The sequence below is a fragment of the Loxodonta africana genome, chromosome 16 (genome assembly GCF_030014295.1).
Source record: "Loxodonta africana isolate mLoxAfr1 chromosome 16, mLoxAfr1.hap2, whole genome shotgun sequence".
NCBI classification, from domain to species: Eukaryota; Metazoa; Chordata; class Mammalia; order Proboscidea; family Elephantidae; genus Loxodonta; species Loxodonta africana.
This window is the reverse complement of record NC_087357.1, coordinates 16,046,399-16,118,487: the sequence shown is the minus strand read 5'-3', so window position 1 is coordinate 16,118,487 and position 72,089 is coordinate 16,046,399. Positions and strand designations below refer to the sequence as shown.

Genomic DNA, 72,089 nt, shown 5'->3' with positions numbered 1-72,089 from the left:
ACCTCACCTGCTCCCAGCCTCCAACGGGCTCTTTGGGAGCATCATTCCATTGCCACATGGCACTCCTGCACCTCCTCTACCCAGAGGCACAGGGCCCAGACCCCATCAGCCAGTTCTGCTCCAACCACCGCAGAGTCCCACCACTTTTCCTGAGCAGGCCTGAGGCTCCAGGGCTCTCTGAGGATAAGGGTGGCCTACCCAAAGAATTTTTTTACCCAAAGAGGCATCTGAGTGATGCTGCCACGTGCACTCAGGTGCAACAGGTGGTGGACGAGAGGCTCCCATGTGGCGGAGACGGGCTGCACCATCGGCTTCTCCCATCACCATGTGCAGCCCAACTGTCCAGTAGGGCTGTCCTGCTCAGCACACGGATCCTGTGGGACGATCTCCCCAGACACCTTCACCTCTCCCGCCACGGTGCTAAGCTGCCTCCAGAAGCTCTGCATGACGGCTCCCCTCTGGCATGTGCCCTCTGCTCTTCACAGATACTTGGAGTTGCTTCCCTCCACTGCCTCTTGGGCTCTGCAGGTGGACACTTCCCATGCTAAATGGACACCAACAATGTCGCTGTCCTTTCTTCTGATTCCTTCCCTGGCTGAGTCCAGGCTTCTGAAACGGCACAGTTACCCGGACCAGCCCAGCTGCTGGTGGTGTAGACCTCAGCCTCATTTGTCCTTAATGACCATGGTACCAGTTACGGTAATAGAGTGCCCCAGCAGGCCAGCAGCTCCACACTCATGATCTCACTGAATTCTGCATCTGCCCTATAGGCAGGAAGCCGTGACCCCTTTGACAGACGATGAAACGGCCCCTCCAAAGGTCCACGGCTGCACAGTTAGTCGTCAGAGGCAGGACACAGAGCCAGGCCCGGCTGATTACAATGACATTTTGCTCCTTGGTGGACTTGAAGGATCTGTGCCATTTCTGAAGCCCATAGCCTGGGTGTAAGTGCCAGATCTTCCCTCTAAGTGACTTCTCTGTGCCTCAGTTTCCTCCGTGATAAAGTAGGCATAATAATAATCCCTACTCAATGAGACCATTATGAGAATTAAATGCAATTGATGTTCGTAAAGCACTTAGCATAATTCCTGGCACATCAAAAATCTCAGCAGCTATCGTTACTGTTGTTTTGACGCCAGGCTGCCCGCCTTGCCCTCCCAGGTTCACCCTGCAGTGAGGTAGACCTATCACTGAATCCAACCCTTTGGAGTCATCTTCCTTACATGTATTTGAAATATCATTAAAAAAGAAGACCAAAGACACACAACTACCCCAACTTCACTACTGCACTACTGCACCCCATTAAATCACAGACACCCTGAAGCATAGAAGAAGCCAAACAGGACTGACGTAACAACTGACTTAATGAAATTCATTTGAACTGAAATTTGTGTTTTGCCTCATTCTTCTTGGGGAGTATTATCATCTCACACACCAAAAGGGCATGTCTTTTCTCCTGCCCAAGGTGGCAGTGCCCTGCTCCCCAGGACTGGCAGGGGGCCTTTAAGATGGCCAAGGCTTTATTCTGGCCCAAGAGGTCAGCTAGCCGAAACTTCCAGCTGATGAATTGTTTCCAGCTCCTCCCCGCCGCCTTGGGAACAGAGCTTCCTGATATCCTGGGAGTTCATCTAAGCCACCAAAAAAACCCAAACCCACTGCTGTCAAGTCTATTCCGACTCATAGCGATGATCTGAGCCACAGGGAAGACAAAAGACAATGAACCTCAACATGCATCCTCCAGTCAAGCCACAAACCACCACTGCCATCATCTCCACAAACATCCCCCTCCTGCCACCCCACTAGATGGATTTTCAGTCATAACGACCCCTGGTATTCAATTTCCCCAGATGGTACCTGAGTTGAAATGGGGGAGGGGAGTGGAGTACGGATCTTTACCAAGCCCCTGCCCTGCGGGAAGATCCTGGGACCCACATCTCCCAGAGAGGGTCTCGCAGAGCCACTTCCTGTCCTCCTGCTCTCTGCAGGCCCAAACGGGCCGCTCTCAAGCGAATTCATTCAGCAAATATGTACTGCATGTTCACACTGTCCTGGGCAAGGGCCTGCAGCAGAAACAAGCCCCATCTCCCAGCCCACTCAGTATGAAGCCATTTTCCAATCATGCCAGCAGGCCACAGTGTCCTCTGCCCTTCAAAATCAAAAGGAAGGTTTTCCCATCTTAAGGGACAAACTTGGATAAGCACAGAGGGCAGCTACTAGCCATCTTTCTCGATCCTTCCTCAGTGCAATGTCAGACTCCCCCGAGTACATCCTTGTCCTTCTCTGTCTTTCCCCGGCACAGTGTCAGGCTGAGTATATCCTGACCAAGAATCTATGAGTTATAGGTGTGTAGGCACCCCACATTACTAGCCTGTCCAGGGCAGTCACAGACCCATCCCTGGTCTTCATTCAGTCATAAGAGGAAACGAGGGCCTTCTTACACCTCTAACTCCTGGTAGGGCCATTTCACCTCATCTCATTCTTGCACCAACCTGTGAGGTAACTTGCAGCTGCATCTGCCTCCACCATCACATGGCCGTTCTTCTATAGTTCTCTGTGTCTGTTCTCCTCTTTTATAAGACACCACATGGACAGGGTTAGGACCCACTCTACTCCATCTTAAAAGACTATTTCCAAACAAGGTCAAGTTCACAGGTACCAGACGTTGGGACTTCAAAACAAATTTTTGATGACACAATCCAATCCGTAACAGACTCCATTTTTTTCCACCACCAAAATAGGCCTCAGTTTGCATCTCTCAGTATATTTTGTGGTCACAGACCCCTCAGTGAATCTGGTAAGTGAATGAACTCTCTCCCTAGGACACACACAGAGGCACAATTTTACCTACAATTTAGGAGCCTTCACAGACCCCATGTGAAGAAACCATAAACCAAATCACCTCTAAGCCCTTCACACTCTCACCTTCTATGAGTCTATCAACAACCCAACCAGGTGACAAAACTTGTTCTGTCACCTCAGATCTCCGAGCTCATGAACCAGTATTTCTTACACCAGTCTCCTCATGTCTATAAAACTGCAAACGCCAAGACTAATTTTCTCTCTGGAGTGGTACAGAGATAGAGGGTTCTATCAAGTGTGGTTATTAAATTTCCATATTCAGGTGTGCAAAGCCAGGCTCCTCAAGAGTCCTTAGAAGCCAGTCTGTTCCCAATAATCAGATCTGAGCTGCTGCGGCCAAGGCTCCCCATTCTCCCTCAGGTAGAGCAGGGGCTCAAGTCCTGCTCCCTGGCCAGCCCTTGGTCACTTACAGGCCTCAGTGGCCCATGAGTGCTCTTGGCCAGCAGAGAGAGGTGCAGACCAGGTCAGATATCCCTGGCACAGTGAATTACTGCCTCCTCTGGGCTCTGACAGAGCTTTGTATGGGCTGCTGTGATGGCCTTTAAAATAGTCCAGTTGGTATTATAGTTGGTTGTGTATTCATCTGCCTCCCCCAGAGCGTGACCAGCTTAAGATTCAAAGTCATCTCTGCATTCCACACCAGATGGCTGTTAACAGTGGTGTGGACGGGAGGGGAGTCTCAGCAACCACCTCGGGGCTGCCTGCTGCTTCCTGGTGGCCTGCAAGTCTCAGGAAATTGCTCCCCTTCAGCTTCAGGTCAATTGGTGCCTTCCAAGCCTCTGGCCACAATGATTGGTTCAGGAATGGGCACATGACCTAAGTCAGACCAATGGGGTTCAATCTTGGGATCTGTGCTGAAACTGGCAGAGAAAGATGCATTATCTTTCCACTGAGGCTCAGGAGATGATTGCGTGGAAGCCGAAGTCTGCAGGTGGCCATCTCTGCCACTGGTGAGCATATGCCTGAGAATGAAGCCAACTCAGAAGATGGCTACACTAAGAGATGGAGAAAGATGCAAAATCCTAATGACCTTGTTTGAAGCTCTGGGTCCAACCACATGTGTAGCCACTGTCACTGAGTTTCCCAGTTGCACCAATCAATTAATCCACTTTTGTTTGAACCAGTCTGAGATGGGTTTCTGTCACTTGCAATCAGGAATCCTGGATAACACTTCCAGATTCCTAACTTCCTCTGACTTACTGAATACCTTAATTAAGGATACATCCTGGGACGTGGGGACAGTGGTGACTTGCTTAAGGTCATGGAGTTGCTCAGTGAAAGGGTTAACAAAACTCAGGATGACTATTAAACGGTTCTCCATATAGCACATAGTCTTTTCTTCCCCTCTGGCTGGGAGTCCATCATTGCCAAGGCCACCATTAGGCTCCTCCAAGGCCGCTGCTGCCTCAAAACCAAACCCAAAGCAAGAGATGCTCATTTGGTAACACCCTACCACACCCTCCAGGCCACAGACAAGTAAAGGTGAAAACAGCCATCCACGCAGGATAGCTGTTGCTTCCAGCACTTTCCACCCTCACAATGGCCCAGGCAGGGATGGTTTGCAGGGTATCTGCCCACAGTGGTAACTATCAGCCCAGGTCCCCTGCCCTATGTTCATGATATGATGAATCTGGTTAAGAAATTGTGGGAATAACTTTTATCCTTTCTTGGCTAACTTTTTGCTATTGATTTGTAATTTTATTGAATTGTGGTTTAAGAATGTAGTGTGATCACAGTTCTTTGGTATTTAAGGATTGCTTTGGGCTAGTAAGTGATCACATTTCATAAATGTTGCACAAATGTGTGAAAAAAAATTTAAATTCTAAATACAAATACATTTAATTTTTTAGAAAACTTTAATGCTAAATACAGGGTTCTTCTCTATATATTCCTCCAATCGAGATTGATATATTATTCAAAACTTCTATATCCTTACTAATTTTTTTATTAGATCTCTCATTTTCCAGAAGACTGTTAAAATCTCCCACTTAAGACGATAAATGTTTCCATTTCTTTTTTTTTTTAACGTGCTTTAGGTGAAAGTTTACAGCTCAAGTTAATTTCTCATACAAAAATTTATACACATATTGTCACGTGACACTAGTTGCAAATCCCCACAATGTGACAGCACACTCCCCTTTCCACCTCAAGTTTCCCGTGTCCATCCAACCAGCTCCTGTCCCTTCCTGCCTTCTCATTCTGCCTCCAGACAGGAGCCACCCATTTGGTCTCATGTATCTGCTTTTCATTCCTTCTTATAATTCTATTTTTCTGTATATATTTGAAGTAATGTTGGTAGGGAATCCTAGTCCAGTTGTATCTTCCTGGAGAGCTGTTCCTTTTTCATGATGTACAGGCCCTCTTTATGATTAATTTTGTCTAGTAACAGCATTACTACACTGGGTTTTTGGTTAGTAGTTGTTGAATGTGTCTTTTTCCATCTCTTTCAACCTTTCAGTGCCCTTATGTTTTAGGTGTTCTAATGTTAAAAGCACAAAGCTGTTTTTTGATTCTTTTTTTCTACTGATTTCAAAGTTATACATTCTATTATTTTAGCTGTTTCTATCATATTTTTTAATATTTTATTGTGTTTTCAGTGAAAGCTCACATAGCAAACTAAGTCCTCATTTGACAATTTCTACACAAATTGTTCAGTGACATTAGCTGCATTTTTTAAAATGTGTCAACATTCTCTTTAATTGTGTTCTGGTTGTTCCATTTCTATCATATTTTAATATGAATACTTACTGAGGCTCCAAGTTAATCTGTGTCACTATCTCCCACCTCAACAACACAAGGACCATCAAACTCTTTGCCTCCAATCCCACCATAATTTTCCAAGTTGTTCTTGTCTAGTGCTTTATTTAGTTCCACCTTGTTTTCTGAACCCCAAATCTGGTTGTTATTTAACTGCTGTTTTTTATACAAAAAAAAAAACCAAACCCATTGCCGTTGAGTTGATTCTGACTCATAGCAGCTCTATAGGACAGAGTAGAACTGCCCCATAGAGTTGCCAAAGAGTGGCTGCTTTTCGAACGGCAGACCTTTTTGTTAGCAGCCAAGCTCTTAGCCACTACACCACCAGGGCTCCCTGTTTTTTATACAGTCAATGCTTATTTAGATCTATTTACATAATTACCAAATTATTGTCTCATAATTACTTCTTACATTCTACTTCTTCCTTCTCGGTTTAAGTTCCATCTTAATGAAATGTGTCCTTTAGTAGTCCTTTCAGAAATGGTCTGTGAGTAACAGTCTCTTAGTCTTTGTCTGAATGTGTCTGTCATGGATTGAATAGTGACCCCCAAAAAAATGTGTCAACTTGGCTAGGCCATGATTCCCAGTATTATGTGATTATCCTCCATTTTGTGATCTGAGACAATTTTCCCACATGTTGTAAATCCTAATCTCTGCCTGTGGTTAATGAGGCAAGATTAGATTATGTTAAAGAGGATTAAGGTGGAATGTAACACCCTTACTGAGATTACAGCCCTGATCCCATGGAAGGGGAGTTTCTCTGTGACGCGGTCTGCATCCTTTCATCTTACAAGAGATAAAAGGAGAAAGAAACAAGCAGAGAGACAGAGGACCTCATACCACCAAGAATGAAGAGCCAGAAACAGAGTGTCTTTTGGACCTGGGGTCCCTGTACTGAGAAACTCCTAGACCCAGTGGAAAATTGATGATAGGGACTTTCCTCCAGAGCCAACAAAGAGAGAAAGCCTTCCCCTGGAGCTGGCGCCTTGAATTCAGATTTCTAGCCTCCTAGGCTGCAAGAAAATAAATTGCCGTTTGTTAAAGCCATCCACTTGTGGTATTTTCTGTTATAGCAGCACTAGATAACTAAGACAATGTCTTTTTTTTTTCCCCCCATACCCTCACTCTTAGCTACCTATAGAATTCTTGACTGACAATTATTTAGAGTGGCACTTTTACACAGGAAAACCTGGGAAAGCCAGAACCTATGTAAGGCAGAAACCTCTCAGGGAAGGAAATCTCAAACTTTTTCTATTAAAAGCTGTATCCTGTCAAAGGTGGAAAACTTGTAAGAACCAGAAAAACAAGGCAGTCGTCAAGTTCTGGCTCTTGTAGGAGTCCCTGTATGTAGTCCCATTGTCTTTTGGCCTCTATGGTCACTAAATCTGTTGTCAGCCTGATCATTGTTCTTTTGTAGGTAATGTTTACGTCTGGTTGCTTTTAAGATTGCTTTTTGTTTTTGGCTTTCTGCAGTTTTACGCGTTATATATAAATGTAGATTTGCTGGCTTTTATCATTCAGAGGACTCCTTGTCCATTTGCAATCTGAAGATCTGTCTTTTGTCAATTCTAGAATTATTTCTTTGAATATTACCTCTCCTTTTTTTTTTTTATTCTCCCTATACTATGCTTTCTGGAATGGCTATTACAGGTATGTTGGACTTTCTCATTCTGTCTTTCATACCTATTAACCTCTCCATATTTTCCACGTCTTTATCATTATGTATTACATTTAAAATTTCATCACTTTTCCCTTTGCCTGTGTCTAACCTGCTGTATAACTTACCCATTGAGTATCTTTATTTCAATGGCTATCCTTTTTTTACTTCTGTAAGTTCTTTCCAAATCTTCTTCTTTATTGTTTCCTTTACTTCAAATTTTCTTAGATTCTTGGAATATTAATCCTGTGATCGTTAAAGTTATGTGTCAACTTGGCTGGGGCATGATTCTGAGCAGTTTGGCAGTTATGATGTAGTTTAGCAGTCGCATAATGATGTAATCACCTCCATGATGAAATCTGATATAATGTGATCACCTCCATGATGGGATCTGTTGTGAGTAGCTAGCCAGCTGAAAGGGAGTTTCCTTGGGTGTGTGGTCTTTATCCAATGTAAGTGGACTTTCTGACAAGGCTTGTGGACTTTTGCTTGCTGTGAATCCTGCAGCTGGTTCCTGTTCATCTAACCTCTGGTTCTTGGTACTTGAGCTAGCAGCTTACCTGCCATCTTGGGATTCATCAGTTGTAGCCTGTGAACCAGAGCCCTGATGTATGACCTACCAATCTTGGGTTCGCCAGCCCCTGCAGCATTGGCTCTGAACCAAACAAACTGACCATGGTTGTAAGGGAGAGAGAGAAAGCTTGCACTCGGGAGGAAGAAGAGACGGGGTGGTGACATTCCTCAGTAAGATAGTCCCTAATTTGATAAGGTCCCTGTCTTGGCTGTTAAACGTTAACAGGGAGAGAGAAGAGAAAAGGGGTATAAAACCCTAAGAAAACAACTATCGGGGCTCTCAGGCTGTCTCTATATCTGAGTAGCCTGCTTGATGCTCCCTAGTCAAGTGTACTTTTGCTACTAACCCTCTGTTAACTAATAAACCTCTGCTCACTTGGCACTATTTGTCTCAGTGTTTGAATTCTTTCCTACACTGAAGACAAGAACCAAGGCTATTCTCCAGTAACATATTCTGGTGCCGTGACTCGGATATGAAAACTTCCTCCTCCTTCTTCCGGAAAGTGGTGAGTCCACTTCAGAGCGCAAGCTTTCTTTTTTTCTCCTTTCCAGCCCTGCGCCATGGTAACCTACCTCTCTCTCTCTCTGTGTTTTATTTCTTCTAGAAGGGAGGTCTGAGAGGTGCTAGAAAGATTTGTCTATACTTGGTCTATTAACAAGAATACAGTAATAATGAGTGACTCTTTCAGACTCCAAAGGAAAGAGGCACTTCCTCCCTCCGCTTTGCAGAGGTGTCTGGGTCAAACCCGAGATGTGCAGGGGCCTCACGGGGACTTCCAACTTCACTTAATTAACAAACAGGCTCGTCTGGGTACGCACATGTAAGGGTTGGTCGCCCAGCTCTCTGACCCTTCTTGTCTTAGACAACAGGAAGAGAAACCAAGACACATAAGAGAAGTGCCGGCCAACTAGAGGGGTCATACCCTCTAGGACTCCCACTCACAAAGCAGCACATTTTCAGCCCAGAACACCTGACCCCTGCTAACCTCAGCAATAGTCATGCCAAGTCAGCGAGCCTCTTTAAGAGACCAGTCACCCATCTACCTTTTGCACCTCTCAGCCCCATCTAACTTCTAGCTAACATACTTACATCTCTATCCTCCGTGTGTGGTTTGCAAAAGGGATCAGTGCTCTATTTGTGATAGGCTAAGGGATAATTGTTCCGGCGAAGGACCTCTCTCCCTTTCCTGTTTACACACCATTATGAAGCTAAACACAGGCAGCCTTTCCTTGATCAGCTCCTCCTGCTTTTATGTTATAAAAGAATGAATAGGGACACACTGGTCTGCCTCACTGAATCAAGAATCTTAAGGTTATTCGTTGGACTAACTAAAGTTATATCTGTTACCCCCCTTACAAAGAATCTGAATGTCTGAGAGTATACAAAGAAGTGGGCTACAAGAGTCTACTTTATGACAGCCCTCTGCACCCTGATTCCCTCTTTCAGTGTACAGAAACAACTCATAAAGTATACAGAGAGGGACAGGCATGAGAAACGGGTTTGTTAGTTCTGCAGAGAAAAGGAAAGGAGGGGCCCAGAAAATAATAAGATTACCCCCGCCTTGGGTATGGACAGAAGAGGGGCTCCCACAAATGCTAAATAATCTCCTATGCCCAATTCCAAGGGATCCCCAAGATTATGCAGTGTGTCAGGGGATGAGACGAAGTGTCAGCTTCAACAGAGAGTAAAGTTTGCCAATGAAATAAAGACTTCCCAGACAGAGGCACAAAGGACCCCCACCCTAAAATGGCTGGCAGGGTATATGATAATCAGTTTCTAGGCAAGAAACTTCAGGATGGGCTACTCAATAAGACTAGTTAATTCTGGAAGCTCACTGTAAACAAGGACCCTTAGGATAGAGGCAGTAGGAAGTTTCTAGGCAAGAAACTTCAAGTGCAGGCTACACAGCAAGACTAGTTAATTCTGGAAGCCCAGGCCTGAGAAGGGACGCCTTCTCCAGACAGTGATTTAACATAGGGGACACAAGAGACGTCCTCCTCCCTATGACTCACTCTGTTCCTTTCCAGATGGGAAACCAAAACTCAGTACCATCAGCCTTGCCTCTGAGATGTATTCTCAAAAACTGAGACAGATTTGACCCTCAAACCCTGAAGAAAAAGAGATTAGTCTTCTTTTATAACACCACGTGGCCTCAATATAAATTGAGAGATAGAGAAATCTGGCCAGAACCAAACAACTGGCACCTTAAACTCAAACCCTACTAACCCACAAAACAACACTAAACCTACAACCACAACCTTAAATACCAAAGAAATGTTTGGTCCTCCTGCTCCTCCCTACTTCCAACTCCTTGCCCACAACACCTTCACCACCTTACCTGCACCCCCTTCAAGAAGTGACTGGGCCTAATGGACCAGTTAGGGTACAGTTTCCCTTTTCAATACAGGACTTAGGAAAGTTAAAAACAGAACTAAGAAGTTTCTCTGACAACCCTAACAATTACATAGAAAAGTTTAGGAATTTAACACTCACCTTTGATTTGGGATGGAAAGATATAATGGTAATCTGTAACTAAACACTCACCCAGGGGGAAAGATTAAATCTCTCCGAGACAGCTAGATTTACAGATGGACTATTTTATACATACAAAACCAACAGGCCTACCCCCTGGGCACCGCCACAGTCCCAGACACAGACCCAAGATGAGATTATAATACCCAAAAGGACAGGTGGACACAAGACCGCATGTTAGTGTGCCTGGTTGAGAGAATGGATGCCTACAGAATAAAACCTACCAATTTCAATAAACTAGCCACTATTGGCTAAGGGCCCCAAGAAAACACCATTCCTTAGCCCTTTAATGTCTTTGATTCTTCTTTTACTATTTGGGCCCTGCCTCTTTAAAATACTAATGCGTTTTATATCCTCCAGGTTACAAAAGTTTCAATTGCAAATAGCTGTTAGTTCCGACATCATCAAATAATACAAGTCCTGAAAGCCCTTTGGATCAAGCTGCCCCAACGCTTCCATCCTCGGCTCCTGGCTCCTGAAGTCAAGTTAACCTCCCCCCGTTAGAAAACAAGTGCCACTCCTAGGGCCAGCTCTACACCCCATTAACAGCAAGAAGCAGCTACAGGTGACAGACCACCCCCTTCAACAACCCCAAAGATTTGGGAGAATGGGACTTGAGGGGGGAAAGACGTAAGGGGGAGAGAAAGAGCTCACACTCGAGAGGGAGAAGAGACAGGGTGGTGACATTCCTCAATAAGATAGTCCCTACAGAGGAAGAGACAGGGGATGATGACATTCCTCAATAAGATAGTCCCTAACTTGATAAGGTCCCTGACTTGGCTGTTAAACGTTACCAGAGAGAAATAAGAGAAAAAGGGTATAAGACCCTAAGAAAACAACTATCGGGGCTCTCAGACTCTCCCTGTATCTGAGTAGCCCGCTCGAGGCTCCCTAGTCAAGTGTACTTTTGCTATTAACCCTCTGCTAGAATAAACCTCTGCTCACTTGGCACTATTTGTCTCAGTGTTTGAATTCTTTCCCACACCAAAGACAAGAACTGAGGCCATTCTCTGGTACATGGTGGCATGGATGAAGGCTATGCTTGGGCTCAGCAACACGGATGGACTTCTCCTCAAGACTCATTCAGCTACAGATATGTCGCCATTCCCCAGGGGGACCAGCCAGTGATTTGATGGCAAATCGCTTCCATTGTGGGAGGAGCATGACTTTTTTTTCTCATTGAAATAGAATCTCTAGATATGGATTTGCCTTCCCTGCTGGCCATGCTTCTGCTAAAACCACCATACGTGGGCTTTAAAAAAAAAAAAGTAGCCTTTGAGTCAACTCTGACTCATGGTGACCCCATGTATTTCACAGTAGAACTGTCAGTGCTCCACAGGGTTTTCAATGGTTGTGACCTTTCAGATTGCAAGCCCTTTCTTCCAAGGCACCTCTGGATGGATTCAAATTGCCAACCGTTCACTTAGTAGCTGAGCGCTCAACCATCTGCACCACCCAGGGACTCCATTACCTGGACTTACTACCTTGTTCAAAATCACAGTATTCGCTTCAAGGCAAGTGTAAGGAGGAGAGGGTGATTTCCACAAACCAAAACAAAACATAGGGAAATTACAGAATTCATATTTTATTTTCATTAATTTCTGATTTAGCAAGAATTCTTTCTGGCAATTTGAGACTAGCAGATGTTATGTTTCGGAGAAGAGTTATTTACAAAGATTCTATCCTACCATAATTGAATTTATTACAAAAGATTAGCTAGGAAGGAACGCTTTCTAATTTATCATAGGAAAACATTTCTTCAACTGTCTGCCAAGCTTTTTACAAGTTGCAAACCTGGAAACATGCTGATTTCATTCCATTTTTTAAAAAAATCCATCATAACTTTTATTCTTGCGATCGCACTGAAAAAGTGCCTATGTCCCAGAATTGCACCACACTAAATAAATATGAACTTTTCCCCAGGGGGCCAAAGTTGTGTATCATCAAAATTCCTGGCAGGAAGTCAGCTTTCCATCCATTCCAAATGGCCTCATCCGGGCTGGTGCCCCACGACCCCATGGGGACTGCACCTCCGATCTCCCGGCTGGCTCCTGGCTGCTCTCCCAGCGGCCAAGACATGCTCAGAATGCCAGCTCTGTGCCTGACAGGTGCCAGTGCTGTGGCTTTGGGCTCTCTTTTTCCTCTGGAAACAATTCTGTCTGTTCCATTAGCCTGTGGCAGCTCAGAAGTGGATCATCAAGGCACTGCCCAAGCCCTACCTCATTCCTGAAGTAGGAATGTTGGCCAGTGGGGCAAGATCTGCATGTTTTCTTTAAAAGCCTCTTTGTGACCCAGTTGTCCTTGAGTAAAAGTAGCCTTAGCAGCTGCAGAAAGGGTCTCAAACTGGTCACAGTCAGTCATCCTTCCCTTGGCTAGCTCAGTCCCCCTTCACTAAGCACTGCCCACAGTTTCAGAGGAGGGAGGTCCTGCTGAGGAGGAGGGCAGTAGCAAGTGGCAACAACGTAGCATGGATGTATAAATAAGAGTAACTCCAAGGAGCTGAGGGTAGTGGACACTAGCAGGCAGTCAGGGAAGGTGTACTGGTCAGGTCCCCTTCAGATGTAACAGAATCCTACAACAAACAAGCTCAAACAAAAGGGGATGTCTTGGCTCCCTAACTGGGGAGTACAGAAGTGTTCTGTTTCAGGCACAGCTGGACTCAGGGGCTCAGTAATGCTGTCATTAAGGTTCTGACTATATATGGTTTTCTTCTGCAGGAAGGTGGTCTTCCTGTAGCAGGCAAGGTGGCCACCAGCAGCCCCGGACTCACAATCTCCCAAGTTAGCAGTGACAATGAAAGAGTGTGCTTCTCTTCCAACATTTCACATTAATCTCAGGAAAGACTCTGATCCTGTTCAGGTCACATGCCCATCCCTGAACCAATCTCTGTGACCAGGGGAACACGATCCTCTGATTGGTCAGCCTGTGTCATATGCCCACCCCCATGGCAGGGCAGAGCCCATGATTAACAGCCATAGAAGGACCATAGGGAGTGAGGGAGGAGTTCTTCAGATGAACCAAAAGAAGGAGAGCAGGAAAGCGTGCTGCGGAGATAAAACTCATTTCTGGCATTACCCAAGGCCTTTCACTCACTTCCCACTTCTCAGCTGTATCCAGTATGGCTCAGGTTTGGGGGGCCAGAACCCTAGAAGTGACCGTGACTGTGCTTATGTAAAGTGACTTCTAACATAGAGAGTGTTTCAAGATGCTTTGTTTTTGAGATGCATGTCTAATCTTGGATTATCACAGAAAGGACTACCATTGTATTTTTCTAGAATTTGGAGAGAGGCTTCAACTGGGTTGAATTAGAATCTCTAAGGCTGTGGATTTCTTGCTCCAGCCTGTAAGGACCATTCCGCAGACGATGAGGGAGTCATCCTGAGGAGGGCCAACTATAGTGGCCTCTTTAAAACACCCCATGTTCCAAACCACATGATTTCCCAGCACCTTCTCCTCCATGAGGCACCTCTTCAGTTCCTCTCTTTGTTCCTAAATTCCTTTGTTCTGGAGTCTCTGCTCTGTCCTCACCCAATTTGTGTCTGCAAAGTCCCACAGCGGGTCAAGCCCCAGGGAGGACACCCAGTGAGGACAGCAGATGGGGAACCGTGGTCAGTCCTACCATGGCCAGAACATGCAGGTACAAAGTCCCTGGGGACACAGAGAAGTAAGTGATCAGCTTGGCCTCAGTGGGAAAGAGGAGAGCATCAGTGAAGAGGGACACTTGAGCTGAGCCTTGAAGGCCAAAAGGAAGGAAAGGGAGGGAGAGGAAGCAGCTAGCGCAAAGGCACAGCCTTGTGAACACTCATAGCTTGTGAACTGTGGAGCTAAGGAAGGGCTCAGGAAAAGGCTGAGGCCAGAGTGTAAAGGCCCATCGGTGTAAAACAGCCACCACAGAGATGGGTCAGAGTCGACCCAGGAAGCCCCCCTCCCGGGTGCCCTACCTGTTGGCTGGAGCTGACCCCTGGAGATCCTGTCCCGTTTTAAGATTCAAGACTTCAAGGTTTTGTATCAACTTTCAACCCAGGTTCACCCAGGCCTGGTATATTCTAAGAGCTTGCTGGTGAGCTGATTGGAGGCCCACAAGCACCGGGCCCAGAGTCCACAATGTCTCCATAGAATGGCTGATCCCCTGGCCAAACAGGCTAAAAATAGTCTCAGGGGAGATTTACAGACAAGGCTCCGACACAGTCAAACCAAAAAGACAACAATTCGCACGTGGAGGAAAACTAAACTATCGATAGGCTGAGAACCCTGTGCTACCAGCCACTGACTCAGTGAGAGAGGTTTGTTCACTGGCCCTGCTGGACCCCAGGAAGGGAGGCCAGGGAGCTTGACACCAACTATTCGATAAACCATGGTGCACGCTGACAGCAGCTAAAAAGAATGAGGGAGGGGTGGGTGGTTGGCCGAGTGAAGGGTGGCGTAGGTGGGTAGGTAGGTAGGTAGGTAGATTTTTTTTTTATTTCACTTTTTGTTGTTGTTGTTGAGAACATACATAGAACAATTCAAGAGTTTCTACATGTACAACTCAGTGACATCGATGACATTCTTCAAGTTGTGCAACCATTCTCACCCTCCTTTTCCGAATTGTTCCTCCCCTGTTAACAGAAACTCACTTGCCCTCTATGGCTCTACATATATTGACTGAAGAGATTCTAAGACATTAACTGAAAAAGTAAAGTGCAAATCCTGATGGAGGCCATGACAGGGATGAATCTAGAAAATATTATGCCGAGCGAAATAAGTCAGTCATAAAAGGACAACTACTGTGTGATCTCAATTATATGAAATAAGCAAAAACACAGAAACCAAATATTATTGGTGGTTAACAGGGGTCAGAAGGAAGAGGAAAAAGGGAGTTTTTGCTTAGGGTACGCTGAATATACATTAATGGTGGTGGAATAATTTAGAAAAGTATAGTGTCTGTCAGTTTGTCGTACTGTTGGGGTTTGCGTGTTGCTGTGATGCTGGAAGCTATGCCACCTGTATTCAGATATCAGCAGGGTCACCCATGGAGGACAGGTTTCAGCTGTGCTTCCAGACTAAGACAGACTAGAAAGAAAATTTTGCTGAAGATCATTCAAAAACGGCTGCAGCAGTGTATCAACAGGGAACTACCAGAAATTCAGGCCAGTTTCAGAAAAGGACGTAAAGCCAGGGATATCATTGCTGATGTCAGATGGATCCTGGCTGAAAGCAGAGAACACCAGAAGGATGTTTACCTGTGTTTTAGTCACTATGCAAAGGCATTCAACTGTGTGGATCATAACAAACTATGGATAATACTGAGAAGAATGGGAATTCCAGAACACTTAATTATGCTCACGAGGAACCTTTACATAGATCAAGAGGCAGTTGTTCGAACAGAACAAGGGGATACCGAGTGGTTTAAAGTCAGGAAAGGCGTGCGTCAGGGTTGTATCCTTTCACCAGACTTATTCAATCTGTATGCTGAGCAAATAATCCAAGAAGCTGGACTATATGAAGAACACAGCATCAGGATTGGTGCAAGACTCATTAACAACCTGTGTTATGCAGATGACACAACCTCGCTTGCTGAAAGTGAAGAGGACTTGAAGCACTTACTTCATTGAAGATCAAAGACCACAGCCTTCAGTATGGATTACACCTCAACATAAATTGTTATGATCCACACAGTTGAATGCCTTTGCATAGTGACTAAAACACAGGTAAACATCCTTCTGTTGATACACTGCTGCAGCCATTTTTGGAAAACTAGAAAAGGAAGGGAATTTCCTTAACAGATAAAACCTGTTGCAGTCAAGTCAATTCCGACTCATAGGGACCCTACGGGACGGTAGAACTGCCCCGCTGTTTACAAGGAGCGAGCACCTGGTGGATTTAAACTGCTGACCTTTTGGTTAGTAGCTGTAGCACTTACCCACTGCACCACCAGGGTTTCCTAACAGATAAAGCATGTCCATCTAATCATTTGTTGTTGTTAGCTGCCGTCAAGTCAGCCCCGTGCACAACAGAATTGGACTCTTGCAAGCCATAGAGTTTTTATTGGTTGGTTTTTTGAAGTAGATTGCCAGGCCTTTTCCTACTCCATCTGAGTCTGGAAGTTTCGCTGAAACTGTTGAGCATCATAGCAATACACAAGTTTCCAGTGACAGATGGGAAGCGGCTGTGCTTAAGATGTCCTGGCTGGGAGTTGAACCTGGATCTTCCACATGGAAGGCAAGAATTCTGCCGCTGAACCACCACTGCCTCACCAAAACCCTATAGCAAATACTGTATTTAACACTTTTATTCAGTATTTTTCTGTTGGTCTTGGAGGTCCTAGCCAATGCAGTACAGCAACAAAAATAGAATTAACGTTATAAGATTCGGGAAGGAAGAAGCAAAGCTGCTGTTATTTATAGATCACATGATTTTTCTGTGTGGAAGATATCATAAAGAAACTATAATAAATTGTTACAATGAATGAGTTCAGCACAAGTGCAGGATACAAAATCAACATGCAAAAAATAATTGCATTTCAGTGCACCGACAACTAACAGAAAATGTAGTTAAAATATCATTTATAACAGCATTAAGAAACACAAAGTTTGTAGTTACCAAAAGATACATAAGACCTTAACGGAGATAATTATCAATCTTCATTGAAAGATGTTAAACGAAACCTTAATAGGAGAGATACACCATGTTTGTGATTAAAAGCCTTACTATTATAAATTGTCACATCTTCCAAATTGATTTATAGATTCAATGCAATTCCAGTCAAAATCCTAACTTTTTGTGTGTGCATCAAACTTGACGGGCTGTGCTAAAATTTATATGGAGAAACAAGGGCTAAGAAAGCCAGCACACTTCTGAAGGAAAAAAACTAGATGCCAAAGATAAAAATTATTATAAAGCTTTAGTAATTCAGATGATATACTGTGGGCACAGCAATAGATTGACTGACCATGGAACAGAATTGAAAGCCCAGAACCTGATCCTCACATGTTAAAAAAAAAAAAAAAAATCTATGGTAGACTTTATAATAACCAGTGTTTGGAAAGTTGAGAATCATGACAGAAAAAAAAAAATTGGATGGTTTGTGCTCAACTGGTAACCTAAAATTTGGCGTGTTCAAACCCACCCAGCAATAGTGCGGAAGAAAAGTCCTGGCGATCTGCTCCCATTAAGATTACAGCCAAGAGAATGCTGTGGAGCAGTTCTATTCTGTAACACATGGTGTCACCATGAGTTGGAATTGACTCAGTGGTAACTAACAACAAAGACTTAAATATGAAAGGCAAAACTAACTTTTAGAAGATAACATAGGAAAATATCTTTATGATCTCAGAGCCAGAAAGAATTTCTTAAACAAGACATATGCATACACATACACACAAATACTAATAATAAAAGAATAAATTTTACTCAATTGAAATTAAGAACTTCTGTTCCTTAAAAGTCACCATACAGTGAGTAAAAGACAAGTCACAAACTAGGAGGAGCTATTTGGAACATGGGTGACTGACAAAGGGCGTAGCACCCACAGTATGTGAAAGAACTCCTAAAAATTGAGGCATTGTCGTGGATTGAATTAGTTCCCCCCAAGTATGTGTGTATCAGCTGGGCTGGGCCATGATTCCTGGTTTATGTGATTTTTCCTATATGTTGTAAATCCTGCCTCTATGATGTTAATGAGGGAGGATGGGTGGCAGTTGTGTTAACGAGGCAAGACTCAATCTACAAGATTGGATCGTGTCTTGAGGCGATCTCTTGAGATATAAAAGTGAGCAGAGAAACAAAGGGACCTCATACCATCAAGAAAGCAGTGTTGACAGCAGAGCACGTCTTTTGAACCTGGGGTCCCTGCATCAAAAAGCTCCTAGTTTGGGGGAAGGCTGATGAGAAGACTGACAGAGAAAAGCCATCCCCTGGAGCCGATGCCCTGAATTTGGACTTTGGCCTACTTTACTGTGAAGAAATAAATTTCTTTGTTAAAGCCATCCACTTGCGGTATTTCTGTTACAGCAGCACTAGATGACTAAGACAGGCATACATCCCAATAGAAAAACTGGTGAAAGACGTGAATAGGTCTTTTTACATATCCAAAGAGATTGATTTAAGACACCCTTTGCACTAATACTGCGTGATTAACATAACAATTAGAAAAATCCATTCCCACATGGGATTATAAACAAAGGTATTGAAAAAAAAAAAAAAAAAAAAAAACCTAGCTGCTGTTGAGTTAATTCGGACTCATAGTGACCCTACAGGACAGAATAGAAATGCCCCATAGAGTTTCCAAGGAGCAGCTGGTGGATTTGAACCGCCAACCTTTTGGTTAGCAGCCAAGCTCTTTACAGCAGAGGAAATGTGAATGGCTAATAAACAAGAGAAGATGTGTTCTATCTCATTATAACCAGAGAAATACAAAATTAAAGCCAGATGAGATACCACTTTATACCACCAGATTGGCAAAATCAAATTTTCTGTCACTATCAAAAAAGAATGAATTACTAATGCACGCAACAAGATGGACGAGCCTCAAAAGCATTATGCTAAGTGAAATAAGCCAGACACAAAAGGCTGCATATTGTATGATTCCATTGCTATGAAATTTCTAGAAAAGATAACCTTATAGTTTTTTTATAGAGAGAGAAAGCAGATCAGTGACTGCCTGGGACTATGGGGGAGGGGCACTGGCTGCAAACAGTCGTAAGAGAACTTTCTGGTATGATGGAAATGTTATAAAACTGGATTGTGGTGGTGGTTATGCTACAATGCTATCTTAGTTATCCAGTGCTGCTATGACAGAAACACCACGAGCAGTTGGCTTTAACAAACAGAACTGTATTTTTCTCGTGGTTTAGGAGGCTAGAAGACTTCATTCAGGGTGCCAGCTGTAGGGGAAGGCTTTCTGTCTCTGTCAGCTCTGGGGGAGGTCCTTGTTCCTTGGTGGTTATCATGTGGCATGGCATCTGTCTTCCCCCAGCTCTGCTTGCTTCCTTGGTTGCCTGCTGTCTTAGTCATGTAGTGCTGCTGTAACAGAAATACCACAAGTAGATGGCTTTAACAGGCAGAAATTTATTCTGTCACACTTTAAGGCTAGAAGTTAGAATACAGGGTGCTCGCTCCAGGGAAGGCATTCTTGCTCTGCTGGCTCTGGAGGAAGGTTCTTGTCTCTTCTTCACTTCCGCTCCTGGGCACTCTTCCTGTGACTTGGCATCTCTTTACCCTCCATCTTTGCTTCCTAGTTTGCTTGTTTAATCTCTTTTATCAAGAGAGATTGACTCAAGATACATCCTAAGCTAATTATTCCTCATTAGTATAATAATGACAACCCATTCCCCAAATGGGATTATAACCACAGCCATAGAGGTTACCGTTTACAGCACGTTTTTTTTTTTGGCGGGGGTGGGGGGGACATAATTCAATCCATAACACTTGCCCAGTCTTCTCTTTTTATATTTCAAAAGAGATTGATTTAAGACACACCTTGCACTGATGCTGCGTAATTAATTAACAACAGCAATAAAAAAAACCCATTCCCAAATGGGATTATAAACAAACAAAAAAAAAACAACTAAAAACCAAACCCACGGCTGTCGAGTCAATTCTGACTCATAGTGACAAAAAGGATGGAGTAGAACTGCCCTGTAGGGTTTCCAAGGAATGACTGGTGGATTTGAACTGCCAACCTTTTGGTTGGCAGCTGAGGTCTTCACCACTACACCACCGGGGCTCCAAGCAAAGGTATAGGGGTTAGGATTTACAACACATTTTTGGAGGATACAATTCAATCCATAACAAATGGATGCATTTTAAGGTCATGTGAATTTCCCCTTGCTCCATAGGATTTTTTCGGCTCTGATCTTTACAGAAGCAGATTGCAAGGTCTTTCATACATGGTGCCACTGTGTATGCTGGAACTGCCAACCTTTAGGTCAGTACCAACCAAAACCAAATCCAGTGCTGTCGAGTCTGACTCATAGCAACCGTACAGGACAGAGTAGTACTGCCCCCAAAGAGTTTCCAAGGAGTGCCTGGTGGATTTGAACTGCCGACCCTTTGGTTAGCAGCGGTAGCACTTAACCACTACACCACCACGGTTTCCTCTTTAAGTCAGTAGCTGAGCTCAAACCGCTTGCCTCAGCCAGGGAACTTTAAATTATTCCTCAAAAAAGTTGTTTAAAAAAAAAAAAAGAATGTTCGTAGAAGCATTATTTCTAATTGCCCCAAACTGGAAACAACCCAGACGTTCCTCAACAGGCCCAAAGAGTAAACAGATCACAAGATGCAGTCAGAAATTCAAGCAATGATGTTTGTTACAGGGCTGTTTGTAATAGTGAAGAACTGAAAACAATTTAATGGCCGAGTAGAAGGAGTAGTTGAATGATCGTGCCTACATACGTGAACTATTATGTGGTCAGTAAGTTAGGTTTTCTGTTGATTTTTATTAATATAGGAGAAGGCTTATGCTATAAATCTGTAACTATAGTATGATTTCAGAATATTCACAATATTAAGAATATTAACAATTGATCAGCTCAATTACGGAGACCCTGTCACTTGAAGCTAATGCCAGGCTTGAGAACTGCCTTCAAAAAGCTCGATAATTTTTTTTTTATTTCATTAAAAAAAAAAAGAAGGTTAGCATTAATGCCTTTGGCCAGACCCATGGCTAGCCCATGGAGCACCTTTGGGCAAATTAGGAAAAGACATTCTTCTGCAAGACACCTTTTTCCAACTGTCAGAAAATTGTCATAATACACTGACTTAGTGAGAAAAAGACACTTTAGTCCAGATCTGGCAGAAAACTATGGTAGGGTCTCTTGTATATGCACTACCATGTCTATGAAGTTGAAGGGCGCCCCCCTTCAGATGAGAAGCCCTTGTGCAGTGCACAACCTGCAGAACCATGCACAGCAGCCCTGTCTGGCCCCATCTCCTTCACTGACCTCATCTCCCTCACTCCTGCCTGAAGTCCTTGGGGCCACCAAAGAACAACCTTGAGCTTTTGTCTTATTGTTTTATCTATAACCCCACCAGGGTCCTGGCTTTTACTCCTTTTCTTCCTCTGCAGAGAGCAGGGGTGAAGATGAGCAAGAAAATGTTGATGGTCCCGTTCAGAGAATCCCGTGAGGAGGTGGGAAGACAGGAGGTAGTGAATTCTGAATAAACGAATGTCTGTGGGCTGGGAGATGACCAAGGACGCATGATGGCTGAAAGCACAAGCCCTGAAACAAACCCACTGTATTTGCTTCCTGTAGTTGTTGTTGTTGTTCAGCTGCTGTCAAGTCATTCCAACTCATAGTGACCCCACGCACAACAGAACAAAACACTGCCCGGTCCTGCGCCATCCTCACAATTGTCGCTATGTTTGAGCCCATCCTTGCAGCTACTGTGTCAACCCATCTTGTTGAGGGTCTTCCTCTCTTTTGCTGACCCTTCAGTTTCCTAAGACTGCCAAATTACAACTGGGTGGCTTAAAACACAAGAGTTTATTCCCTCACAGTTCCGGAGGCCGGAAGTCTGATATCAAGGTGTGAGCAGTGCCATGCTCCATCTGAAGGTTCTAGGAGTGGGGCCTTACTTGCCTCTTCTAGCTCCTGGTGGCTCCTGGCAGTCTTTGACTTGTAGCTACTTCACTCCTGTCATGGACTGAATTGTGTTCCCCAAAAGCATGAGTATTAATTTGGCTAGGTCACGATTCCCAATACTGTGTGACCGTTCACCATTTTGTCATCCGATGTGATTTTTCTATGTGTTGTAAATCCTATCTCTATGATGTTGAAGAGATGGGATTAGTAGCAGTTATATTAATGACGCAGGACTCAATCTACAAGATTAGATTGTGTCCTGAGCCAATCTCTTTTGAGATATAAAAGAAAGAAGCAGAGAGACAAGGGACCTCGTACCACCAAGAAAGCAGTGCCAGGAGGACAGCACACCCTTTGGACCTAGGGTCCCTTTGCTGAGAAGCTCCTAGACCAGGGGAAGATTGATGACAAGGACCTTCCTCCAGAGCTGACAGAGAGAGAAACCCCTTTCCCTAGAGCTGGCGCCCCAAATTTGGACTTCTAGTCTACTACCCAGACTGTGCAAAAATAAACGTCTCTTTGTTAACGCCATCCACTTGAGGTATTTCTGTCGCAGCAGCACTAGATATCTGAGACAAGTGCAATCTCTGCCTCCACCTTCACATGGCCATCGTCCCTGTGTCTGTGTCCTGTCCTCTTCTCATAAGATATTAGTCACTGGATTTTGAGCCCACTTGAATCTAGGACAATTTCATCTTAACTAATTATATCTGCAAAGACCCTGCTTCCAAGCAAGGGTACAATTACAGGTACTGGGAGTCAGGACGTGAACGTATCTTCCTGGGGGGCACAATTCAACTACTAGTTAAACACAACAGTTACTGTGGAATCAACTCTGATGCATGGAAACCCCATGTGTGTCAGGGCAGAATTGTGCTCTGTGGGGTTTCCAGTTGATTTTTCAGACGTAGATCACCTGGCCTTTCCTCCAAGACACCTCTGGGCAGACTCAAACTTCCAACCTTTCACATAGCAGCCAAGCGTGTTAACCATTTGCCCCACCTATGGACTCCTCAGCCTTCTACACTTACCCACTAACTAGCTGTACCACGCTAGGCATGACTGTAGCCTCCCAAAAGCTCATTTTCCTTTTTGTGAAGTGGGTTAACTGTAGGGTTGCTGGGAGGGTGTAAGCGATGTTACAATTAAATGCTCAGGACATTGTAAGGTAGTAACCTGGGAGCTGTTGTTACTTCTGTCATCCTCACCATCAGCCCAGGGACATCTCTCCTCAGGCTGTCGGGCTCCAGGCATGTCCTGCTCTAAACAAAATTGGGGCAATCCAGATTTCTACAAGAAAACCTATGGCTAGGAAGAGGGGGCACTGCAGAGAGAGAAAAGATTACTCACTTTGCCAAATGCCCACTGTTGAATAAATAGAACAATCCAAACTGCCTTTTACATGGAACTGGTTTGGTTTGGCACAGTGGTTAAGAGCTACAGCTGCTAACCAAAACGTCAGCAGTTCAAATCCACCAGCCGCTCCTTCAAAACTCTATGGGGCAGTTCTACTCTGTCCTATAGGTTCGCTATGAGTCAAAATCGACTCGATAGCAACGGGTTTGGTTTTGGTATTTTTGGTTTGGTTTGAGGGACCATCTCTGACACAAAGTAGAATGTGCCTGGTTTTGCCCTAGGAGGCTTCTGGCACTGTCTCCTGCCCCCCACAGCTATGTGCTCTAGGCCTCACTACATCCGGGTCCCAGGACCTCTCACTCCCAGAGGATGACTGGGTGCTTCTGAATAGGTACACACCCAACTCTGGGGTGAGAGGGACCCAGTTCAGATCTCAGCTCTGCTAGCTGTTAGTAGCCTTGGGCAAGGTGCTAGACAGCTGAGCCTCTTCATCTGTAAAATGAAGGTAATCACAGTGCCCGCCTCATGGGGTGGCTGGGGGTGGGGCTAAGTGAGAGGCTACAGGAAAGCAACTGGTGCTGACTGTAGTGCTCTTATTAATATTGCTACCAACTGGGAGACTTGAGCCCCAGGCAGGGGAAGTTAGAGAAGACACCTGACCAAGCAACTGTTCTTAATTCACCATTATTCCTTCCAGCTCTCGTGTACACGTACACACACACACACACACACACACGTTCTCCAGCTCTTGTAAACACTCACACATAGTCGTTACCTCCATATAGCCAGAATATTGTTTCCTAACTTTTGATAGAATCCACCAAATGTATTTCTTTACATCAAATAAAAAAACACCATAGATAAGTGGTAACTTTGGTGAAGGGTAAGACAGTACACAATACTGGGGAAGTCTGCATAACTTGTACAAGGCAAGGTCATGGTAGCTCTGTAGACATATCCAAACTCCCTGAGGAACCAAATTACTGGGCTGAGGGCTGTGGGGACCATGGTCTCAGGGAACATCTAGCTCAATTGGTGTAACATAGTTTATAAACAAAATATTCTATATTCTACTTTGGTGATAGCGTTTGAGGTCTTAAAAGCCTGTAAGCAGCCATCCAACATACTCCACTGGTCCCATCCCATTTGGAGCAATGAAGAAAACCAAAGACACAAGGGAAAGACTAGTCCAAAGGACTAATGGACCACAAGTACCACAGCCTCCACCAGACTGGATCCAGCACAACTACATGGTACCTGGCTACCACCACCGACTGCTCTGACAGGGACCACAATAGAGGGTCCTGGACGGAGCTGGAGAAGAATGTAGAACAAAATTTTCACTCACAGAAAAAGAAAAAAGACTGACTGGTCTGACAGAGACAGAAGAAACCCTGAGAATATGGCCCCTGGACACCCTTTTAGCTCAGTAATGAAGTTATTCCTGAGGTTCACCTTTCAGCCAAAGATTAGACAGGCCCATAAAACAAAATGAGAGCAAATGGACACACCAGCCCAGGGGCAAGGACAAGAAGACAGGAGGGGACAAGAAAGCTGGTAATGGGGAGCCCAAGATCAAGAACGGGAGAGTGTTGACATGTCATGAGGTTGGCAACCAATGTCACAAAGAAATATATGTATTGTTTAATGAGAAGCTACTTTGCTCTGTAAACCTTCATCTAAAGTACAATTAAAAGAAAAATTAGACTCCAACTCATGTTGACCCCACTTATACAGAGCAGAACTGCACACCATAGGGTTCTCTTGGCTGTAATCTTTGTGGAAGCAGTCCACTAGCCCTGTCTTCTACGAAGCCACTGGGTGGGTTCAAAATGCCAACCTTTAGGTTAGCAGCTGATTGTGAGCCGCTTGCACCACCCAGCTCCTCCCCCTGCACCGTTTCCCTATTATTAATATCTTGCATATTAGGTGCCCTGGTGGCTCAATGGTTAATGCACTCAACTGCTAACCTAAAGGTTGGTGGTTCAAAACCACCAGCAGCTCCGTGGCAGACAGATGTGGCAGTCTGCTTCTGTAAAGATTTACAGCCTTGGAAACCCTATGGGGTCGGTATAAGTCGGAATCGATTCCATGGCTGTGGGTTTGGTTTTGGTTAATATCTTTCATTCTTCTGCATTTGTTACAACTGATAAACCAACATTGATACGTGATTATTAACATCCATAGATTATACTGGGGTTCACATTTGTGTTAGACAGTCCTATGGGTTTTGACAAATGCATAATGTCATATGTCCATCATTACAGTACCATGCAGAATAGTTTCACTGCCTTAAAAATGCCCTGTGCTCCATCTATTCATCCATCGTCCCCTCAACACATACTGAATCCATGCCAACCGCCGATCTTTTCACTGTCTTAATAGTTTTTCCTTTCCCAGAATATCATACAGTTGGAATCATACAATATGCAGCTTTTTCAGGCTGGCTTCTTTGACTTTGCAACAGACACCAAATGCTTTTGTTTATATCACTACATGTTTCAATTAGAAGGAATTCGGCTGCAAGTAAAAGAATACCCGACTCCCAGTGGCTAAAACAATAAAGACGGTCAACTACCTTGGGTGACAAGAAGTCATCAAGTCACAGACCAAAATGTCATCAAATGATGGCTGAACAACATGGTGAACTATTTAACGTCAGTCACCGAAGTGCGCTGTGAGGACTGGTGAAACGGCAGATGTTTGTTACCTATATGTATAACACAATTCTTAAAAAATCACCAAAACTTTTTTTTTAACTTTTCCACTCAGCCATCATCTGCGTGCGAGTTTTTATGACTCATCACTTCAGGACTGCCACAGCTTCATATACTGCTCATGGCCAGAAGAAGGTGAAGGTGCCCTGGTCTTCCCCCCTCCCTTATTTTTTTTATTTAAATAAAGGAACAAATGCTTTCCCAGTATCCCCCTAACAGACACCCCCTTATATTTCATTGGCCAGAGTGGGTCACCAGCCCTCAAATAACCCAATCACGACTAGAGGAAATGGGATGATCCTGCTTGGATTAGGCCTGTCACAGTTCATCCCCTAGGGCTGAGGGAGGGTCTTATCTGGAACAAAATGGAAAGAAGGAAGAAGTGGAGGGCGGCTGCCAGGCGGTCACCAAAAATGTCTGTCACTTTATATGATGAGCCCCCTTCTTTGATTGAAGGGACTAGGGCCCAGAGACACAAAGCACCTCATCTGAGGTCACAGGTGACTGCAAAAGGACCAGGGCACAAACCCAGGCCACCGGCCCTACTAGCTCCCTCTGATTCCGCACTGGCTTCTCCACTACTGCAGGTTCTATGACCCCACAGGGCAGGAACCCCAACCCTGGGACACCCTGAGCTTGGCATGCCAAGGACAAAGTCGGCACCATTACAGAAGAGAGCCCCCAGCGTGCCCAAATGTGCCACCCCACCTCTAGGCCCCAAGGCTGGAGGAGAAAGCACTTTCTGCCTCTCCTGACGCTTGGAAAGTGGGCTAGTGGGAACCCAAGGCCTGACAAACAGCATCTCCGTAGCTGCCTGGATGCCGGCCAAGCTGCCTCATTCCCCAGGACTGACCTCATGTTTCTGAAGAGCCTCAAGATGCCTGAGGTCTATGTGTTCTCCTCACGGTTCAGTTCTGCTGCCAGCAGAGGAAACGGCCCAGGCTGGAGCTTTATGGAGAGGTGAGAACGCAGACCCCCAGCAGCCTCTCCACCACCCACCCTGCCTGCCCAACCTTCACCTGTGCCATCCAGACCCCACTGCAGAAGAAACGGAGCCACATCTTCTAACTCATGAGATGAGCTCTGGCCTGCTTTGTCTTCCTGCCTCTGCCGGCTTGAGGGTGTCCCTTGCAGAAACTTTCACACTCTGGCTATTTCCGTCTGCTTCGTTTCAGGCTCCTGGAAAGTGAACAGAAGGCAGTCAGACTTCATCCAGGGTGCTAAGAACATCTCTGAAGTCAGTTCCACCACCTAAAAGAGAGCTGGAGGGCTCTGGTGGGCTGAGGCCTGCACCTGGTGACAAAAACGATGTTATTTAGCCCCAGGGCTGGACCAGGCACCCACTGCGGCCCTTCAGTCATCACTGATAGCAAAGGCTCCCACAGTGCTGAGGCCCAGCACCAGCACAAAACAACAGGCTTCCTCCACCTTGCCTCCACGCCCAGACATTCTTTCCAAGTCAAACACCTACTTAGGTTTACAGCCAGCCAGGGAAGGGCCTGGGGAAACCACAGACAGCTGGCCCCTGAAAGCACTCTTTCTCTCCGTTGCACAGCATCTCTGTGAAACCACTGCTACCTACACCAGGCTGCAGCTCCAAGTCAAGGCATCTGTTCTTATTCACACTGCGCTTAAGGTCCCTAGGTGGTACAAACAGTTTGTATTCAACTACTAACCTAAAGGTTGGCGATTCGAACCCACCTAGTAGCACCATGGAACAAAGGTCTGGCGACCTGCTCCTGTAAAGATTAAACCACACCCAAAAACCTGTCTCTGTTGATTCCACTCATAGCAACCCCATCGGACAGAGCGGAACTTCCCCATAAGGTTTCCAAGGCTGTAATCTTTACAGACACAGACTGTCACATCTTTCTCCTGCGGAGCGACTGGTGGGTTCGAACCACCAACCCTTCAGTTAGCAGCTGAGCACTTAACAACCCTGCCACTAGGGCTCCTTCTGTAAAGGTTACAGCCAAGGAAATCCTATGGAGCAGTTCTACTCTGTAACACACAAGGTCGCGGCTAGTCGGAATCAACTCAACAGCACCCAGCAACAACATATATACATAAAGATTATGAATAAATTATTTCAAATACCACATTGCACTTAAAAGTTTATTCTCACCTGTACACTAATGTTCACTGCAGCATTATCCACAATAGTCAAAAGGTGGAAACAACCAAAATGCCCATCAACAGATGAATGGCTAAATAAAACATAGTATTTTTTTTTTATATATATACGTGCAATGGAATATTATGCAGACATAAAGAGAAAAGAAGTCCTGAATGCACGCTACAATATGGATGAACCTTGAAAACATTATCCTAAGCAAAAATAAGTCAGTCACAAAAAGACAAATACCCTATGATCTCACTTATATGAAATAAGCAAATATATAGAAACCAAAGATTACGGTTACCTTGAGTGGAAGGGATAGGGAAAGGAGATGTTTTTGTTGGGGAGGGGCACCGAGTTTATGTGATTGGTGATGGGATATTCTGGAAAAGGATAACGGCCGCACAACATGAAAAATGTAATCAATGTTATCGAATTATATGTGGAAGTTGCTGAGTCAGCAAATGTTTTGGTGTGTGTGTGTATATTTCTACCACAATTTTTTTTTTTTTTTTAATTCACCTTGTAAAGCCATAAGAGCTAAAAATTCTTTTGGGAACCACTATGGAAAACGGCAGGACGCTTCCTCAAAAAGTTGGAAATACAAATACCATATGATCCAGCAATTCCACTCCTAGGTATATACCCCTAAAGAAAGAAAAGCCATCACACAAAGAGACATATGCACACCCATGTTCACTGCAGCAGTATTCACAATAGTGAAAAGGTGGAAGCAGCCTAAGTGCCCATCAACAGATGAATAGATTAACAAACTATGGTCCATACACACAAAGGGAAAACCATGCAATGATAAACAATAATGACAAATCCACAAAACATCTCACAACATGAATGAATCTGGAGGGCATTTTGCTGAGTGAAATAAGTCAATCGCAAAAAGACAAATATTGTCTGAGACCACTTTTACACACTAAGCACAAAAGGTTTACACACAAGAAAAAAAAAAACTCTTTGATGGTTAGCTGGGATGGGAGGGAGAGGAAGAGAAAATTACCAGAGAGATAGTAAATAAACCCACTGCCGTGAGAGAGATAGTAGACACCTGTTAATACTGGTGAAGGGCAAGGCACGCATTATGACAGAAGTCAGCACATGTGACCAAGGCAAGAGAGGACACTGAGGGGAATACAGGAATAAAGAACTATGGTAACTAGTACAGCATAGACGATCTTGCAACAATAGTGTCGACAAACAATAAACTACAATTAAATACATAGATGGATAGATATGCCAACGGTGAGATACAGGTTCAGTGGTGGAAATGTCTAGACATGTGACTGCAGATGCTGTCCATATACTAACAAAGACAATAGAGCACACAAGTGGCACAGTCAGGGAAACCTCTTAAACATAACTAAATACTTCATGGGATGAAGTTCCCAGGTTCAAAGGCAAAGGACCATAGACTCGGGGGACATCTACGTCAATTGGCACAACATAGTTCATAAAAAAAAGTTCCACATCCTACTTTGGTGAGTAACATCTGAGGTATCAGAAGCTTGCCAGCCGCCACCTAAGATACATCTATTGGTCCCATCGCAGACAGAGCAGTAGAAAGATGTAAAACAAATTATCGAATTCACAAATAAGATCAGACTTACTGGTCTGACAGAGACTGGAGGGACTCCCAAGACTACAGGCCCTGGACACCCTTCTAACTCAGAACTGAAGCCACTCCCAAAGTTCACCTTTCAGCTAAAGATTAAAAATCCAAAACCCCGCTGCTGTCGAGTTGATTTCGACTCCTAGCAATGCTATAGGACAGAGTAGAACTGCCCCATAGTGTTTCCAAGGAGCGGCTGGTGGATTTGAATTACCGACCTTTTGGTTAGTAGCTACGCCACCATGGCTTCAGGGAAAGATTAGGCAAGCCTATAAAAACAAACAATAACACACGTGAGGAACATGCTTCTTGAATCAATCAAGTACACGAGATCAAATGGGCAACACCTGCCCAAAAACAAAGACGAGGCGGCGGGAAGGGACAGGAAAACTGGGCAAATGGAACTGAAGAACCCAAAGTGGAAAGAGAAAGGGAGTGAGTGCTGACACCATGCAGGATTACAACCAATGCCACAGAACAGTTTGTGGATAAATTTTTGAATAAGAAACTAATTTGCTGTGTAAACTTTCACGTAAAGCACAATTAACATACACACCAAAAAAAAACCAACTGGGGAGGAAAGAAGGCCTGGGCTTCTTCGTCCCCTCTCCTTGGCCTGCCCCAGGGACCAGACGCAGCAGCTGGCAACATTAAACTTTCCTTGCAGAAGTTTTTCTCAGAACGGTGGCACCTACTCTTCAGCTTATCTTGAAAGTATGCCGGCTCCAGGGCTGTGTGAACTGACTGGAATTTTCCATTTATAGTATAATCATCCTTCATACCAGTCTGGGGGCTGGGGTTTTCGTGGCTGAGAGCTCAGAGTTCAGTCTCAGCAAACCCGCCAGGCTTCTGCGGGAGCCCACAGCATTCAGGCGTTTTTCTTTCTTTTTGGTGGGAGAGGGGGAGGAAATAAAGGAAGGGCTTTTCAGCTTGAGTGCCAACACAAACTTGAAAAAGGAACTGGGTTGGCAAGTGCAGAATGTCAATGCCTGATTTCAGGACTGAAGTCAATTGTTAGGGGTTAGGAAGTGAGGAAAAGACTGAAAAACATGTCTCCAACTCCTAACACAGACAGGTGGCCAGGGATGGCATCAATGCACTGCCACAGGTCCTCTCCTGTCCTGCACACCGGCCCCCGGATAGCGGCCAGAAGGCAGCACCCTAAGCCAAAGGCACCTCGCCCCATCTCACTCTTCATTTAGCTTCCCTGTCTGCAGCATGGGATCCCTGCTGACGCAGGCACAGACTCACAGTCTGAAATACCTTCAGGGTCCACGGTGTAGTGGGAAGACCACCAAGACTGGAGGGATGGAGTCTGTCAGCTAATCACTGTGTGACCTTAAAGAAGTCACTTCTCTTCCCAGGCTGATTTCCCTCATCAGTGAAGACTGAGCTGAAGGCCCCCAAAGGTTCCTTTCACTGCTGACATTCTGTTTCCTTCACTCATTCATTCGAACATTAACTAGTGTCCACTCTTTGCCAAGCCTAGCCCAGGTCCTAGGCATCCCCTACCGGGCAGTCAACCCTGAGCCGTACCCTGAGCATGACCAAATGCCAAATGAGGGCTGCCAGTACCAGCCACGCCAGCCGTGCCTGTCTCCCTATTTCAGTAGCTACATGTCCAGTGTGTGGAAGGAAAGCCCCGTCCCGCCCTGCCTCATGGAGCTCACCCTGCAGCAGGCAGGCCCAGCTACCAGGAGAGGTCTTTTCTCTATCCCCAGAACCCTAGAGAGCCTTTCTCAAGACCTACTACCTTTCCTACTTCCGATGAAGAAAAACAATGTTGCCACCTCTCCTGGGATGGGCCGATCGCCTCCCACCCTTCCAATCAAAAACCTTCTTTTGACCTTGATTTTCCATTGTTTTTACAAAAAAATTAGTCATTTCAAAGTATTAAATGATGACGTTGAATATGATTTTTTTTTCCATAATTGCACACACCCCAATCGCTGGCCGAGGCTCTCAGGCTGTCGGTAATCTGACTCAGCTTCCACCTGCACCCAGGTCACCAGCTAGCGGCCACCCGGCCTCAGTCTGCACACCTGTTGGAAGGCTGCTGCGAGCTATGGGAAGTCTTGCGTCCCTCCGTCACTTACTACAGCAAGAACCACACCCTCTGAGCCTCAGAGAGCAGTGTGAGGGTTTCACCCTGGGTGAAAGTGCTCCAATGTGCTGGGCAAATGGAAGTTACTTGAAGGCTGGGCAGCTCTGAGGTGAGACCTGCATCCCAGTCCGCGCCGTTCCTGCCTCCCCACAGCTTTCCTTCCTGATGCTGCTGAGACCGGGAAAGGGGGCTGCTCAGAAGGCTGGGTCGGGACCATTACACGCTGGGAGGTAGTGCGTGACTCCCGGACCATCCCTCACCGCCAACCGGGCCCCTTCCTCAGCCAGCCTCCCCACAGGCGCGGTCACCTGCTCCAAACCCAGGCCCCCGCAAGCCCCCCTCCTCTCTCCCCTCCCAGCGCTGCAAAAGGGCACGCCCCCTCCCGGGAGTCACCAATCAGCGCCCGGAGCGGCGCCCGCGGCGCAGGGGGCTCTGGTCGACAGCCAATTAGCGCTGGGGCCCGAGGCGGCGCCTCGCCCGCTCCCTCCCCGAACGGAACCCGCCCGGCGGCTGGCGAAGCTGGCGCAGCGCGGGCGCGGGAGCCGCGCGGGCCAGAGCGGAGCGCGCACTGGCCGCCGCCCGGCGCGCCCGCCTCCGCTGCGCTCCGCCTCCGTCCGGGCGCGGGCGAGGTGGCCGGGGCGGGGAGCACGGGGGCAGGGCCGCGGCGAGGCTGGGGCAGGAGGACGGCGATAAAAGGCGCAAGCGGCCCGCAGAGGCCGGCCGGCGGGCAGGCGCGCGTCCCTCCGTCCGGGCACCAGCGACGGGGAGGCGCGGCCCGCAGCCGCCCATGGAGGCTTTCCCCTGGGCGCCCCGCTCGCCCCGCCGCGGCCGCGCCCCCCCGCCCACGGCGCTCGTGCCCAGCGCCCGCCACGTGAGCGCCCCGGGCCCGGCGCACCCGCAGCCCTTCAGCTCGTGGAATGACTACCTGGGGCTCGCCACTCTCATCACCAAGGCGGTGGACAGCAACCAGCGCAGCGGCAGTCCCCCGCCCTCCTCCGTCTCCTCGGTCTGCTGCTCGCCCCACGCAGGGGCCGGGCCCGCAGCCGGGGCCCTGGGGCCGGCGCTGGGGCCAGCCGACTACGACGAGGACGACGGCGACGACGACGACGACAGCGACGAGCCGGGGCCTCGGGGCAGCTACCTGGGCGGTGCGCTGGAGCTGCGCGCGCTGGAGCTGTGCGCGGGCCCCGCCGAGGGCGGGCTGCTGGAGGAGCGCTTCGCCGAGCTGAGCCCGTTCGCGGGCCGCGCCGCCGCCGTGCTGCTGGGCTGCGCGCCTGCCGCCGCCACTGCCCTCGCCACCGCCGAGGCGGCGCGGCGCGAAGAGCGGGCCCCGGCGTGGGCGGCCGAGCCCCGGCTGCACGCGGCCTCCGGGCCGACCGCGCGGCTGCTCAAGCCCGAGCTGCAGGTGTGCGTGTTCTGCCGGAACAACAAGGAGGCCGTGGCGCTCTACACCACGCACATCCTGAAGGGCCCGGACGGGCGAGTGCTGTGCCCGGTGCTGCGCCGCTACACGTGCCCCCTGTGCGGCGCCAGCGGGGACAACGCGCACACCATCAAGTACTGCCCGCTCTCCAAAGTGCCGCCGCCGCCTGCCGCGCGCCCGCTACCGCGCGGAGCCCGGGACGGCCTGCCGGGCAAGAAGCTGCGCTGAGGGTCTGAGCTGGCCACGGCACCGACGCCACCGCGGCCGCCCCTGCCGCGTCGCTCGAGTTCAGTTAGTCTGCGCGCCAGCTCCCTTGCTAGTGGGGCGCGTGGGGCTCAGCAGTTGTCTCAACTTGGGATGTCGTCTTGGTTGTTTTTCAGAGAAGCCGGCGTGTGGAGTACTCTGCTGCCAACGAGCGATTGGGACTAGACGCTTAAGTCTTATTTGTCTCTTAACAGTTGCTAGTTCGTGCACACCCGGAAGGGTGAAGGCTCGGCATGATTCCATTCGCTGAAGTGTGGCAACTTAGAGGCGCTGTTTATTTACTGTATACATCGGCCTATTTTAGATGCGCATCAGTATGAAATTGTTTCAGTCTAATCTCGGGTGTTTCACTTTACAAATGGAGGCACTTTACTAGGTCTAGAATATTTTTTTAAAAGCCTCTGAACTGAGCTTAAAACTGGCGATTTTATGAATGTCGGCAAAATGACTATTTTATTGTTTGAAGCAAGTAATATTTCTTAGTTGTCCTTAATCAGTTATTCTAAATCCAGGTTAAGCAAGCCCCTGGTAGTGTCACCGTTATGTGAGAAGTAAAAGATTGATAGACTTCCCAGTATTAATCTGGGTGGGGTATCCCACCCCTGTGGGTTGTTTCCATCCTAGCTGGAAGTGAATGTAAAAGGCAGTCTGTAGCAAGGAGAATACAGCTCCTTTTCTGTACCAGATCTCTTATTACTTAAGTAGCAACTAGCCTTTCCCACCTTTAAAAATTGTGCCAAGTTATAATCATTGTGTATACACTTGGAAATGGTGCTGTTCAATATTTTTGTGTATTTATACAGTAACAGTGTATGAACTCATTAATCTTAGAACTTTTCTACTGGGCCTTTTCTCTTACCACCCCCCCAGTCCAGTTATTTAAGACACACCTGTGACTATTAATAGGTAAAGGGAGAAAGGCAAGAGACATAAACTTCCCTCAAATTGCTCAATGTCAGGGTTCCTAAGTAGCAAAGCTAAAGGCCTCTCAAAATCAATGGAAGGTGGAATCTCTTGGGTTCTGGGAGGTTCATGGAATAACCTGTTTAGGGTTTCACTGTGGGCAGTCTAGGCGTGGGCTGTCCTCAAACCAGAATAAGCTCTGATTAAGAGGAACGAACTGGCCGTTGCAGACACACAGCCTCGCTCACATTCCCATTTTTAACTGGAAAGACCCTAGGAGTCTTGTTTCTGGAATCCTGCCAGTTATCCCTGAGATTCAGCTTGACCCTTAGACAAAGGCTCTTCCTTCACATCCCATCCTAATTTGTAAATCCTTAATGCTGAAGGCCACACTGTGGCCTGTACTAGTATTTCCACTTAAGTCCACGTGGCTACCTACCATCAAGACATGAAGGAAAAACAGCTGTGAACTAAGACGAACCCATCTGAAACATGCACTCATCAGTACCTGAAAATACCAACAAAAGCCTTAGTCTAAGTATATAAAGCTTCCAGTAGGCGGGTTTAGCTGGGGTATTTGGGGTTAGGCTGCCTCCACTCCGCGCATCCTTCACTTAATCTGGACTCTCAGTTGAAGGTGTAACACAAGCTTGGGTGAGTAACAATAAGGCACCCGTGGGCGTTTTTGGTCAAAGGAAGATGTGAAAAAAACAGTTTTGCTTTTGGGATGAAGCTTTCAGGACAACATGAATTTCTGTTACCTCTCACAGGGCTCCATCCTTCTCAAAGGGTCACCATATACTCTCAGGCCAGAGGACTAGAGGAGCAGCAGGACCGACTTAATTAGCTCTTCCATATTTTTTAGAGGGCCAAGTTTTAGACACTGCATGCTTCCAGGCCTCAAGGATGTGCCTTCAGTATGTGAGAATCCCTGTAAAGGGGTGTGTCTAATATGAATTTATTAAAGTCCTGAAGCCAAGAGAGTATGGGGAGAGGTATATAGAAGACCCTCACTCAACTAGTCAGGCAGCCATATTAACGCCATTTAGAAAGCACCCCATTCCAGCCCCATTGCCTAAAAAAACTTGCCTCCGTTTTCCAGTTAATATTGAAATACTAGGAGTTAAAGCATGAACAAAGGGTAAGCTATTTTAGTATGATTTCCCAGATCTCTCATAAGAAGTATACTAACCATATCCTAATACATTTAAAAACAATCCCTGGAGCTCAACATTTAATCTGAAACTTTAGCCACTTTCCCGAAATGTTCAGGGTAAAAAATCTCATTCTTTCCACGTCTTAAAAAAAATGTGCAAAATGGTGTGATGTTACCATCTTACAAACCCTGTGTCTCTGGCTAGTAACAGAACGGTAGATGGAATCCTCTCTTCACCAGCTGTGGAAGCACAGATAACCTCAACCTGTACTCTTGTAGACTTATTTCCAGTGGTGATCTTTTGTATTTTAATTTTCCTACCAGGTCCTTTTTGAAAGTTGTGCAATTATTAGCTTTAATTAGAACCTCTCTCATAAATTAAGCCAAAATTATACATACTGCAAATGTGTACTTCAAGCAGGTTTCAGTGTCAGTCCTAATTCTCTAGTCCATTCTTAGCCACAACATAAGATCCCTTCCAGTGTCCCATGCTTCAACTAGACTTAAAAAGTTTTCAGTTGGTCCATCTACAAAGTATCTGTGAAAAAACCACAGGTAGTTCTTGACGTAAAAGCATCCCACACATGCAGACACAACCTCCCTCCTGATGGCCACTGACGCTTTAAACCAACGGGTTGGGGGAGTCTGGTTGGCTTCACTCTCAGATCCTTCTGCGTAAACAGCTATCTTATTTCTTGTTTCAAAATGCAAAAGCTACCAGGAACACTGAAGATGTGTGAACACAGCAGTCCGTGGGTTGGCTGCTCAGCTTTCCTTTGATACCTGTTAATAGCTCCTAGGGTGGGAGGGAGGTAGGGTTGGGAAGCTTTGATAGGCACTGCGGTGGAAACTTAAAAGGATCGTGAAGCAGCAGCTACAGACTGGAAAAAATACTCTTCCCACCTGTGCTCCCAGGAGACAGAACTCGGAGGAACCGTATGTCTGCGAGCGGTCTGGGCAGAAAGGGTGGGTGGGTCTGCAGACTGGCCTGGAAACCCAACTATTATGCACACATGTGTAGCTCAGCAGTTCACATGAGTTTTCAGCTGGGGCCCATCTATGCTGTCACAGTTCTCCAGCAGCTGAAGACTCAGAGTAGGTTACTGCCCCAAATACAATCACCAGTCTGAAGTTCACTCATTATGAAAGAAAAGGCCTTTTAAGACTTCCACTTATTCAAACACCAGATATTAACAAAGTGAAATATTTAAAAAGTGGTTTTCCACATGGGTAACAGTGAAAGCTACATCTGATTACTTAGGGATGCGTCAATACGCCCTCTTCTGGCCTTTTAGATGTACCAGCAGGAGTTCTCACCACTATTCAATAAAAAGTGCCTACAGCCACCATAAATGTACCAGTAACATTCTCTGAAACCTACAATGATTTTTCTAATTTCAGGGGGAAATCCAAGGTGGTACACAACACACACAAAATACATAAAAGTTCACAGAAGACAGCATTAAAAAAAAAAAAAACTACAGGGTCCCGCAGTGAGATTTTCAGGGACTCATCATAGCCACATTTGCTTTCTATGTTATTTTCTTAGATTCTGAGACATTTAACAGCAAGTAACACAAACTCAACCAAATATGCAAACTCACCATTATGAACAAAACACTTTAACCACAAATCAACACTAAAACAAATTAAGTATTTTATTTATCACTGAAAAAAAAAACACAGCAGCAAGTTCTGTGTTGGCCTCAGTGAGACCCAACAGTTCTCTTTAACACAGCTCCTGGCCTCCGAAACGGAAGTCAACACAGTCGCTACTACAAAGTACTTGTTGAAAGAATCTATCCTGAAGAGAAAGGAAATTAAGAAAAAGAATTTAAACAATTCCTCCAAACCACACATTTATAAATATTGTGATATTTAAAATGCTTGAAAGGCATGAATTCTCCATTAATGGAAAAGCAGTTTGCTAATGGCAACAGAAAAGAACTCAGCAATAGTTCACCAAATGCTTTAAAATTTAAAAGCTATATTGTTTTGGATTCACACTTCAGCAGTATTCTTGTCATTACAATAATGACTAAATATTTGCTTTATACTCACCTTCACTCAAGTAAAATCTACAGGAAACCCCACTGTATCCAATGCTTGTAATGTTTACTGCACTTAAAAGTGAACTTAAAAAAATTTTAATTTAGTTACTAGTAAATACCTCAGTATCTAAAGAGGTATAATTTCAACAGCTAATGGTGTGAAAATTGTTCAGCTCCACCGTTTTAGACAGTCTTCAAACACATTTTCTATAACAGAACCTTACCTCACTCCAAATTATTTCAAAATCAAAAGAAAAAAGAACAGTTCTATACCAAGATATAGGTGTTACACAATACCTGAAGAGTTCACATTTTCAATTTATTTTTTAGTTTTTCTTTTTTTGTAAACAAATGATTGGTGAAATAATGCAACACCTTAAATTTCAGAAAATGGCATGGTTTTCCAACCTTCTGTAGATACGGTGCATGATCAATCTATCATATAGGATTAATACAAGTTCATGCTTTTCGTGTTATGGTGAAACATTAGTTATAGAATCCAATTTAGACTGGTTGAAGCACAAGTACAATAATCCTTGAATGTGATCAAACCTATGTAAGACACCAGTTTGAATCCATCATCTTGAGACTTAACGTCGCACTGTTGTCCATCCATCTTCATCAGTCTCATTTTTAGTACGACGAAGAGATTCCTTATCTTTCTCAGCTTTCCACGTGGCCTTCTCTTTTTCACCTTCTCTTTCCCGATCTCGTTCTCGTTCTCTTTCTCGATCTCTTGAAAGAGCTGGGGGAGGAACACGGCGAGGGGTGTCCCGTTCTTCTGCCCGGTCCTCTTTCCTGTCATCAGCACGCCTCCAAGAGCTTGCTAAAAAGTTACCCAAAAAAAAAAAAAAAGGGTTAAGTTTGTACCGTTTCCTACTGGCTCAGAATAAACAGAACCTAAGCAAAAGGAATACCTCAAATTACTCAGATATGTCACAGTGAAGTTAACAATATAGAATCACAGAACTAAAAAGCAATAAAAACTAAATAATATTAATGATTCTGATATAATCTATGATAAGACCTTTAAAACAGTACACAGTCTTATAACTCAAAACCTGTGAACAAGAAAAAATGTCCTAATTGCTATAAACCTTCCAGATGAGGTGATAAATCTCTGGCTGATTGAAAAAAATTGAAATTAAAAGGATTTTTTGGTTCTTGTTGAAGAAATTTTAACAGCAAATTAACCACAGAATAGGGAAGTTTTCAATAACAGCTATAATAGAAAAAATATCCACATGATCCAACTGTACAAAGGCTTGCAAGACACATACTTAAGTGATACAGGCATTTTTTACCTAAGTATTTTTTAATTAGTTTCAATTGTTAGAATTTCCGAAAAAACGTTTTACACTTTGGGCTTACTTTAAATAATCAACTATTCAATTTCATAGAGTAAACTTTATCGATAGACACGCTGCTTAATATACAATTTAATTAGTCTACAGTTGTGGGTGCCGTCGCGTTGATTTCAACTCGCAGCAATCCCATGTTAAAGACTAGAACTGCCCTATAGGGTATGCTAGGCTATGATCTTTACGGGAGAAGATTGCCAGCTCTTTCTCCCACAAAATCGCTGGGTGGGTTCAAACCACCAACCTTCCAGTTAGTAGCCAAGTGCTTAACTATTGCACCACCAGGGCTCCTTACGATTAGTCTACTACTGTACTTTGAATTTAGAAATGAGTTTACTTCACAGTTTAGCCATCAAGTAGTCCGTGAAAACCATGAATTCTAAACTGAATAAGTATCTGTTAAAATCTTATTTGTGGTATACATACAATTTAACAGATAATTAAATAAAACCCAAATTCCCTTGGAAATTATTGTTCTGTACTCAGCAACTGTGTGTAACATCTATACCTTCTTCCCGATCTGATCGGAGAGGAGGGCCTCTTCGGTCTCTGTCATCCCGCCTGTCTCTCAGATCACGGCGGTCGTCTCTCTCACGACGACGGTCATCCCTATCCCAGTCATCCCGGCGATTCGAATCTCTCCAGCTCGAAGATTCCTCAGCTGGTCCTCTTCTCCAGCCACCCTCATCTCTGTGGCCATTTGAAATGACAAGTTACATTCTGCTGTTAGCACTATGTGGATACTTTTAAGTGAATACATCATATACAAGTTGGTGCTCTGAGAATTTACAAATGTCACAGGGATAACGCTGAAAACTCCTAACTTAACCTCCATCTGATGCCTCAAGGCACACATAACAAATGAGAAGACCTGGATCTGTGCTGTCCAACACAGCAGCCACTGCCCAAATGTGGCTACTAAATAGTAAATAAATTAAAACTCGCTAAGTCAAGACACTTCCTCAGTTGCACTAACCACGTTCCAAGTGTTCAATAGCCAGAAGTGATTACTGGCTACCACACTGGACAGTACAGACACAGAACGTTTTCAGCCTTGCAGAAAATGGTGTTGGACGGCACTAGTCTAGATTTACCAGTACAAAGCCACTTAGGTCAGAGTGGGAGCTCGAACTTTTACCACTGATAAAAAGTAAAAAGACTTTCACAATTTAATTGGAATAAAACTGACTGATCTAAACCACAGGGAAAAAGCAATGGCAAGCAAAGGGACCTGGACTGGTTCTGTTACCAGTTTACAACCTGTACACAGTTACACAGCTTAAACCTCAATTTTCTTGCTTTGTTAATAAGCATCCAATTAGATGACCCCTAAAATTCTTTCTAAAAAAAATTTCTTGAGGGGGTACTATGGTTCTAACAGAAAAATAGGGAACAAGAAGCACCTTTTCTCAAGTGTAACTTGGAAGACATCACAAACAGTCTTAATTAGAATGCCAAACCTAGGTCGTCGGAAGCGATCCTCTCGATCCCCATCTCGCTCTCTGTCTCTTTCTCTGTCCCGTTCTCGCTCAGGATCCCTTTCGTGCTCATCCCGATCTTGATTCTCTCTATCCCTCTCTTTTTCTCTATCCCATTCGGAGTCTTCTGATAGTCTCGATTCTTGGCGTGGACCCCAACTGTTCTCTCTGGCTTTTTCTCTATCTCTCCATCCACCTATTTTTTGAAAAAAATCAAAAATTTTTTTCCACCCAAGAAACAGACTGGAACCATGAGCAGCGAAGTTAATGTTGACACTGCTCCATCAGCATTCTAAAGACTAATTAAGCCACTCCCACCTCGTTAAACAAAAAAGAAAACCACCACCACTTACCTCACTTCAAAGAACCACCAGCTCCTGTTTATGACTATCACAGTTTTCCTACCTTGTATACTTAGAGAAAATTTACCGTCTGGACTGGATATCCCACGAAATACTATCACTGATAAACTGATAGTTAATTGTTGCAATGCAGAGATTTTGGGTATTAAAATCTGTTCTCACAGTAAACAGACTGCTCATTTAAACAGAAAACTTAAAGGGTGAGGGGTAAGATCTAGAAATCTGAGATGCAGATACAGCTCAAATTTTAAGTTCATTTAGACCCTGCAACATTTTCAAAGTCTTCATGGCAAGAAAGACTCTTTCCTTTCATATTCCTGCCCTCCACCATTTACCACCCACCTGGTCATAAAACAAGGCTAAATCCTTTAATCCTGCCCAATATCGCACTTAGCCACGGGATGTCCAAATACATTATGTATGTGTAAGTATATATACACACTTACGCACTCAAGAGGCCAAAGGAACTATCGATTTCAATGAAAATATACTACGGCTGCAAAGCTAGTATCACTATAGTTAACATCGGTATTACCGTGGGCCAAAGCAGTAGTCTAAACCCTATGCATATATTAACTCATTCAATCCTCTCCAGAGCTCTGAGAAGTACTATTATCCTCACTTTACCTGAAGGATAACAAAGTGGCTCACGGTTAGGCGAGTGGAATGAGATGAGACTGGAGGTAGCTTCAGACATATGCAACCGAAATTGACAAGGGTAAAGGCAGGAAAGCCACTCACTTAAATGCGTTTTATAAGGGATTGCTCTGGTTACTGCACCAAGAATGGAAGTGGGCATGAGAGGGCCAACAAAGACCAGAGCTCCAAAAAGAATGATGGTGGCCCAAACGAAGCACAAGCAGAGGAAATAGAGAAGTGAGCAGATTTAAAGAACATTTAAAATACAAACGTGAACTACGTGAAAGATTTAAGACAAAGGCTGGAAAAGAGCAGAGTCAAGGAGAAAGCCCAGATTTCTAGCTCATGCAATTAGGTGGGCAGCGGTGCCCCTTACTGAGGCATGAGCCACCGGGAGGGAGGGGGCACGTGGGTTCAGTTTTGGACAGGTTGGGTCTCAAGTGCCCACAGGACTTCCAGATGGAAATATGCAGTGTGCAGTTGGAAATACAGGACTGACAGTGAGGGAAGCAGCAGTCACCTGAAGAAGAAACCACAGACGTGTATACAGTTGCTCAAGAATTAAGATGTGTGAAAAGAAACAAACGGAGAAAGGCCGGAACTGAGATAACAGCTCTTCCAGGAGCCATCCCATCCCCTGGTTGACAGAAGTACAGAGATTTGGTAAGAGTACATTTTATATTTATTTTTAAGAGGAGGCTAGTCCAGAACAGAACCTACAAAGAAAACTTAAAGGATAGGCACAGGAAGAAGATCCTGCAAAGAAGCAGTCAAGAAGGCAGAAGGAAAACAAAAAGCATGATTATCAGCAAAGCAGAAAAGGGGGTCATCTAGCTTGCTTTTGTGTGTGGGACACTGAAGGCAACCGTTTAACATAAAAGCCACTGCATGGGTGTTCAAGGATAGATGGATGACGGGCCGGTTTTATCCAGAAAATGATAGCGAGTAAGTAGCCCAATCTCTGTACGTTATCTGCCCAACAGAAGTTAGCTTTCTACAGGTAAACACACGGAGTGGAGTCTATGATGCACCCAGTCTGGTTTTCAGAATCTTACCTGGCTTGCCAAATGGTCTCCAGGGACCAGGTCTGGAGTCGTCGCCTCGCCTGGGAATCCGATCGTCATCAGCACGTCTGGAGAGCCGATCATCATCCAGGCTGCGCCGAGGAGGCCCCCTGTCATCGTCTGCACCACGCCTGGAAATTCTATCATCGTCGGTATTCCTCCAAGGTCCTCGGTCATCATCCAACCCACGCCTGGGACCCCGGTCCTCATCCGTGCCCCGCCTGGGACCCCGATCATCGTCAGCACTGCGCCAGGATGATCGCTCATCGTCAGCAACGCCTCGCCGCAGCCCCCGGTCCTCATCCATCCCACGTCTTGGTCCTCTGTCCTCATCAGCTGTTCGCCAGGTTCTGTCGTCATCCAGTCCTCGTCTGGGTGGTCGGTCATCATCGGTGTGACGCCAGCTTGCCCGATCTTCGTCACCAATTCGTCTGAGAGGTCTGTCGTCATCTGTCCCTCGGCGGGAGAACCGATCGTCATCAGGACCACGTCTAAGGCCTCTATCTTCATCCGTGCCTCGACGGGGAAGCCGATCGTCCTCTGCTCTGACACAAGACTCTCTTTCTTCAGTGTCCCCCAAGCGCCGTGGTCGATCTTCATCTCTTCTAAGGACCCTGTCCTCATCCCGCCCTTCACGTCTCCAATCCCTATAGTGCAAAAGCCAAACATTTTTAAAAGTAAATGAAAAGAACATATGATCCTTTTTTAATTTTTTATCTTACTCATTATTAAAAGGCACTTCAAAAAAAAAAAAAAAAAAATCACTTCACGTCCGTGGCCAATAGATCTGACAAGGACGCTAAGTTCTCCCAATGGGGAAAGAACAGTTTCTTTGATAAATGCTGCCTGAGCTAGTTTTCCACATACCAAAAAAAAGAAGCTGGACCCATATACAAAAATTAGCTCAAAATGGAGCAAATACCTACATGTAAGAACTTAAAACAAGCAAAATTACAGAGAAAAATACAGGAATTATTCTTCAAGATCTTCTTCTCAGTAACAGATTCTCAAAAGTATAAGCAACTAAAGACAGAACAGATAAACTGGACTTTTTCACAACAGCTAAAAGGTGCAAACAATCCAAGTGCCCATTAACAGATAAACGGGTACATGAAATGTGGTACTGCAATACAATGGAGTATTATTCAGCCATAAAGAAAAAGGAAGTTCTGATGCGCACCATGACACGGATGAACCTTGAAAACGTTATGCTGAGTGAATTAAGTCAGGCACAAAAGGACAAATGTTGCATGATCCCACTTAAATAAAATATCCAGAATAAGATATTAACAGGACCTATAATAAGTTGGTACTATTTTCCTTAACTCTACTTACTTTTCTGGTGGGCCTCTTCTCCATTCAGAGTCTACTTCAGGTCCTTTTCTCCACGTGCTTTCTGAATCTCCCCAGCGAGAATCCTACATTTACCAAAGTCAGCAAGAAATAATACACTGGCAACAGTTTATTACAATTTCCAGTATTACCAAGTGAACATTTTTGTACTTATGTTAAATGATCTCAGATCCTTAAATATAAGCAATTTTTAAATTTTAATTTTTTTTTTTAAATCTGCAGAACAGATTGACAGTAAAGTGAAACTGATATTTTAAACTCCACAGATTTTCTCTGACCTGGAAACTCTCTTTAGAGACTACGCAAAAAAAAAAAGAAAAAAAAAAGCCTAGTGTCCCCAAACGTCCATCACAGTGCCTACTAGGCAGAAAAAGTAAATGAAATGTCTGAAAGGGAATGATTATATGAACAGTATGTCCCTCTTCAAAATTTTACATGGTCACTCAAGTTTATGTAAAGGGTGTGGGGGAGGTCCGCAACACTTACATTCAAACCTGCTACAACCTGTACAAAGGAAAAAGCACACAATTTTAAACACATGCACCCTAGAACAGAAACTGAGGGCTGCTACAAAGGTAAGCTAAGGGCATACTCAGACAAATAAGAACTCTGTGGAAGATCTCTAATACTCTGTGGGAAGATGGTTCGCAACCGGACAAACTACTGTTCAACTGTGAGAGAAAAACAAGAACTCCTGAAACATACACAAAGACAATTTTTGTCTAACGACAAGCTATTTAAAATAAAAACTCATCTGAAAAGAGGAAAAACACGATACAGCGTTTTAAAAAAAGTTTTTTGCTAATATGGCTATAAAACTGAAAGCAACTATGCAATGAGTCCTAAGTAGAGGATTAACATAAGGTGATGTTGTGGAAGTAAAAATATCCAGCTGACTGCAATAAAACACAAGAAACACAGGCACGCTCAAAATGTGCTTCGTTCTAAGGAGGAAGGGAGTTCTCAATTTACAGGCTCTGGAAGTACAGGTAGATTTGGCAGAAAAATTAACAGTAATCACTAAAAGAACAGAGAATATGAAAATGTACTGGGAAAAGTTTATAAATTCACCTCAAGACAAGAAGCGGTGGTAGGGACCTGGAGGCAATTATAAAGTTCCAAATCAAACGTTAAGAAGAAGACCAAAGACAGGCTAAATATCAACAGATCAGAGACAGAAGGGTAGTAAGCAACACAGGCAAAAGAAAAGGATCTGAATTAAGGCAAGAGCTGTAGGGACAGAGAGGAAAGGGAAGGGTTAGATGCCAAACGCAGTACATAAGTGGGTTTAACAGCAATCGGAGAGGGAAATCCAGAAACAAAAGACAGGGAGGCAAAGACAGATCAGTTTTGGACATGAGGAGGTATTAAAAATACTCAGGTATCTTCAACAGCAACAAAAAAAACTGAGCAGCTTTTGAATCACCTGGGAATGGGGATAATGATCCAGAAAGTTTGGGGCTGGGCTTGCGACTGCATTTCTAGCCAACTCCCATGTGATGCACACACACCTTTGAGTGCCAAGGATTCAGAGAACATCCATCATCCTCTAAAGTCACAGCACCTTCTCTGAGGGAACACGGGAACAGACCCTCATCCACAGCACTAAGGAGTGCTAACTTTTGACAAAGAGTTTCGTGAGATTCATTCTTACTGACGAGTAATCTAAACTGAAGCCTGTAAACGCCCAGTTCTGCCAAGACACGTCTAGCTTCTTTCACTTTAGGAACGTTCTGTCTTCGAGAGACAAATTGATATTAGTCTTTCAAAACTCTCACACAAGAAAACTGGCTGATAGACTCACAACAAACACAATGGCTTTTATACTCACCTTTCTAGAAAGTGGGTCATCACCAAGCCTTCTCTCTTCCTCTCTACGACGTTCTCTCTCTTCAATTTCCAACTCTCTCTGGCGTTTTTTCCTTTCTACTTCTTCTAATTTCTTGACATGCTCTTGATATTCTCGCAGCTCTTCCTCACGCTTTGCTCGCTCAGCTCGCTCTCGCTCTTCGCGCTCTAAATAATCCATTAGGTTAGAAAGTGTGCCTAACACCAGCGTCTTTCCCCTGGTGCTTATCTGCTTCCCTGGTACCAAACACGCAGTGTTTATAGACGTAAATTCCTTTTAAAATTTTTAAAACTGCTAAATGGCAGAAAACATTCAACAAAATACTATGCCACTCAGCATGAACATTAATGGAATGATGATAAAAAGCCTTCATTTTTACAGAATATTTAAAAAGTGGAAACAAACTGGTAGAGGATGTAACATCCTCACATAAAACAAACTGGGGATGATTAAGTTAGGTTCCCGGGCTCTGAGAACCAGGACAACTAAGAAGTCAACTACCCTGATTGCTGTATTTTCTAAAGAAAGACTGCTCTCAGCTGGATCTACTATCAGCCTTGCCTTCCCCTACCTGGCAGTCCCAGGCTACAGATACCTTTGAGCATTTGCTCTTCAGCCCTCCTCTGCTCCTCCTCCTGTTTTTCTCTGTAGTAAGTTACTCTGCGTTCTTCTTTACGTTGCCTTTTACGTTCTTCCAAACGATTATGTCTTTCTTCTGCTAGTCGCTCTTCGAATTGTTTAAGTTTCTCCTGCAATTGAATAAGCAGCCCCAAAAAAGCATTTCAAGAGCTAGAAGCTAACAGTAACCTTTAAATTTGCAAGTCATGTTTCTTAAAATGCCAAAAAATAACCTTCAAGTACAAAAAAACAAAACTTCCAAATGACTGTTGCAGATTTTCTAGTACGCCAGTGGTTTTTTAAAAAATCTAAACATTTTTAAAAATTGTTATATTTTAAAAATAATACCCAACGGGTTCACTTTTACACAAAGTCAAATGATTAAACAAGAACTTAAGACCAAGATACTTTAGTTGTCTTTCTGAATCAAACAACAAAGTTTTAAAAAGCAGACTCCATGCAGTCCACTTTAGCCTTCAGAAAAAAAATTTAGAGATGGCTGGCTAGCCTTTAAAATATTGTCAAGAAAGTCTCTATTAGAATATTATTTGAATGACTATTACAAATGTTAACTCAAAATATATCACTGTATTAAAGTAAAACTTTTAAGGCAAAACTAAAAAGTTCATGAATTAACTCTTCCCGGAAACCAGTATGTTCACCTCATAAACGGACTGCCGCGCGGCCTTGAGTCTCATTACAAATAAATCTCTGTCTTCAAGCATTCGTGACATTCGGTTCTTATGTTCAAGAGCTTTCTCACGTTCTAGCTGCATGGTAGTTATCTGCAAATACATAATACAAAGTTAATTTCAAAGTGTTCATTATGGGATTACTAATTTAGCCCTCAACAAAATTCCTGATGCCCGAAGATCTGGAGACTTAGAAGCAGCTCCTTAGCCCATTCCATCTTGCCATCAAATGAAAGGGAAGCTACCATCTGTGCCAAGAAGTCCTCAGGAAGACAAGTAGGGACAAAGAGCAGATAAAGGAGGCCTGGGACATCTGTAAAATGAGTTTTTCTTTGGCCCGCTGGCGCCAGAAGTTACAAAGTAAAAACCGTAACACATGTGATAAAACTAAATACCACACGGTTTGCTGTTGTCAGTTACTGCCAAGTTGATTTTGACTCACGGCGATCACGTGTGTTACAGGGCAGACATGCTCCCTAGGGTTTTGACTGTACTCTTTTTTAATTGTGTTTTAGGCAAAAGTTTACAGGTCGAGTTAATTCCTCATACAAAAATTTATACAGATACTGTTTTATGACCCTCGTTGCAATCCCTATAATGTGACAGCACTCTCTCCCTTCCCACCTTGTTTGCTGTGTCCATTCAACCAGTTCCTATTCCTTTCTGCCTTCTCATCCCACCTCTTGACAGAAGCCACCCATTTAGTCTCGTGTATCTACTTGAACTAAGAAGCACACTCTTCACGAGTATTATTTTGTTTTATAGTCCAGACTAATCTTTGTCCGAAGAGTTGGCTTCGGGAATGGTTTTAGTTCTGGGTTAACAGAGAGTCTGGAAGCCATGTCTTCTGGGATTCCTCTAGTCTCAAACCACTAAGGCTAGTCTTTTTATGTGAACTTCAATTCTGCCCCACACTTTTCTCCTGCTCCGTCAGGGCCTCTCTGTTGTGTTCCCTGTTAGAGTGGTCACTGGTAAGAGCTGGGCACCATGTAGTTCTTCTAGTCTCAGGTTGATGGAGGCTCTGGTTTATGTGGCCCTTCTGTCTCTTGGGCTAGCATTTTACCCGTGTCTTTGGTGTTCTTCATCCTCCTTTGCTCTGGGTGGGTTGGGACCATTGGCTGTAACCTTAACAGATCGCCAGGCCTTTTCTTCTGCTGTACCACCAGGTGGGTTCAAACCACCAATCTTGAGGTTCACAGTCAAGCACAAACTATTTGTGCCACTCAGGGACCTTACCACATGGTGTGCGGTGTAATTACATTTCTTCTTCATCAAAAACAACTGGAGGTCAAGGCAGGTGGCTTTTCCTTTTGGGGCCCAAGTGAAAAAGCAGAATTCCCCAGGGCAGAGGCTGCAGCAGATCACCCCAGCTACTTCACATGATTTGCAGCACTTTCCTTCCTCTAATACGTTCACAGTATTGACATACATTCAGAGTCAGCATAACGTGTCCAACTTCTTTAAAAAACTGGAAGAACAGCCAACACTTCCTGTTCCAGACCCCTCAGAGGCAACAATCAGGTGGAAACAAAAAACGGGCTGCATTCTCCACACAGGTCTCCACAGGTGCGTGCTCCCTCCTGCCTGTGGTTACCTGTTTGTTTTCCAAACAGGATCAGCTCACTCATTTTTGTTACACAATTGGCCTCTGCAGGCATCTGCAAACCCTGTTTTGGTATCACCAGGTAAATGTAACACAAAACGACAGAATTATAAAATTAGCTGCACAGTCACAAAACACCACATCCTGCAGGATTCCATTAAATGAAATGTCCAGAATTGGCAAATCTATGTATAGAAAATAGATTAGTCATTGCCTAGTGGCTGAGGGGCGTAGAGATGGGAAGTGGGGAGAGACTGTTAATGGATACAGTTTCTTTTTGGTGTGATGAAAATGTTCTAAAATTAGATTGAGTGATAGCTGCACACCTTTGTATTCTAAAAATCACGAGTTGCACACTTTAAGTGGTGAGTTGTATGGTATGTAAATATCTCAATAAAACTGCTTTAAAAATGAGCTGTTTAGCTGTCATTTGTATTTATAAGGTTCATTTTCAATCTCTGTGAAAATTTATACACAGTCACTAGAGCACCAGAAAACAAATTTTGAAACCCAGTCCCATTACTGGCAGAAAATTTAATTATCGCTTACAATCTAGAAATACTACAATTAAATGAAAAACTTACTCTTTCTTCTTCTTGCTGTTCCCACAGATCCATGTCTTTAATTCTCTGTTCTTCGTAAGCACTCTTTATCAAAGGAATTTCTTCCAAACGTTTAGCTCTTTCAAAATAGTCAATCTGAAAACAAACAAACAAAAAAAATTAACCAGTCTTAAGAGATTTTTTTTTTTAAGAGATATAAACAAACCAGACTCTGAAAAAAAATTTGCAAAACACACATCTGATAAAGGACTTTCAAGAAAAAGGAAACAAACAATACAAATGAAAATGGGCAAAAGCACTGAACAGACCCTCACCAATGGTACAAAGATGGCATATAAGCATATGAATACATGTTCAACACTGTATGTCATTAAGGAACCGCAAATAAAAACCAGATACCACTACACACTTATTAGAATGGTTAAAACACAAAACACCGACAACACCCAAGGCCAGCGAGGATGTGGAAGAACAGACACTCTCAAATTCATCGCTGGTAGACATGCAAAACGGTATGACCACTTTGGGATAGTCTGGCAGTTTTTTACAAAGCTAAACATACAGGCTTACCACCGATGATCCAGCAGTCACACTACTATGTATTACCCAAATAAATTTAAAGCTGTCCACACATAAATCTACCTATGTTTGTATTTTTAATGGCTTTATTCATAATTGCCAAAAGCTGGAAGCTGCCAAGATGTGCTTCAATAGGTGAATACATAAGCTGTGATACACCCATACGATGGAGTATTATTCAGGGGAAAAAAAAAGGGCTATCAAGCTATGACAAGACAGAAAAGCCTTAATACATATTGCGAATTAAAGAAGCTAGTCTGAACAAACTACACACTCCATGATTCCAATTCTATGACATTCTGGAAAAGGCAAAACTAGAGAGAGAATAAAAAAGTTCAGTGGCTGCCAGGTGTTCAGGGGGAGGGAGTGAGTGATGAACGGGTGAAGCACAAGGCATTTTAAAGGTGGTGAAACTATTCTGCAGGACACTGTAACAGTGGATACATGACATCATGACTGTACAACACAAAGTGAACTCTAATGTGAACCAGGGACTTTAGCTAACAGCATATCAATACTGGTTATCAGTGCTAACAAACGTAACACACCAAAGCAGGATGTATTAATAATAAAAGAAACTATGTGCAGGAGGGAGAAGGGTTTGTGGGAACCCTGAACTTTCTATTTAACTTTTCCGCAAACTAAAACTTCTCTGAAAAATAAAGTGTATTCGTTTTTTCCTTAAAAATTTACCAGTCTATTCATTTACCTTCTTTTCTTGATTCTTTAGGCGTTCTTGGAGTTCCTTCTTTTCTTTCTCCAGTTGTTCAACCTGTTTGGCCATAATGAAATCTGGATCCAATTCTTCGAGGTCCTGAAAAAAACATGCACCATCTTTAATGAGAATATAAAAGTCAACACAGCAGCTTCCTAGAATCAGGTCCTAAATTACTTTTCTTTAATGAGTGTCAATTTAGACAACAGGGAAAAATACACAATCTTAACATCTACCTCTCCCTCCACTCTGCAATAAACATGGTATCTACCTAAACTCAACTGACACAATGAATGCAGTGACTAAAAAGTTCACAGAACAATTAAAAAACAAATGTGTACTCACAGATTTAGTTAATGACCCAGCTGTACACTGCTAAAATAACCCAGTAATCCACAATAAATCGGTAAACGGTAAAGAACTCCGGCTCTAAGATTACAAAAGACCTGGATAAAATGAACAATTTAATGAGCGGACATATGCTACGTACTTCAATATCGATATCTTTGAATGCTTTGGCACCTAGTTCCGTTTTCTTTATCTGCTCCAAACGCTCACGAACGGTTTTCTTCTTAATTTGTTCGTGTTCCTGTAAAATACGCTCCTTCTCTCTCTCCTTAGCCTCCTGTCGCAGTCTCTCTTCTTCAGCCTTCCGTACTTTCTGGAGTTCAGCTTCCCTCTGCTCCAACTCTTCTTTCTCACGCTGAATATTCAGACTCTCAAGCCGTTCTTTCCTTTCCTCAATTGTCTGACGGCGAGCCAGGATACGTTGATGTTCTTTTCGTGAATTTTTTAGGTATGCGTTAACAGCTAACTGATGCTGTTCTTCCTTCTCTTGCTTCAAAAACAAACAAATTTAAAAAATGCATTAAAAGTTACATAGCATATAGTATATTAAAGCCTCTCAAAAATTAACAAAATGTACAAACATATATGTTACTCTACTGTATTTGCATTTAATAATGGAAAATGACATTATTCGAGCTACTAGTTCCTTATACCCAATACTGTGGTGCTACTCCTAGTCAATCTTTTAACAGCCATGAAGCTGGAGAATCTTTACTGGTAAGTCAACTTTTCTCTACCCCAAATCTACTTTAAAGTGTTTAAGCCAAACAAGAGAAGAACTTTAGCAGAGAGAAAAAGCCCCATCAATGGTAATACTTTTAATTATTCTGGGGAACATGACGCGTACAGCCTGCTGTTTTATGTAGCACTACCCCTATTTTGGAAACCCTGGTAGCATGGCGATTATGAGCTACAGCCGCTAACCAAAAGGTCAGCAGTTCAAATCCACCAGGCACTCCTTGTAAACCGTATGGGACAATTCTACTCTGTCCTATAGGATCACCATGAGTCAAAACTGACTCAATGGTTAACGGGTTTTTGGTTTTGGTATCCATATTTTACTACATTATCTGTGATTTATTTCATGGACCGTAGCTCAATAATCCACATATCTGACAACAACATTTGACAAAAATAACTACCAAGCATAACCAAATAGAAAACATATAAATCCCTTCTCTCAGACATCACCTCAAACCTTTTTGTGAAAGACATGACCTAAGAATCCCTCAAAAATTCCTATAGTTCATATACCCCATAGATGCCTACCAGAATATGGGCTGGCTTAATAACTTCAAGCGCTTTGGCAAGTACTGAGGACATGGCTGTCAGCTGATTTCTTATCTGTTCTGAAGGCATGCTTTGCAGATGAGGACCAAGCGGAGCATCTTCTCGAGTAGCATAATTCAAATCAGATCCAAAACTAAGGGTCCGAGAAGAGTGGTCAATACGAACCTTTGAAAATTGAAAGAAATTATCGTCAGCAGGTAAACCTGCATGCAAACATGAAGTCATTCCACAAAATAACTTCTAGCTGAGAAAAAGATAAGCCAATCTTTTAGAAGATCTTTTCAGTAAAGGTTTAAGAGTGCCACTGTACCAAAAGCTAAGAAACAAAGGACATCTGACTTTCCCATCCTCAAAAGCCTTCCACACCTCAGTGTCCCTTACAGCACATACCTGCAGGTCACAGTGCCTGGCTGCATCTACTATGGCCCGTTCCAGTTGGAAAGCATCAACAAAAGGAACCAGAGAAGTCAAACGAGAAAACTCAATGCTCTGATAAATTTGTGCCACCTGCGTAAAAAACACAAGGTTAACACTAGTCGCTGCCATTTATTCAGCAGCTTCTACGTGCAGACTCACGACAGCCCTAAGAAGGGGAAATTATGCCCATTCATCAGGGGAAAAAAATGAAGCTCAGAGGATTTGTTTAACGGTATATTACTAGAGCTAGAGTTCTAATTCAAGGCTATCTATTCCAAAGCCCTGCTTTGAAGCAGCACATTACACCATTCCTCAAATAAGCTTTTCTCATCCCAGTTTAGTAAAATAAGAAGCCTAAATGATAACATATTTATAGATAAAAACCTGCTGCTTAACTAATTCATCTGAGCATTTGTTATCAAATTTCGTTTGTCTGAAGGAGACTGGCAGCATTACTACTTAGTTATACTGCTAATTAACCTTCAACTATTTGTATAGCACAAAAGAAATAACACTGCTCACAAATATAAAAGAAAGCAGGTCAGTGAAATGTGCACAAATGCAACACAAAAGAGGCCCCCAAGAATGAAACAAAGAGAAGCCAGAACAGAAACATTTAAGCCATATTATAAATAACATTTAAACTTACTTAAGAAGCAGGAATAAAATATGTTAAAAGATTGGTAATACTTGGTGTTAGAAGGCTCTCTAATTGACTGTTGGTGGGAGGGACCATGAATTGAATCTCCAATGGCTATTAAAGCTTTAGGTATGTAAACTCTGTGGCTAATCCACTTCTCACACTACAGAGTCACAGACGCATGCAAAGATACATGTACAGAAGATGCTGACTGCTACTTTTATAATAAAACACGGAAACAGACTTTTATCAATAGTGTCTGAATAAATAAATCGTTGTCCACTTATACAATGAAAACCGTTTACATATTAAAAGGAACACACAGACCTAAATTACTAATAACAAAAGACGTACTAAGATAGTGAAAAGTAGTTTCAAGTTACACAAAACAATTGTTTTCAAATCAAATACATTAATAAGACTAGTTTTGGGAGGGAGTACAATTAAGGCAGGCTTTCCTATTTTTCCAGTTTTTAGTTCCCTGATCAAAACAAATAATCAAGGGGGGAAATTCCAGGTCTCATAGACAACATTCATGCTATGTTTTTACCTGCTGCAGAAGGCGGAGGATGGTATTGTTTTGCAGCTGCGGGACATACTGTTGTAACTCTGGTTCCTTCTCAGGTTGTTCCCTAACCCAATTTAGAACCTACAAAATCCATTAAAAAAGAATTATACTTTCTGTAACAAATACTAGGACATCCATGAAATTTTCTGTTTATATACACAGAAACATCAGACAATGCAAAGAAATACCAAATCTGATGTGAAGCTGGCAACACTTGTCTGAAGGTGACTGACAGCCATGGCTAGGTGAGCCACGCTGCTAATTTACCTCCAAAGGTTTATCTGGCACATCAGAAATATCCTTTTTCTCGAATGAAGAAAAAAGACAATGAAATGTGCACTGAATTCAAACACACAGGACAATACTTCTCTTAACAAACATAAACACAACCCAAAGCCACACTAGGACTGGCTGGCACTCAGCTAGTAACACAGCAATACATTTAAAACGTAAATACAAGGGCTCACCTTCGTGACTCTCTCACAGAGTTTTAGTGGATTAAATTCTACCTCCAGCCAATTGTAAAGATCTTTAACTTCTGGGACAACATACTGTAGTACATTGAATCTGACCTACAATAAACAAAAGGTATAATTGTTAAAGGAAATTTTCAAACTGGGATACTGAATTCAGTACAAAGAAAATTATAGGCTTGAAATCTAGAAAGTTAAAGATTGTCTAATCTCAAGCCCCTTTAAATTTACCAAAGAGGAATCCAAAGCACTGCTACATTCAACCTCTTGCCCCAAATTACTCATCTACCTATAGAGAAAAGCCTTGCAAGAACTTAAATAAAAACTCTAAATCAACACAATACTCACAAAGACATCTCCTATGGCCTGTGTAGACTAATTTATTACCAAAAACAAATACCAGAATTTACAAACTACTTTTATGTGTGTGTGTGTATATATCTACACATACACACATATATATATACACATAAAATATAGCAGTATTATTTATAATAGCCAGAAACTGGAAACCACCTAAATGCTAATCAACAGGATAAACAGTGGCACCTTCAAGCAATATACAAAAACATCAAAGAGCACCTACATAAAACGTGTGTAATTTTTACGCACATACTGGTGAGCAAAAGGAGTTCACATTATCATCCCATTTACATAAAATTTAAGTTTTATCTATAATACACAAATAGGCAAAAACTAATCCGCAGTATTAGAAAGTCAGGATGTGGTTATCCTGGGGGAGTATTAGGGAGGTCACTGGAAGGGGCCTTTTGAGAATTTGCCAAACTACATTCATGATTTGTACTCTGTTATACTCAATAAAGTTTTTAAATTTGCATTTGAATAAAACTCAACTTCCTTCCACAATAAAGATTACACTTATTTAACTTTTCTTACAAGGGAGACAAGAGTGGAATAATCTTATGAAGCCAACAACACCCCAGAGCCAAATCCTCTCTTGCCTGTGCTTCACCCTAGAACATGCAGGGCATCTGGCCTTGATCCTTCGCATGTTAGAGTACTGACCCAAGGTCAGAGTAACTGCTGGGCCGGAGTGAGACTTGACTGAAAGGACAGCCTGTACCAACACAGGCTGGCTCAGAGACTGAAGCATGCTCCGGCAGAGCTCAGCCCCAAGAGAGGAGGATACCCGCAGGCCTGAGCACACTAGTCTAAGTTTAACCCCAATGCAAAATGGGTGTATGACTGATGTCCTAAATATTTGAATACACGCCCCATAAGGGTCCTTAAGTCTTTATTAAAGTAAGATGGGTGTAAGCACTCAAATGAAACTCCCCTAGCTCTGATTTCATTCCCACCAAGCAAATAATTTAAGATTCTCCACTTAGCTCCCCCTCCAAATAAGGACTATGGTAAGATAGGTTAGACTGATAAAAGTTACATGTGCTCCTGAGGTGCGGAATCCATCTCTGCGCTCACAAGTTCAGTCACGTGAACCCAGAACTCACATCTTGACCCTAAACGTAGGGTGAACTCACCATTATATAAATGCCTCTTAGCAGCCAGCTAATCTAGTCACCTGACACCAGCCTATAGCCTTCTTTTAAACTTCTACATCAGCTATGGGCACGTAGAATCCAAATCTAGATTATTGATTGCTGGTCCAATACTCTCTAACACTGATCCTTGAGTCAGCTAAAGAACAGACCAACTTTATCAAGGTGTGGGGTGGTGTGCTGAGACATAGGTTCAAGTGCAGGGTATACTTCCAGCTTGGGGCATTTCTTTTTGGCTTTAAAAAAAACATGTGTTTCAATACATTTGCTAATAAAACGTCTTCCCAAAGACACTGCTCTTGCTTTTTGTTACATTTAATCTTAAGTCTGTCCCTTAAAATATTTGTCCGAAAGCACACCAAGCTGAACTCACGACGAGATTCTGTTCTGACAACTCCATCCTAAGTTGGTTCTGACGCTGTCGATTATTTATTATTTTTTTTTATCATTACTGTCTTGTATTATAAACCCAATCTTTGTCTTTGGGAACTGGAAACATTACACGTAAACTTAAAACTGCAGCAAATTATGCACCGTGACAGTACGTAGTACACATCACCAACAATAACACGTACGAAATACACAGTTCAAGTGCGGTTCGTCATACTCAATCGAACACGTCACAAGTTGGGCACTACCTACATAGTTCTTACCTTAAATGACTGATTCTTCCAGCAAAGTAAGGCCTTCTATCTGACTTTTTCCAGAATGTCTACAGGTGTTATCTCAGAGTCCATGCTCCCATTACTTAAAAGGGAGCTCTCCTTCCTATTCTCTCTCTGGCATTTCTTTAGTTGCTCTATTCACCAGTTAGGGACTGTTAATGCTCAAATTTCATTAAGCCAAGTTGGCTTTCCTTAGGACTTTTCTCCTGCACTTGTCCCTTTTCTCTTGTTCCAATGTAATTTGCTGGAGGTGATTATTGCAATAAGCACTAAGTCAGGTTATTGTGAACCAGAATCCCTAGAATGTAAACTCTCCACTTCAGTATAACTTGCCTATGAACACTCGATACGATTTCCGCTGAGTGAAAGATCCCATCAATATGGAACACTGTAAAAATATACGTATCTAAGGCTCCACATTCTTCAACTGATTCAGCAGGTCTGGTGGGTGAAATCTGGAAATGTGCCTTTTAAAAAGTACACTCCACACACAATTATACTGCAAAGCCCTGATTAAGAAAATTAAAGTATAAAAGAGAAAAAACTTGGAAGTATCCTAGTTGTCCAGGGCCAGGCCTACACCTACCTGGCCTTCTTTCTGCACCTCATCACCCATCACCTCCCACATATTTCACCTAGATTAGCTTTGGCACAGCCCCCTGAGCAATGAACCTTCTTGTCTACCATTCCTCCTCTTCCTGGGTAGTCTATACTTCCTTTAGCCCAAGTCTCCACTGCATCATCAAAGTCCCCGGCAACTTAACCCCAACCTACCTAACAGAGGAATGGTCTTAGGTGAACCCAGTACTAGTTTACACCAGTGCTTCCCAAACCTGCCTATGCACCTCTGAATCCCCTGGCTATGAATCAGAATTCCTAGTATCAAATCATGAATTATTGAACCTGACCATAACGTCTTCTGTCCAAAGTTATAAAAATGCTCAAACTGATACCAACCATATCATTAATAAGGCCAATTCGTGTTGGTGGAGCTTGAAGACCCAGAAGTGTTGCAAGGCGACGCTGTTTTTCAACTATAATGCCATCCATATCCAGAAGGCGAGCAATATCCGTACGCTCAGGAGTAATAGGGATGGAGAGAGTGGCCAAGAGAACTCTAGTAGACATTCTGTGGAGAAGAAAGTTACATTGTTAAATTCGTAAACGCCACCTGATTGGCAGAAAAGCAGTTCTCTTTAATCATCTGGTAAGAGATGCCAGTGACAGAGTACATATATCACCATGGTGAACTACATCTGTAAATATTACACCATCACAGCATGAGACCAATTAGAAAGGAAGCAGACCTTGCTAAAATGAATACTTGGAAAACCACCCACTTACTACTATAAATGTTTTCTTCTAGCTCTGGAATAAGACTGCGCTTAAATGGGAGTAAAGACACATTTGTATACTCCATACTTTCCTACAAAAGGGAAAACAAGTATTTAAAGCAGTTCAAAAAGCCAAGGGAGAAATATCGCAAGGGTTTCAGTGAACATAATTATGGGAGCGGGGGGCATAAGATAACTTTTAGCTTCCTTGAGACACAAGAATAAAGGTGAAATTCAGAGCACTGGAAGACACCAAGTACGTGGCTTCTGGAGCCCAGGAGTCAGGAATTGGAATCGCAGCCTCACCATGTCCAAGACTGTGTGACCTTAGTCAAGATATACATAAGGCTGTCGTCAATAAATTAAATAACGTACACAGAGCTAAAAAGCCTAATGCTCCTCATTATAATACTCTCTGAAGGCAGAGCGTATCAGTACCTTAGAAACCAAATAGACGAAAATCACGTAAGGGACGGTGAAGGACGTAACTTCAAGGAAAATATACTAGCAGAACTCATTTAGCTGGTTTTGCGGATTGGTGTAAAGCTGTTTAAGAAGTTGCGTTAAGTACAAATGAAGTATACAAAAACACATATGACTGACCCAAAACTGGCTATGTTAAAAAAAAAAAAAAAAAAAAGAGTCTTTAGGTTGTTAAGATGATTACAGATCCTTCTTCTATCTTACTTATATATACACACACACACACATTCATCTCCCAAATGCTCCACAGTTAATATTGTATACAGAAAAAGTGATTGGATGAGAGTAAATATCTTCTCAACTGTCTAGTTTGGTCTAAAAACAGACTCTAAATATCTGGATGGGGACAGGAAGCTTACACCATAACACTGTCTTTCCTAAATTTCAATTAATTTTCTCAATTGGTCTTTTTGTGGTATTAATTATTGGACAAAAGACAGCTACTGAAAACAAGAATGTGCCAAAAAAATAATACCCTGTGGAAACATGTTTGGCTGTCACAACTAGGGGGCTACTTAATACTGGCATCTAGTATGAAGGAAGGGATGCTGTGAAACAGCCTACAACACACGGGATAGCCCCCTCAATACAGAATGATCCAACTCAAAATGCCCAGAGGCTGAGTTCCAGAAACCCTGACCTAGAACATACTACCACACCATTTAGCGGAAAATCTATCGGTTTGGTAAGTTTAGCCCTATCCAACTGTAACATTCTTACCTCTGCATCTCTTCCTGTGTAAGATTCTTTCTCATTTCTCTAGACAGGTGATAAAGACGATGGAGTGTGGATGCATGAAAAAGAGCATTTCCAGATTTCCAAAACACAGTTGAGACTTTGTTATAGTAATTTGCCATCAACTGAGGTTTAGGTGGCTTTTTAGACAAGGAGAATAGCCCATGAATATCTTCCACAGCTTTGAATGCTTCCTAAAATTAGTATAAATTACAGTCATTGCCTTTTAAATGAACAAACGAACAAAAAATCTAATTCAAATCTTTGTACGAAACAGTTAAGAAAATGAAAAGTAGAAAATAAAATGCCTTCGTGTGTGGTTCTTTTTAATCCATTTTATAGATTACTTCACAAAACTGCCATTATTCCAAAAACACTAAATCCTCAAACTCTAATTTTTTTAGGGAGTACTGTGAAGTAGATAAACTTGTTTTAAAAAAGTGCATGCTATCATACCACTTGGGAAAATATACGTAAGAATAAATCTGGATGGATGTAGAAGAGAATTTATACTGGTTATTTCTGAGTGATGAGATAGTAGATGAAAATTTTCTTCTTTTCACACATCCATTTTTTTCTATAATGAGCATGTTTACTTGTCTTCTACAGAAGGTTTTTTCCTCTTTTAGTTCATCAGGTAGTATTTTAAGATGGGTGTCCCTACACAAAAGGAAAATATCATGGGGAGAGAATGGAAAATATCAAATCCTGTTTTCACTTGGCTGAAGAATATCAATTTTTAGTTCCTCCTCTGTAATTTTAATTAGACTTTTTGTGTCAGATACATATGAGCTTCAAGTTATATGGCTACTAAATCATGTCAAAGTCTTTGTGAGATTCTGAAGGAAAAAAGCAAGTAGAACTCCCATGTATGACAGTCACGATGCATATATACTAACTCAAAGCAATGCTGAGAGGTCTAGGAGATTACCTAGTGCAGCACTTCTCAAACTAACTGTAGTTGAGGTAAGTTTTGTTTTTGTCTTTAATTTCCAACATGTAGCCAACCAGTACTTTCAATAAAACACCAAAATATGGAAAAAAAAAAAAAAAAGACGAGCTCAAATTTTTTATTAAACAGACATAAAATTACTAGGAAATTTTTCTAAGTGTTTATTCACATCTGTAGGTGTCTCATCATGGACCAGTAACAGCTCCCAGAGTAGCGCCAGTCCACGCACGACACTGACAGTGCTACTAGCAACACTGGCAATGTAAACGCACTGCTTCATACAGAAAGAAACCGGGTCCAAAAGAGGTTACACTATTCGGCCTACAACTCACAGCAGGGAACTAGGGCCAAAATATCCTGAGATTCCCTGACCGGAACTCTTCCTACTCCCATCAAAGCAAAAACAAACAAAACCTGTTGCCGTCAATTCCGACTCATAGCGACCCTACAGGACAGAGTAGAACTACCCGACAGGGTTTCCAAGGAGCCACTGGTGGATTCAAACTGCCAACCTTTTTGGTTAGCAGCTACAGCTCTTAACCAACACACCACCAGGGTTCCTACTCCCATCAAGCAACCCTAAATTCCTCACTTATCTATTGGTACTAATTAATAGATACCAAGATGAAGATACTCATTAAGGAAAAATAAAAAAAAGCAATACAGATTCTATTACTAGAAAGAGAAGCTAACAGTTGACAACATACCTGCCACAGTTCCATGCTGATGGCACTGTCCAACTGAACAAGCCTGGTTTCCAAATGCATGGACTGGCTCTCTGGGTTATTAAGGTTGATTGCCGTGCTCTGGTTATGGTGGCGCTGAATCTGTGACAAGTGCATTCTCAAGTTGTCACACAGCTTACGGAACTCAGCCTTACGGGTGTACTGGAGGCAGAATTTGAAAGCTGTAAGCGTAATTGTAAAACACATTAGGTCCTTTCCACCATCAACTTAAAATATCTAAAAGATTTTATACATTAAGATCAGTTATCTTAACAAGATTTGCCAAACTCATCACCAGTCCTTAGAAGTGCTTAGAGCCACTCACTTCATGTTCGCTATCTTTTTGACTGAACCCTAGCAAAATAAAGGAGGACGTAAGTAGTCATCAGTGCTGGCCTAGGACTAAAACACGGTTCTTTGAAAATGAACAAATAGGAAACCATCACAATTTTGGTTTAGGAAAGACTCATCTTACGAGGACCCAACATTTCAAATCCTAAAACTGCAAAAAATTCTAGTCTTAAATACAATGACATGTTTTGTACTAATTAAAACTGTGTAACACAAACTGAGAGCTTGTGGTAACCTGATTTCAACTGTGTACATGGATGTGTGTACAAACTACTTGCTCTGTCATTAAAATTCACTGCTAACGCTGTGAAATGCATAATGCTAGTTTCTCCTTTGTTCTTCTCCTTAAAAAAAGAGGTATTTCTATTTCAACAGGCTTAAAACAAAGGGATGCAGTTTAAGTCAATCCATCAATAGTTATCAAAAAGCCCAAGCTTAGTTGCACTAAGTGAAAAATTCACATATACTAGCCATGGAAGCAAAACAGAACACAGGCTCTGATATTCCTAGTAAAATATTTTTAGTCACAAAAAGTCATTTAAAACTTGAATGAACTAATGTCAGTCGTGTTTGTATTAGCGAGACTGGCCACAGGAGCTTGTGCGAAGGCCAAAGCAGAAAAAAAGCAGAGAGCTACTCTGTTTCAAACAGTTGCCTAGTCACACACAGTTTAGGAGCTACACTGACAACAGGAAACAGTATCAAGTGACAGCAAAGGAAAGAGAGAGACAAAGTTAGAAAAACAGACTTCCAATGCCATCCTTCATAGATTCCAAGTATTGAACACAGTATCATAACTGGATGTTCACGATGATGATCCTGAGTCATGAAGAAGGCTTAGTTTTATATTCCGTAATACTATTTAAAACAGGAAAAATATGCACTTTCCACAGAAGGTTCTAAGTCTAGAGCTTAAAGAGACCTTGGAGACAGACAGTGCACACACAGTAAGCAGCCTGCCAAGGATACGCAGTGGAGGTAAAAGCAGAACTTCAGTTTACCAGAGAGAAATCAGAAGGTTGAGTTTTACTTTTTCAGTAGCCTGGAAAATTCTCAAGAATTTTAAAAGACCCCTCAAACATTACTGGAGTAAATTTTATACAGAACTACCTTAACTAATAAGATAATTTCTTATTTAGTAATTTATAATGATGTAATATTTATACATACTTATATTAACATTTTAATAAAATGCTTATTTATTTATAAATCCAAATAAGTGATTAAGAAATTATTTTACTAGTTAAGAAAATTGTTTACTAGTTAAACTAAAATAAATCTTTCAATAGGGGTAAAAACTAGTTCGTTTTTGAAGTACTACAGAGAAAAGGTTTTACTCAACTTTAATAAGTGTTCTTCTGCAAAGTCTATTTCTAAATCAGCTTTTCAACTCAGTTTACTCAGAGTTCATGCTCTCGTTTACCTTGCTGGGCGATATCGTGGTAGAGACGCTCCACTCTGGAATTGTTTCGAAGAAGATCCAGACACTGCCTGTATGATTCCCACAGGAATTTAACCCATGGAGTTAAAAGTAATCTGTCAGTACGGTCCTGAGTGTCTTCACCACTTACGGCACTTAGAAGAACACTATAAAGACAGAAAAAACATTGAAAACCATTTTTAGGCATTATTTCCTACTTTACTATCTGATCAAAAAACCAAAGTCAACAATGATGACCATAAACTAGTACAAATTCTTCCTACACCTCTGTGCATACTGTAAAGTTGTCACTTACCATCCAAATACTTGAACTTCCCCAATGGGCATCACAAATGTTTACATTAACATTTACAAATTAACATTTTACAAATGTTGAACAGTCCTTGTATGACTTTCTTGGCTACTATACATTTCAAACTTCAAAGATAAGCAATCCTTCTGATAAACAGCTACTTCAAATAAGGATGACAGAGACACATACAATGAAAAACACTGGATTAACCATCAAAATAATTATGAGAGGTCTATCCCAGATACCTCTCAGGAGTTTGAATATTATCCAGATCTTCTATATCTAAGACCATCTGCTGGGATTCTTCCTTTGCAGCTTCAGTTTTTTCTTCTGCCAATTTCAAATATGCCCTAACGACATCCTCCAGAGATTTGATGTTTACCTAAATAAAAAAATAAAATAAATACATAAAAACTTAAAGCATTTTCCAACCAATGATAAAATGCTTAAGAAGCAGACTCTATTACTCATAAAATTCTGAAAGGTAAACTCCTCCAAAAATTATTTAAAACACTTATTAAAAATATAAAACTCCATTTTCCTCTTCTTACCTGTTGACAAATATTCTTATATTGGTATAATCCTTCCTTTGCCAGGTGGCTCTTGCGAAGATCGACGCAAAGCTCCAAGTATTTCAACATAATTGGCTCGTGTATCTTTTGCCATGTTCGATGTTTCTTACTTTTCATAACATCATAAAGAACATCCAAAGCAGGTTGTTTTTTGCCAACTTCGAGAAACTCTGAAAAGGTAATTCAAGGGAATTAAAATTGGTTACACAATACACAAAAGTCCGAACTTTCCTTTTTTTAACTACTTCAATTTCTAAGCTCATTACCACCTTATTTTTAGATCACACTTATTGTTTACTTCTAAAGTTACGCCATAGTGATCCAAGGAGAAAGCTGGTAGTGTTTGAAATATTGTCTACAGGTTAAACTGGATTCCACCCAATTCCACTCATCAACCTTATGCAGTGATTTAAAAACCCCAGAAATTGAAGTCACAAGAGAAAATTCCCCCCTCTAAATAGTCTTACTGATTTGGCTAACGAAATTTTTACTAGCTCTTGGCTGTATCTTGAGTCAAAAAAGCATACAGATTGCCTTTGCTCTGCTGTCAAAGATCAGCTGGCCATACTGGTGTGGGACTACTTCTGGGCTCTCTATACTAATCCACTGATCTAATTGTCAGCTTTCACCAATACCATGCTGTCTTGATTACCTGTAGACTTATGTCTTGAAACCAGGTAGTTTGAGCCTTCCAATTTTGTTGTTGTTCTCCACAGTCTTGTGTTGCCTATTCTAGGTCCTTTCCCTTTCCACATAACTTTAGAATCAGTTTGCCCCTATCTACAAAATACCTTACTGCAACTCTGACTGGGATTGCACTGAATCTAAAGATAAATAACCCAAAGGTATCTTAAAATACTGAGTCTTCCAATTCATGGACAGGAGAACTTCTTACCCTGATCTAATCACGAGAAAAATAAGACAAATTCCAATCGAGGGACATTCTACAAAATACCTGACCAGCACTCCTCAGAACTGTGAAGGTCAGCAAAAACAAGCAAAGTCTGAGAAACTGTAACAACCACGAGGAAACTAAGGAGACATGACTATATCATGTTGCATATTCTGGATTGGACTCTGGAAAAGAATAAGGACATTAGGAGAAACTGAAAAAAGTATGGACTTTAGTTAATAATTAGAATACAGAGCAAAGAAACACTGTTCTCTTGAATTTACTCTTCCCCAAGCATGAAGGCATTCTCTCTGAGGCAATGTTTCAAAATCCAGTTCTAAGCTTTTGGTTTACATGTAGTGCTTGTTTCAAAATTCAGTCAGGAGACTCTATCAAGGTTAAAAATTTCCTTTTCTCACTTCTCACTTTATTCTTTTTTACAAACATTTTACAGGCTATATATATACTTTTTAAAAATACCTTTTTTTTTAAAGCTAAAAGTTATTTAACCTAAGTCATCCACTTAAATCCAACTTGAAATGACTGTCAAAATTTCACACAAAAATCTTTCTATTACACATATGAAAAATAAACTGCGGGAACTACAATCCTAGTTTATATTATAAAAATGTTTTAAAACACTATATCTCCATTTTTAAAAGTCATTGTTTATTTTCTTCCTAAGAAGAAAAACAATCTTGGACAAAGACTACTTTTACTTTACGAGTTAACCTAATAATGTATCTACCTAATAACTATCACCTAACTGCTAAGCAAAAACATCCCTTATTTGGGGGCTTTACTCCATCTACAGATTTAGTAATTCTCTTTCTAAAATTTCTTATTTCAACTGTCACATCTTCCAGGAATGTTGCTTCCCAACATTCCTTTCTCTAGGGAAACCACATGCAGTATTTCAAACAATGTGCAACAGGATAAATCACAAACAACATACTGAATATTTGGTATCATCACTTAATACTCTAGGTCACCCCTCATAGTATCAAATCATATCCTTCACATGAAAATGAAAATCAGACTCTTTTCAATACTGCAAGTTAATAATCTCATAATTCTGCCATCATAGGAGAAATACTGTAGTCCACCTTCGATTGAATCTATCTCACTACAAAGAAAAAAATCCTACTATACAAACCAAAAATGTAATACAACTAGATACTTTCTTGAAATAATAAACGTTTCCTGTTTTAAGGTGGAGCCTTGGTGGCACAGTGGTTAAGCGTTTAGCTGTTAACCAAAAGGTCTGCAGTTGGAATCCATCAGCCACTCCCTGGGAACCTTATGGGGTAGTTTTACTCCGTCCTATAGGGTCACCATGAGTCAGAATCAACTCAATGACAACTTTTTTGTTTGTTTCTTTTACAGTGCGTCCTTCCTATTTTCTTCCTCGAGTGCCCACAAGGCTATTTCCTACAACCCTACATATTTTAGGTGTTTTTCACAGTTATTTAACAAAAACAATCTTTATTAGCCAAAATTTTGGAAGTAAAGGCTTTTTATTGAATTCATCTTTTACATTGAGAAAATCACAACAGCGACACTAAAAAGACACATCATATTCAACTCCCAAACCCACATTAAGGGTTTAAATCTTGTACTACTACATATGGTCAACATGCTTGCAAGACGAGACAGGCACAAACCGAGTTCAAGCTGAGCAGGTCCTAGCAGGGAATGATGCCAAGTACAAAACTGTCTAAAAATAATTCACTTTCCCAATCTCTTATTTTCAAAAGTGACAGAAGTGTGGTTTCTCAATGTCATTCTACAAAATAAAATGTCTTTTTGGAGGGTAGAGATAAAGTGTTTTTCACTACCTAAACAACCAATCAAAATTTACGATTCCAAATACCATACTTTCAAACGTTGAAAGAACAGGTTCAAAAAAGTTAAACCAAACATGTTAAAAAAAAATTTTTAAGATAAAGCCCCCTCAATAAAAAAAAATTTTTTTTAAATGGAAATTTGGATATCAGGCAAGGATATCTTTTTAAAAAGAATATGCAATGGGAATATATTGTTCAAATATGAGCAATACATATGAAAATGGTAAATAAATTCAGTAATTCAGCTCACTGAAAATCTGCCTAAAAACTAATCACAATAATCCATGATTTGAGTCTTCTGTCTTTATCCTAATTGACATATAAGGAGATTAAATTCCTCAGAATTATCTAATTAGAAGGAAAGAAAAGTTTTTGAGGCCAGAAAAAAACTATCATACATACACTAAAGACCCTATTCCAATATTTTTAGGAAACACTGATTTCCAGATTGATAGTCTTCAAACAAAAAATTTAAATCTGGAATTACAGTTTACTAGTTTTTTTTTACTGGGACTGTGGGCATTCTGATTTACCTTTCAGATACAATAACTGAAACTATGTATCCATAAGAAAAAAAGTATAGGTAAGCCAGCCATTCTCATCTATTAGTTTACTAATAGTGCAACAGACAAAGTAAATAAGCTATAACATTACTCTATTTGTGGGTTTATAACAACTTTATCATTTTTTAAATCACTGGTTGTAGGGTACAAACTAAAAGGTTTTTATAGGGTCAGGAGCAGCTCTTCAGCAATACTAAGGATATAATCTAGAAAAGGAGCTTTCTTCATTTTATTGTGGAGTATGAGTTTGCTGTAACTGCTGAGCCAAATTCTCCTCTTCCTGAATGATTACTGTAACTTTTTTATGAAATATTGCTTTGATATACAGACTTAAACAGGCTTTAAGGACTATTCTACTTAAATTTGTATTTTATTAAGATAGTGCAATAATTTGGGCCTAAATGCTTGGAGTTACAAATGTTATAGATTTAAAAAAAAATAATAATTTAATAAAATTATTTCCACTGAATGAAATGTACTTTTATAAGCCCATTTTAAAGTTTTATAAGCAGTGCCTTATGATTTCTTCACCCACAATGTGCTCACCTTGAGACTTTGAAAAGGAAACCCTCATTCACAAGATCAAAGGGACAGGAGTTACCACTTGGAAGGTAAAAAAAAAAAAAAAAGAATCTCTTCCGCGGAAAGGAGTCAATACAGATTTTAAAAAACAAAAGCTACACAAATACACAAATATCCTTTTCTCATCTTGCCTACTTTAATTCTGGACACTCTCCCCAACTTGCTGTACAAGTCCTTTTCAAAAGCAGTCAATAGAACAAGATTTTACATAAATTATATAGCTCTCCTAACTTAAAAGTTACTAAAATATTAAATTCATAAGATTCAAAGAGGAGGAATAATGCAGATGTCCTGAACACACCAAATGTGTCATATTTAGGCCATTAAGATTACAGTGCTTCAATCTATCAGCCTGTGGAGAACACCTGCTGGTAAAGCACACAAAAAAAGTACTGTAAAACAAATCTACAACAGCAACGTCGAGCAGTAATTTCATCTAAGTAATTCTGTATACCATACAAATTTTTTATGTCCTTCTGAATTTCAAAACACCAAAAAAAAAAAAAATTCAAGCTTTGCTACAATTTTGTAGTGCTAAGTTTTAACTTAAATCTACTTTACCTCCTATAAATTGACATCTTTAAACTCCATGCCTGTTCTAACCATTAGGCCGCTGGTTAGAACGACCACTAGTCAGATTCAAATTGTAGTTTTTTTTTTTAAACAAATATTCTATTTTATAGTCTGTGGGATTAGCCTATTAACAAACAAGCATGTGACCAACACAAATCTGTCTTGACAGATTATCTATCAGTAGGTATCAGTGTTACCTATTAACTGAAACTGACCTTCTTACCTGATGCATTTCCAAACAAACTCATGAAACTGTAAGAAACACGCAATAGCCATGGACGCGATCGGAAGCTTGTCTGGGTGGGGAAAAGTGGAAATAAACCCTACGGACGCCCGAACGCCTAAAAATTAATCAACCCTACACAGGAACTTTCTTAAAAGAGCAGAGACGTGCATAAATACATTTGCACCCCCATAATGGCAACGTAAATGCCTCCTGACTAGATGGAGACTTGAACTCCGGAAAAGAAAATTAATTTCGGGACACACACAAGTTTTCCCGCAAGCGGCCGCGGCTAAATTACACGTATGAAAACAGAACTCGCCAGGCAGCAGAGCTTTGGAGAAAAAGGGACTGGTCTGGACGTCAAGAGACCTTGGTTTTCTTCTCCTGGCTCAACAACTAAGTCCTGGAGCTTCCTTGGGCCAACCATCCTCCCTCCCTAGGCCTCAGGACGCAGTCTGTAAGCGAGGACGTGAACCCTTCAACAGTACTGACTCTGTTCCAACTTCCTGCGATTCCGAAGTTTGGAACTGGCCCTAATCTTCACCTGGAAGCTAGAACCAGGTTAAGTAGGTCAGACGCCCCGAGTCGGGAAGACAGTGGCCGGGGGAAGCTAAGTGGACCGCGCCCCAGCGCAGTCCGCCGCGGGGTCTGGGAGCAGCCGAGTCTGAGGGAGGGCCGGAGGTGGCACCGCCAGGCCCCCGGCGCCGGCGGGAGGTGGAGCCGGGGCTCTCGCGTGCATTGTCCCCGGGAGGGAGCCATGTTTCCTCCGGCCCGGCACTCCCAGATGGCGGCCGGGGGCGCGGGCTGAGGCGCACGGACCCCGCCGCAGGCGACGCGGGGAAGGAAGTCGAGCCCGAGCGGGGCCCGTCTCCGGGAGCGCGGTGTCCGCGGAGCAGCCGGAGGGGGCGCCGAAGGGCCCCGGAGCGACGGTTCCCGGCTCCGCGCCTCCCACCCCCGGTCGGTTGGCTCGAGAAGAGGACACCCTGCCCGGGCGCGGCGGTGTCGGTGGCGGGCAGGCCGCGTCGGCCTCGTCTCCGGCCGCAGCCCGGGCGGAGCAGCGGGAAGCAGGCCCGGTTCTTCGACCTCCGAGGCCTCGGGCCGCCCCAATTCCCTACTCACCGTTAGCGCGTTTGAGGGCATTTTCCGGCCTCTGGAAGTAGGCCGGCATCTTGGCGGCAGGCTCAGCTCACCCGGCCTCAGCGAACTCCGTAGCGGCCCGGGGCCGGGAGCGGAGACGAAGGGGAACCAGCGCAGGGCTCCACGCGCCTCGCCAGCAGTCGCCCGCGCCCAGCCGGCCAGAGACGGAAAAGAAGGAGCCACGTGACCCCGAAGCGGCGCCGCCGCGGTCGCCCAGGCCCCGGATGTAGGGGCGGGCCTCGGTGCGCGCGCCGCACCTCCCCGCGCGCAGGCGCGCTGGCGTCACGCGCGTCCGCTGATGTGGCTGTGGCCGCGTCCTCCGCGCGCGCTGGGAGTCGAGGCCGGCGGGCTCCGGCGCTACCTCCGGACTTCGCAGAGTGGCGTTAGGCACCTGCTTCAGGTCCCTTCCCTCTCCTTGAGCGAGAATCGGGGTGGGAAAGGTGAGATTTGGGTCAGAGTTTCTGCCTGGCGAAAAGGCAGGCGTCTGCACAGATTGATTTTTAACGTCATTTCTGCAGTCATACAAAGTTAAAATAAATAAGGCTCCCTGCGGCCAGGGAATGGGTTCTCTTAGCTCAATGAAATGCTAAATTTAATTCGTTTAACCGGGATGTATTGAGCTACTGACCCCTGGGAAGTGATACTGCCCTGCCCCGTGAGGAACAAGCACGGGGAAGGGAGGACGCAATAAGTAAGCAAATAAGCAAGATTATTTCATATCTTGGTAGAATAAAAAAGTCGGAGTCACCTCGATTTGAGGTGAGACCTGAAGGATGGGAAGGGTCTATGGACAGAGCGATCTGGCAGAGAGCAAAAGCCTTGGAACAGAACAAATTTGCATAATGTCTGCAAATACAGGGGAGGGTGGTCGCTGTTACCGAGCGCACGTCACAAACGAATGTAAGAAAGCGAGTGTTAGTGAAAAAAATCCATTTATAACAGGCTCTCTGCTACAGTCTTTTACTATTGATTAACACTTTTAGTGTTCCCAAATTAATTAGCATACCTAGAATTTGAGAGACGTTTAAATAGAATCTAATTTCTCAAGCCGTTGGTATGAAATTGAGCTGAGTTCAGAAGGCAAATTCAGAAAGCAGCAGTGGAATAAATTAATATAAACTTATTACACATTTTGTAAGCTGGGATATGTGAACTAATGAGGGGGTACTACCTTAATGAGGAAACCACAGTACATACACGAAAAACATTTCCCCCACAATCCTTCTGCCTCAGCTAAGAGGTCTTTTAATTTATGACCATAAAGAAAGAAAACTGGAAAATCCACACATGGACAAAAAAATTAATTTAAAAAAAAGTTATTTTAAAATTAACTTCAGAGAGTTCTTCCTCTTATGGAATGCTTAAACTACTCTATGTAGCTGAGCTTACTCCCAAAAAAATGTGACCCACCAAGGGTTGATACAAAACGAACAAGTACTAAGCTACAGGAACAGTTTTATGGCGCAAGATCAAGAGACTCATTTGTGAATGTAATAATTAAGTCAAAATTAAAGAGATAAACATAAGAGCAAATCTTCCTTTAAAGCACTGTAGATAGAAAATTATTTAGTAGTCAATAAAGAGATGCAAAAGAATTAAATAAAAGGAAACCTGTCTAAATGTCAGAAAAAGAAAAAGCTTTCCAAGATTCTTACCTTTCCATTATCGTCTCTCAAAGAAAATGGCAAAGTGAACTTGTTTAATTATTACTCATTATTTGGTAGACCTACAACAAGCCAAACACTGGAAAAACAGGAGGTAAAATGAAATCCAGCATCTTTACATCGCTGATCCTTTTCCCTGTAAAATTATTTAAAGTATGTGAAGCATTTGGTAATAAAATAGCTATGTTAAGTGCATTAAATAGACTTATTTAGAATCTAGCACCATATTTTTGAAAGAGTAAAGGTATAATGTCAACTTCCAGGATGAATTTGCCTATTAAATTCGATTGCAGGTACTCAGTACCAGCACAGGCATAACGTTAAATCCAATTGCCGTTGAGTCAAACCTGTTTATGGTGACCCCATCTGTGTCAGACTAGAACTGAGCTCATATGGCTTTCAATGGCTGATTTTGGAAGTAGACTGCTAGGCTTTTCTTCCAAGGCACCTCTGAGTGGACTCTAACCTCCAACATTTCAGTTAGCAGTGTCCCACCATTAACGATTTTCACCACCCAGGGACTCTTGGGTTAAATGCAGGGGATAAAGAAATGTATGATACCTGCTTTCTAGATGTTAATGGTGGCTGGGGTGGATAAAGGACACAATGAGAGACAATATAGGGTCTAATCTGAGCTAGGTTGTTGTTGTTAGTTGCCATGGAGTCAATTCTGATTCATGGCGACCCCATGTGTGCAGAGTAGAACTGCTCCATAGGATTTTCAAAGTTGCGATCTTTCAAAAGCATATCACCAGACATGTTTTTTGAGGCACCGCCAGGTGGATTTGAACAGCCAACCTTTTGGCTAGTAGTTGAGCACCTAACCATTTACACCACACAGGGACACATAACCTGGGCCAGGGATGAAGCATAATTACTTGTCGTTGATTAATGGTTGCTTAGTAGAAAACAGGTAATCTGAATATGATAAAATCCAAACCAAACCCACTGCCATCAAGTCAATTCCAGCTCATACCAACCCCATGGGGTTTCCAAGGTTATAAATCTTTATGAAAGCAGACTGCCGCATTTTTCTCCTGTGGACGAACTGGTAGGTTCAAACTGCCGACCTTTCGGTGAGCAGCGAGCGCTTTAACCACTGTGCCCCCCAGGGCTCCTTAGCAAGTGGTAGGTAAAAGGAAGCAATCGGGATGATGAAGGTTTTTTTCTAATTAAGCTACTTTTATACTATATATGACTGGATAAGTTATCTAATAAAATATTTTGGGTTTTTTTTTTTTCCAGTTTGAGTGGAGTGAAGGAGAT

At 42.8% G+C, this 72,089-nt stretch overlaps 2 protein-coding genes and 2 non-coding genes across 4 annotated transcripts; 1 reads left to right on the top strand and 3 right to left on the bottom strand.

The window, feature by feature from the left end:
* The first annotated feature begins 32,650 nt into the window (after positions 1 to 32,650).
* NANOS1 (nanos C2HC-type zinc finger 1) lies at positions 32,651 to 33,514 on the top strand. The gene has a single exon (XM_064269258.1). The coding sequence runs from the start codon at positions 32,651 to 32,653 to the stop codon at positions 33,512 to 33,514; it is 864 nt and encodes a 287-aa protein (XP_064125328.1).
* A 3,730-nt stretch (positions 33,515 to 37,244) lies between these two features.
* EIF3A (eukaryotic translation initiation factor 3 subunit A) lies at positions 37,245 to 69,316 on the bottom strand. Its single transcript, XM_003409101.4, has 22 exons — positions 69,142 to 69,316; positions 63,319 to 63,509; positions 63,013 to 63,149; positions 62,458 to 62,621; positions 60,666 to 60,865; positions 58,992 to 59,200; positions 57,412 to 57,583; positions 54,267 to 54,371; positions 53,782 to 53,880; positions 52,565 to 52,681; positions 52,154 to 52,339; positions 51,027 to 51,374; positions 50,531 to 50,635; positions 49,264 to 49,377; positions 47,047 to 47,169; positions 46,362 to 46,515; positions 45,749 to 45,933; positions 43,900 to 43,982; positions 42,556 to 43,211; positions 40,482 to 40,695; positions 39,530 to 39,711; positions 37,245 to 38,486 (listed from the first exon to the last, which is right to left on the bottom strand). The coding sequence occupies exons 1-22, from the start codon at positions 69,188 to 69,190 to the stop codon at positions 38,251 to 38,253; spliced, it is 4,029 nt and encodes a 1,342-aa protein (XP_003409149.2). The 5' UTR covers positions 69,191 to 69,316; the 3' UTR covers positions 37,245 to 38,250.
* Positions 53,019 to 53,148, bottom strand: LOC111750386 (small nucleolar RNA SNORA19). The gene has a single exon (XR_002785528.1). It is a non-coding gene; the product is annotated as a small nucleolar RNA SNORA19 (small nucleolar RNA).
* On the bottom strand, positions 54,012 to 54,139 carry LOC111750387 (small nucleolar RNA SNORA19). The gene has a single exon (XR_002785529.1). It is a non-coding gene; the product is annotated as a small nucleolar RNA SNORA19 (small nucleolar RNA).
* Positions 69,317 to 72,089: the final 2,773 nt, after the last annotated feature.

Excerpts from the sequence above, each read along its gene's own strand:
- NANOS1 (XM_064269258.1), top strand. The coding sequence starts at position 32,651 with ATGGAGGCTTTCCCCTGGGCGCCCCGCTCGCCCCGCCGCGGCCGCGCC.
- EIF3A (XM_003409101.4), bottom strand. The coding sequence starts at position 69,190 with ATGCCGGCCTACTTCCAGAGGCCGGAAAATGCCCTCAAACGCGCTAAC. Across the intron at positions 52,682-53,781 it reads TCCTCCGCCTTCTGCAGCAG|GTGGCACAAATTTATCAGAG; the intron begins GTAAAAACATAG and ends TTTTTTACGCAG. Across the intron at positions 52,340-52,564 it reads CCAGGCACTGTGACCTGCAG|GTTCGTATTGACCACTCTTC; the intron begins GTATGTGCTGTA and ends CAATTTTCAAAG.